Source organism: Oncorhynchus nerka, linkage group LG7 (assembly GCF_034236695.1).
Source record: "Oncorhynchus nerka isolate Pitt River linkage group LG7, Oner_Uvic_2.0, whole genome shotgun sequence".
Lineage (NCBI taxonomy): Eukaryota > Metazoa > Chordata > Actinopteri > Salmoniformes > Salmonidae > Oncorhynchus > Oncorhynchus nerka.
This window is the reverse complement of record NC_088402.1, coordinates 69,417,601-69,476,810: the sequence shown is the minus strand read 5'-3', so window position 1 is coordinate 69,476,810 and position 59,210 is coordinate 69,417,601. Positions and strand designations below refer to the sequence as shown.

At 42.8% G+C, this 59,210-nt stretch overlaps 3 protein-coding genes and 1 long non-coding RNA gene across 12 annotated transcripts; 1 reads left to right on the top strand and 3 right to left on the bottom strand.

Annotated features, from left to right (window-relative positions):
• Positions 1-273: 273 nt before the first annotated feature.
• Positions 274-7,230, bottom strand: LOC115132825 (uncharacterized). The gene is made up of 3 exons (XR_003864128.2): positions 3,563-7,230; positions 2,975-3,114; positions 274-2,463 (listed from the first exon to the last, which is right to left on the bottom strand). It is a non-coding gene; the product is annotated as an uncharacterized LOC115132825 (long non-coding RNA).
• An 11,739-nt stretch (positions 7,231-18,969) lies between these two features.
• LOC115132275 (transcription factor E2F1-like) lies at positions 18,970-25,830 on the bottom strand. 3 transcript variants are annotated; one of them, XM_029664740.2, is made up of 8 exons: positions 25,590-25,830; positions 24,382-24,733; positions 24,113-24,215; positions 23,774-23,993; positions 23,419-23,571; positions 23,190-23,304; positions 22,803-23,034; positions 18,970-20,568 (listed from the first exon to the last, which is right to left on the bottom strand). In XM_029664740.2, exons 2-8 carry the CDS (start codon positions 24,625-24,627, stop codon positions 20,303-20,305), a joined length of 1,335 nt encoding a protein of 444 aa, XP_029520600.1. In that variant the 5' UTR covers positions 24,628-24,733; positions 25,590-25,830; the 3' UTR covers positions 18,970-20,302. The 3 variants fall into 3 exon arrangements, with proteins under 3 accessions (XP_029520600.1, XP_029520601.1, XP_064876845.1); XM_029664741.2 differs by having other exon boundaries at positions 25,735-25,830; XM_065020773.1 differs by having other exon boundaries at positions 24,382-25,830.
• A 412-nt stretch (positions 25,831-26,242) lies between these two features.
• Positions 26,243-33,170, top strand: LOC115132273 (zinc finger protein 341-like). Of its 6 annotated transcripts, none has more exons than XM_065020771.1 (16): positions 26,243-26,326; positions 26,788-26,898; positions 28,638-28,691; positions 28,796-28,909; positions 29,150-29,299; positions 29,546-29,761; positions 29,899-30,082; positions 30,217-30,310; positions 30,404-30,624; positions 30,781-30,989; positions 31,207-31,415; positions 31,581-31,677; positions 31,758-31,890; positions 31,983-32,094; positions 32,250-32,320; positions 32,467-33,170. In XM_065020771.1, the coding sequence occupies exons 2-16, from the start codon at positions 26,830-26,832 to the stop codon at positions 32,814-32,816; spliced, it is 2,283 nt and encodes a 760-aa protein (XP_064876843.1). In that variant the 5' UTR covers positions 26,243-26,326; positions 26,788-26,829; the 3' UTR covers positions 32,817-33,170. The 6 variants fall into 6 exon arrangements, with proteins under 6 accessions (XP_064876843.1, XP_029520598.1, XP_029520596.1 ...); XM_065020772.1 differs by having other exon boundaries at positions 26,326-26,406; XM_029664738.1 differs by lacking the exon at positions 28,638-28,691.
• A 1,776-nt stretch (positions 33,171-34,946) lies between these two features.
• LOC115132272 (E3 ubiquitin-protein ligase Itchy-like) lies at positions 34,947-49,686 on the bottom strand. 2 transcript variants are annotated; one of them, XM_029664734.2, is made up of 25 exons: positions 49,547-49,569; positions 48,485-48,560; positions 44,148-44,224; positions 43,704-43,845; positions 43,061-43,185; positions 41,923-42,060; positions 41,730-41,775; positions 41,462-41,652; positions 41,062-41,275; positions 40,651-40,746; positions 40,271-40,454; positions 39,704-39,773; positions 39,540-39,624; positions 39,199-39,327; positions 38,474-38,546; positions 38,214-38,285; positions 38,049-38,137; positions 37,668-37,827; positions 37,418-37,551; positions 37,122-37,262; positions 36,897-37,017; positions 36,685-36,789; positions 36,466-36,562; positions 36,255-36,327; positions 34,947-36,166 (listed from the first exon to the last, which is right to left on the bottom strand). In XM_029664734.2, exons 3-25 carry the CDS (start codon positions 44,215-44,217, stop codon positions 36,067-36,069), a joined length of 2,655 nt encoding a protein of 884 aa, XP_029520594.1. In that variant the 5' UTR covers positions 44,218-44,224; positions 48,485-48,560; positions 49,547-49,569; the 3' UTR covers positions 34,947-36,066. The 2 variants fall into 2 exon arrangements, with proteins under 2 accessions (XP_029520594.1, XP_029520593.1); XM_029664733.2 differs by lacking the exon at positions 48,485-48,560 and having other exon boundaries at positions 49,547-49,686.
• Between the last annotated feature and the right edge of the window lie 9,524 nt (positions 49,687-59,210).

The following is a 59,210-nucleotide window of genomic DNA, read 5'->3' as shown; positions in this document are numbered from 1 at the left end:
GCGGGAACTGTACTTCCTCAGTGGTAGGGAGGCGAGCAGGCCAGAGGTGGATGAACGCAGTGCCCTTGTTTGGGTGTAGGGCCTGATCAGAGCCTGGAGGTACTGAGGTGCCGTTCCCCTCACAGCTCCGTAGGCAAGCACCATGGTCTTGTAGCGGATGCGAGCTTCAACTGGAAGCCAGTGGAGAGCGGAGGAGCGGGGTGACGTGAGAGAACTTGGGAAGGTTGAACACCAGACGGGCTGCGGCGTTCTGGATGAGTTGTAGGGGTTTAATGGCACAGGCAGGGAGCCCAGCCAACAGCGAGTTGCAGTAATCCAGACGGGAGATGACAAGTGCCTGGATTAGGACCTGCGCTGCTTCCTGTGTGAGGCAGGGTCGTACTCTGCGGATGTTGTAGAGCATGAACCTACAAGAACGGGCCACCGCCTTGATGTTAGTTGAGAACGACAGGGTGTTGTCCAGGATCACGCCAAGGTTCTTAGCGCTCTGGGAGGAGGACACAATGGAGTTGTCAACCGTGATGGCGAGATCATGGAACGGGCAGTCCTTCCCCGGGAGGAAGAGCAGCTCCGTCTTGCCGAGGTTCAGCTTGAGGTGGTGATCCATGATACATGATCTCAGTATATATACATCTGTATATAAAAGGCCACAGAGTCTGCAACACCATGAAGACCAAGGCGCTTCCAAACAGGTCAGGGACAAAGTTATGGAGAAGTACAGATCAGGGTTGGGTTATAAAAAAAAATATCAGAGACTTTGAACATCCCACGGATCACCATTAAATGCGTTATTAAAGAAATGGAAAGAATATGGCACCACAACAGTGGTGCCACAGTGGGAAGGTGAACGGAAAGGCTCTGGAGCAACGAACCGCCCTTGCTGTCTCTGCCTGGCCGGTTCCCCTCTTTCCACTGGCATTCTCTGCCTCTAACCCCATTACAGGGGCTGAGTCACTGGCTTACTGGGGCTCTCTCATACCGTCCCTGGGAGGCGTGCGTCACCTGAGTGGGTTGAGTCACTGGGTTGTGCCGTGGCGGAGATCTTTGTGGGCTATACTCAGCCTTGTCTCAGGATGGTAAGTTGGTGGTTGAAGATATCCCAAATCAAATCAAATTTTTATTTGTCACATACACATGGTTAGCAGATGTTAGTGCGAGTGTAGCGAAATGCTTGTGCTTCTAGTTCCGACAATGCAGTAATAACCAACGAGTAATCTAACCTAACAATTCCAAAACTACTACCTTATACACACAAGTGTAGGGGGATAAAAAATATGTACATAAAGATATATGAATGAGTGATGGTACAGAGCGGCATAGGCAAGATACAGTAGATGGTATCGAGTACAGTATATACATATGAGATGAGTATGTAAACAAAGTGGCATAGTTAATGTGGCTAGTGATACATGTATTACATAAAGATGCAGTAGATGATATAGAGTACAGTATATACGTATACATATGAGATGAATAATGTAGGGTATGTAAACATTATATTAGGTAGCATTGTTTAAAGTGGCTAGTGATATATTTTACATCATTTCCCATCATTAAAGTGGCTGGAGTTGAGTCAGTGTGTTGGCAGCAATGGTGCCTTCCTGTTTTATATACTGATGCTAAAATGTCTATATTCTACTAAGCCATTTAATGTTTGTTTTCTTAACTTTTATTTCCAATTGTTGCATTGTCGAGAAGGAACCTGTAAGCATTTAGTTGGACAGTACAAACCATGTGTATCCTATACATATATCTAATAAAACGTCAATGTTGTCATTTAACAATTGGGACAGCACTATATCTGAGAGCTAAGCTTCACTGTAAATGTTGTTCATTCTATCATGTTCCATGTTTATTCATGTGCCTCTTATCTCTGTAAAACGTTTCCCTCACACTGTCTGTCGAGGAAACACTCCCTACCAGTGAGTGGTATGATAGCCCCTTATCATCCAATAGGAGTTCATCTTAGTAGTCACTGGACAACACAATGTCTGTTAGAGGGACTCATGTTCTAACGGGGGACATACACTCCCATTAACATACAAAAACCAGTCAAGAGGTACATAACAATAATGCCATGCTCGCTCCACATTGCATTGATTGATTATTTCACAATGCATTCAGGGAAGAAGGCGGGACTTGCTTGATTTTTATGAAATGTAGAGAAAACATTTTCAATATGTTGACAAATCTTTCTTGAAACAAATCAAAAATAGGAATAACACATTTGAACATTAACTTAGCAAAAGCAAAGTGAAGATATTACAAACACTCACATCCTTCAGTGTGCTCAGTAGAAAGCAATCATGCCTTATGCAGAAACAGAGACTTTGTGGAAGGCTTGGATGGCTGTGGGACTGTTGTTGTAAACCAGGCTTGCCTGCAACAGTTTTGTGCCAGTTGTTGTGGGGGGTGAAATAAACATTTTTTCTCCATGGTCTGTCCTGATGGCACTAGGTACACCTTAAGAGGAGAAAAATATTTGTAGAGAATGGCTGGAGTAAATAATGTCAGGGAATGCCTATATTAAGTTAATCTAGGATGTCACTATAAGATCCATGAATGCCCCTATTCCTTCTACTGTTGCTAAACCCATATACATTATATAAAACACAGGAATATACTGTATATGTATATATATATATAGGGTTTGTATGTTGTTGTTTCATCTTATTGTCTGAGACAGGCATTATACAACCTGTGTGACCTTTTTAGTTTGAGGTCAAAGTCTTATGATGCAACCACATGCATTAGTTCCATGAAACTGCCAACCAAAAGCATACCTGGTGACATACCAATACCACGTTTCTACAATACTTCCTCAAGAACAGGCGTTTTCCTTGTCATTAAAACAGAGAACGTGTTCAACTTAGAATGTGTTCCATAGAGACAGAGAGCTCAATGTCTTATTTGGTTTTTCAGAATAGTTTAGAATATAATCAGTTTCTTGGTCTTCCGGTGCACGATCACTTACTTTGTCTGGTCTTTGCCCTTGATCAATCCTGAGCCTTCCACTGTCAGCACAGCACCGCTCAAAGGATTAGCCAAAGCATCAGTGGAAGAAACCAGGCTCCTGTGCTCCTTCTCCAGCTGAATGTTATCTCCACCAATGACCTGTGGAATAAAAGCACTTCAGAAACTCTGCCTCTACCTTGGAGGTACATCAGTTAAAGACTAGATAAGTTGTTAGAGAGCATACTATAGAGATATGTGTTGGGATGATGTTTAACTCTTCTAACACTGGGACTCGCTCATCCTTTATGACCACCGCCAAGTTAAGCAAACCCTCACCCACAAGCATGTTCTTATACTCAGGGTGTGGGATCTGGTGATGAACTGTCAGACGTAAACAGAGTAGTAATGAAAAGAACAACAAACTATTTTATTATGGGGGACTACTAGATTTGGTGTCGAGCATAGAGGGTGTCAAAATTAAAACAGATGAAACATTTTTCTTAAATCAGGATTGTAATGATTTTAGTAGGCTTTTTAAAATGGTTGGTGTTGAGCTAAGGTATGGCGACTGCCATCCCAATTGAAACCCCTGGTTGTGACTTGTTACCTGCACATGTGCCATATGAAAGTGCTTGTGTGCCTCCCAGAACAGTTCCGTGGGCTGCCATTGTATTCCTTTGTTTGAACATTGAGATTTTCCTTCGGAACCTTGGGGTCTTTCACCCTGTTGGTGACAGTGACGAACAAGCAGTGGTGGCAAAAGTACCCAATTGTCATACTTGAGTAAAAGTAAAGATACCGTAATAGAAAGTTACTCAAGTAAAAGTGAAAGTCACCCAGTAAAATACTACTTGAGTAAAAGTCTAAAAGTATTTGTTTCTAAATATACTTAAGTATCAAAAGTAAATGTAATTGCTAAAATATACTTAAGCATCAAATGGTAAAAGTATAAATAATTTCAAGCAACATTTTCTTGTTTTGTAAATGTATGGATAGTCAGGGGCACACTCCAACACTCAGACATCATTTACAAACGATGCATGTGTTTAGTGAGTCCGCCAGATCAGAGGCAGTAGGGATGACCACGTGTTCTCTTCATAAGTGCCTGAATTGGACCATTTCACTTTTGGGTGTCAAGGTACTTTTTGGAGTCAAGGAAAATGTATGGAGGAAAAAGTACATCATTTTCTTTAGGAATGGAGTGAAGTAAAAGTAAAAATTGTCAAAAATATACATAGTATAGTAACGTACAGATACCCCAAAAAAACTACTTAAGTAGTACTTAAAGTATTTTACACCACTGTGCACAAGTAAATGTTCTCCCCCAACCTTGCCACTGTCTCAATCTTCAAGGAAACCTACAAACTCTGAACTGTTGCTACGGAGAGAAATGGACAGAGGATGAGGTGTGACAAACAACAAAATACATAATGGAAAAACTAAAACCAAAATGATTCACTTTTACATTTTTACAAGTACGTTGCATGGGTACCTGAAACAAGTATACTGTAAGTATGTCAGACCTCTGTATCTTGACAGCAGAATCATTTTTGTATAGTTGTGATTTAGTTGGGTGGTATTTCCTGATGTTAGCACTGTCTTACTTTCAGTACACTTGTAAGCACAGGTGAGGCTCTGAGGTCTCTCCGAGTCCACGTTCTTAGTGAGAACAGACCCTCTGTGTGTACACACTCGTCCCCAACACCATTCCTCGCTATCACCATGACAACCTCCACATTGACCGACGCATAGATGAATGGAGTATCGTACAAAGAGTCATAACATCGCTTTCTGGGGCCTTTCACTGGACACGGACTACAGCTGAATATTCCTGTAGATGTTGCAGATGTTATCATTCTATTCACTTAAAGACATGTCAGAATGATCATAGGCTATCTATTGAAAGGGCAAACATTTGACGATCGAGATATTGAGATATTTCAGAGAATCAAAGGTCAAAATGAGATTAAAACAGCATAGTCTTAGCTTTCAATCTGTCATCTTAATGATTTAATGAACAGAAAGTGATTATTGAATAGAATAAGGTATTTGACCTGGATCCAAATACCTGCCAACCGCCAAAACCTTGACACAGGTCAGTTCCTGGAAATATTTGTATACATTTAGGACATACATGTACGTACATGACTGCACACCCAAAAATAATAAAAAGCTAAATACTATAAGAGGTGATGCAACCATCTCAGATGACAGAGAAAACAGTGTTATTTTTTGCAGACCAAAACATATTACATTTTGAACACCAACTCATATGCTGTCCTTAGAGATATAATTTGTTTACATTTTCTTTTTTCCCCCCAGTGTTGGTGTAATATTCCTCGATGACCATATTTCCATTGGTGTCATGGGCGGAGTTAAAAACTTCTTATGGCTTGAATCCCGCTAACGGGATCGATATGACAACAGCCAGTGAAAGTGCAGGGCGCCAAATTCAAAAGCACAGAAATCTCATAATTAAAATTCCTCAAAGACAGAAGTATTTCACACCATTTTTTGATTTGGGAGTGCATTTTGATGAAGATCATCAAAGGTAAGTGAATATTTATAATGTTATTTCTTGACTTCTGTTGACTCCACAACATGGCGGATATCTGTATGGCTTGATTTGTTGTCTGAGCGCTGTACTCAGGTTATTGCATGGTGTGCTTTTTCGGTAAAGCTTTTTTGAAATCTGACATAGCGGTTGCATTAAGGAGAAGTGTATCTATAATTCCATGCATAATAGTAATATCTTTTATCAATGTTTATTATGAGTATTTCTGTAAATTGATGCGGCTCTGCAAAATCACCGGATGTTTTAGAACTACTAAACATAACGCGCCAATGTAAACTCAGATTTTTGTATATAAATATGAACTTTATCGAACAAAACATACATGTATTGTGTAACATGAAGTCCTATGAGTGTCATCTGATGAAGATCATCAAAGGTTAATGATAGATTTGTTTGATAAAGTCCATCATTTATGTCCAAATACATCCTTTTTGTTCATGCGTTTAGCCCAGTAATCCAAATTCATGACACGCAGGCCAGACAAAAAGTCAAAAAGTTCTGTTACAGTCCGTAGAAACATGTCAAACGAAGTATAGAATCAATCTTTAGGATGTTTTTAACATAAATCTTCAATAATGTTCCAACCGGAGAATTCCTTTGTCTGTAGAATTGCAATGGAACGCAGCTAACTCTCACGTGAACGCGCGTGACCAGCTCGTGGCACTCTGCCAGACCACTGACTCATTCAGCTCCCATTCCCCCCTCCTTCACAGTAGAAGCATCAAACAAGGTTCTACAGACTGTTGACATCTAGTGGAAGCCTTAGGAAGTGCAATATAACCCCATAGACACTGTATATTCAATAGGTAAAGAGTTGAAAAACTACAAACCTCAGATGTCCCACTTCCTGGTTGGATTTTTTTCTCAGGTTTTTGCCTGCCATATGAGTTCTGTTATACTCACAGACATCATTCAAACAGTTTTAGAAACTCCAGAGTGTTTAATATGCACATATTAGCAACTGGACCTGAGTAGCAGACAGTTTACTCTGGGCACTTTATTTATCCAATCTACTCAATACTGCCCCCAGCCATTTATTTCTTATTTTACCTTTATTTAACCAGGCAAGTCAGTTAAGAACAAATTCTTATTTTAAATGACAGCCTAGGAACAGTGGGTTAACTGCTTGTTCAGGGGCAGAACGACAGATTTGTACCTTGTCAGCTCGGGGGTTTGAACTTGCAACCTTCCGGTTACTAGTCCAACGCTCTAACCACTAGGCTACCCTACCGCCCCATAACAAGTTAAAGATTGTGACAACTCTTGATGGGACCCCCAAAACTGTCATAACTGAAAAAAGAACGAAACACACAAAGACAACTCAAGACAATGATATGTATATTGCCACTGGAAAGACCTCTAATGGTGAATGATATTCAAGTGGATAGTCAAATTTCAATTAACCGTACACATGACAGAGGCAAAGACCCAGCATTGGCCATAATGCACAGCGCTGAAATTGGATCAGCTCCAGTTGGAACTGCAAGTCCATTCCATCTGGGTAACTCCATCTTTAAAGTTCCCGGACCAGTTCCCTTCAAAACACCTGACCATCTTCACAGACACTAAACAAAGAAAAGTGGGAGGGCATCACTCACAGTCATAGACTGGGTGTTTGTGGTGAGAATAGACCTAGGTATTTCAAACATAACTGAACAGTATCTGAGGATACTTTAGGTCTTCTATCAAAGTACATAATAGCCAGCCTGGCCTCAGAGCCATACGAAATATGATTTACATATTTCTGAGCACCTCCAAGACGTATAGACGGGTTGACTGACGTCCCAAAAATGATGTGCACGCGCAACAATGACAAGAAGCTGCCATGTGAGGAATCGTAGGTGGCTTGTTTCAGCTAGTTTTATCTTGTTGTTGATACCATGTCTTGTTTTGAGGTGTTTTGACTGAGCTCTTTGCTGGCCATGGCAGAACACTGACATTCCTGTCTTGCAGGAAATCACGCAAAGAACGAGCAGTATGGCTGGTGGCATTGTCATGCTGGAGGGTCATGTCAGGATGAGCCTGCAGGGGGGGTACCACATGAGGGAGGAGGATGTCTTCCCTGTAATGCACAGCGTTGAGATTGCCTGCAATGACAACAAGCTCAGTCCGATGATGCTGTGACACACTGCCCCAGACCATGACGGACCCTCCACCTCCAAATCGATCCTGCTCCAGAGTATAGGCCTCGGTGTAACTCTCATTCCTTCGACGATAAATGCGAATCCGACCATCACCCCTGGTGAGACAAAACCGTGACTCGTCAGGGAAGAGCACCCTTTTCTAGTCCTGTCTGGTCCAGCGACAGTGCGTTTGTGCCTATAGGCGACATTGTTGCCGGTGATGGCTGGTGAGGACCGTAATAGCTATTTTATCGAGTTTCTGCCTTACAACAGGCCTACAAGCCTCTCTCAGCCTATTGCGGAGAGTCTGAGCACTGATGGAGGGATTGTGTGTTCCTGGTGTAACTTGGGCAGTTGTTGTTGCAATCCTGTACCTGTCCCGCAGGTGTGATGTTCGGATGTACCAATCCTGTGCAGATGTTGTTACACGTGGTCTGCCACTGCGAGGACGATCAGCTGTCCGTCCTGTCTCCCTGTAGCGCTGTCTTAGGCGTCTCATAGTACGGACTTTACAATTTATTGCCCTGGCCACATCTGCAGTCCTCATGCCTCCTTGCAGCATGCCTAAGGCACATTCACGCAGATGAGCGGAGACCCTGGGTATCTTTCTTTTGGTGTTTTTCAGTCAGTAGAAAGGCCTCTTTAGTGTCCTAGTTTTCATAACTGTGACCTTAATTGCCTACAGTCTGTAAGCTGTTAGTGTCTTAACGACCGTTCCACAGGTGCATGTTCATTAATTGTTTATGGTTCATTGAACAAGCATGGGAAACCGTGTTTAAACCCTTTACAATGAAGGTTTGTGAAGTTATTTGGATTTTTTACAAATTATCTTTGAAAGACAGGGCCCTGAAAAAGGGACAATCCTTTTTATGTTGCGTTTATAAATGGTGGTGCGCAAACAAACGTTAAAGGTGCATGCCGCCATCTACTGTGCTGGAGTGTGTTGTTAATCACGGTTTACAACATTTCTAAATCCTATCTAACTCAGTACTTCCGAGAAAATAAAAAGAGCCCTACTAACTTCAAATATACCCTCCCCACACCCAAATCCCTTAAAAAATATTTGAACCCCGTCCAACCTCAATGAACCTACACTTCAATCTTTCCCTCTCTTCAACATACGTACAACAATATAACATTCTCCAACGTTTCATCGACCAGACACAAACCATTCACATGCTTGCCAACCAGATGTAATAACGAGTTCAATGTACAATGTCCTAAGCACAATCGAGCAAACACCACCTCTTCTTAGGCTATTCTCTTCTGCCACACATCTATCAAAATGTCTCTGATCTTACATTTGGCCTCACTTCTACCCAGAGGAACATTAATAGCTATTTTATCGAGTTTCAAAGCTCTTTTGGCTAACTGGTCTTAAATGTCATTCCCTTCCACACCCGAATGTGCTGGGACCCAGCAGGATCTTACTACTACACCCAGTCTCTCAATTCTCCATAATAACATTAATATCTCCAATAGTAGGTCACTCCTATTTTTATTTCACCTTTATTTAACCAGGTAGGCTAGTTGCAACTGCATTTGCGACCTTGCCAAGATAAAGCATAGCAATTCGACACATACAACAACACAGAGTTACACATGGAATAAACAAAACATACAGTCAATAATACAGTAGAAAAAAATAAAACAAAAAGTCTATATACAGTGAGTGCAAATGAGGTAAGTTAAGGGAGTTAAGGCAATAAATAGGCCATGGTGGCGAAGTAATTACAATATAGAAATTAAACACTGGAATGGTAGATGTGCAGAAGATGAATGTGCAAATAGAGATACTGGGGTGCAAAGGAGCAAGATAAGTAAATAAATACAGTATGAGGTAGATAGATGGGCTGTTTACAGATGGGCTATGTACAGGTGCAGTGATCTGTGAGCTGCTCTGACAGCTAGTGCTTAAAGCTAGTGAGGGAGATATGGGTCTCCAGCTTCAGTGATTTTTGCAGTTTGTTCCAGTCATTGGCAGCAGAGAACTGGAAGGAAAGACGACCAAAGGAGGAATTGGCTTTGGGGGTGACCAGTGAGATAAACCTGCTGGAGCACGTGCTACAAGTGGGTGCTGCTATGGTGACCAGTGAGCTGAGATAAGGCGGGGCTTTACCTAGCAGAGACTTGTAGATAACCTGTAGCCAGTGGGTTTGGCGACGAGTATGAAGCGAGGGCCAACCAATGAGAGCGTACAGGTCGCAGTGGTGGGTAGTGTATGAGGCTTTGGTGACAAAACGGATGGCACTGTGATAGACTGCATCCAATTTGTTAATTAGAGTGTTGGAGGCTATTTTATAGATGACATCGCCGAAGTCGAGGATCGGTAGGACGGTCAGTTTTACGAGGGTATGTTTGGCAGCATGAGTGAAGGATGCTTTGTTGCGATATAGGAAGCCGATTCTAGATTTAATTTTAGATTTATAATTAGATTTACCAGATGATAAACTATTCAATACAGACACAGAATCTGAGCATACTATAATTCTAACAGGTTGTACGTCCTCGACTCACTGGAGGGCAACTAATATCGCCAACAGTCCCACTGAGTATACTGACAGTTCATCTGTTAGTCTTCTACATATCTGCACATCAAATTCAGGAACATAAATGCTTGCTCCTGTGGGCCATCTGTGAAAAGTAGTAAAAAAGCATCAAAACTTCAACCAATGTAATTTTCAACCAGTTTCCCTATATCACTGACTTCTGACACCCCTTTCCTTATCTCTACCAAGGTAATATCAACAACAGGATCTGGGAGTAACCATGGAAGAAAACCCTCTATCACCACAGAAGGGCCAACTGTCCAACCAAAACCACTGCCTTGTCTACTAGTATATTCCCAACAGGCTAGAACAGTAGCAGTGTGATGCTCAACCTCACAGTCTTTCAACCCAATAAGCTAATGACCATTTTGTATGCCGTATAGCTAAAGGCATCTCACCTGTCTCCACTAGTAAAGCACATACAGATGTTGATTTAAATGCACCATTTAGTTTTCAAGCCCTCTAATCTCCCACCAATACCAAGTATTTCTGTCTTAAATCAGTAGGCCTTCTTTCCACATACTGTTATCAGCCTTTTCAATGTCAAAAAAAGACATTAGCCATTACTTCTTCATGACCAGAGTTTTTTTTTGAACTTCACTGCTTACTAACGCATCCAAAGTAGATCTACCTTTACGGAATCAATCCACTTTGACATTGACTGAATAAACCTCTATGTTCCAGGAAATATGACAATCTGTTGGCTATCATCTTTTCCACCAGTTTACACAAGTGTCGCGTCGGCCCTGTACTGCAGACGGGTGTCACCACTGTGAGCGGAGAGAGGGCTGTGAGAGAGAGCTGTGTGCAGAAGAGGGGGTCTGTGCCACAGTGTGTCGGGTGAGCGGGCCTGTCTGTTGTGAGCTGTAGACTGTCGACGTGGGGCAGCAGCAGGGACGGGACACAGACCTCCAGCCAGTGCTACAGTGGGTAGAGGCGCAGCTGAGGCCACCGTGGGAAGAGGTGGCAGCACTTTCACTTGCGACCAAAGGGTTGTGGTCAAAGTTTGAGAGACTGCGGCTAGCTGATGGCGTGCTACAGCGGGCACAGAAGGAGTCAGCTACGGGAGAGGAGAGGTGGCAGGTGGTGGTCCCAAAAGCACTGCGGGAGGCTGTGCTCCAGAGTACTCATGGGGGGATGGGGACTGGTTTACAGGGCCTCCAACCAACGTGCCACCTGCCCCTCTGGCTCTCTGAAAGACATGAGCCACTGGAGAGCAGAGTGGTCAGTCCTTACAGTAAAGGGCAGGCCACCCTTGAAGTGTTTGATGGAAGCAACAACAGCCAAGAGCTCCCGCCGGGTGACACAGTAGCGGTGCTCATGTTTGTTGAATGTTTTGCTGAAGTACGCCCCCACTCTCTCCCCCTCTGGCCCCACCTGGGCCAGCACCCCACCCATGCCCACATTGCTCGCGTTTGTGTCCAGGATAAAGGGCAAGGTGAGGTCAGGGGGGGCAAGCACAGAGGCCTCGATCAATGCACGTTTGAGGGTGTTGAAGGCCCCCCACTGTCCAAGTGAAGACCTTGTCCTTCGGCAGCAGGCGGTTCAGGGGAGCAGGGACGCTTGAGAAGCCCCGTACAAACCTCCTGTAGTACGAGGCCAGGCCCAGGAAGCACTTCAGCTGACGCTGGTTGGTGGGGGTGGGCCAGTCTCGAACAGCCCCCACCTTGTCCTCCATAGTGCTGATACCCTCCTTCCCCACTCGGTGGCCCAAGGACACCTCTCTCCTCATGAAGTGGCACGTCTCGGGGTGGAGCTTCAGGCCTGCTGCAGCCACCCTCTCCAGCACACGCCGTAGCACCCCCAGGGCTGACTGGAAGGAGCTGCCATGGGCCAGGATGTCGTCGATGTATACTAGACACTCCTGTCGGCGGATGCCATCCAGCACCCTGTCCATCAAATGCTCAAAAGTAGCTGGAGCGTTTCACAGGCCGAAGCACAGGAACTTGAACTCTGTTAGTGAAGAATGCAGTTTTGGCTCTGGCCTCTGGGGAGAGGGGCACCTGCCAGTAGCCACTGCGGAGGTCTAGTGAGGAGAACCAGGCGGACCCCCTAACCAGGTCCAGCGACTCATCGATACGTGGTATGGGGTATGAGTCTTTCCTGGTTACCTCATTCAGCTGCCTGTAGTCCACACAGAACCTCAGCTTGCCCCCCTTCTTGGGAACCATGACGACTGGCACCACCCAGGGGCTGTCTGAGGGATCGATGAAGTCTGTCCGCTGCATCTTCCACACAGCCCTGTCTGCCGCCGCCTGGCGTGCCAGCGGGATACGGCGGGGACGCATCTTGATGGGCCGAGCATCCCTTTGTCGATCTCATGCTGCACCAGATGAGTCTGACCCACCTCTTCCTCACTCAGTGCAAAGCTGTCTCTGAATTGAAACAGCAACTGCCACAACTGTTCTTGCTGCTCGGGGTCAAGACCAACACAGTTCCTCTCCCATATCTCCCGGGGTAGCTGGGCTGGGGGGGCGCGGCCTGGGCTCACATCCCTATGTGTCGTGGAGGGAGCTGGGGGACTGTAACATACAGCCGTAGGTGACAGAGGGACTGGGGAAAGGTCACACACAGATGGGGGGGGGGGGTCTGCACTGCCCCGTCAATGCGGACCCTGAGGTGTTTCCCTGAGCCCTGGGGGACATGGGGCAATCCCGGCGCAGATGGCCTGGCTGGCCACACCCCCAGCAGACCATGGGACCAGGGCGTGTGTTTTGTGCCACCTGTAGCGACACAGCGCGAATAAGTTCAGTCATTTCAGCCAACCATGCAGGCTTTTCCGGCTCAGGGCCGCTCTGCCCCCCAGCCCGCACAGTGGGTCTGTCTCCCTGCACCCCCACCGAATCCTCAGCTGAAGCGCCAGCCCACACAAGCTCCCTTTCCAAAGCCATCTCCAAGGCTGTCTGCAATGACTCAGGATGAGCCAGCTGGGTCTGTATGCGCAGCTCCGTTGGAGAGAGCACATGTGTGAACTGCTCCCGTGCTAGCTCGCTCTTCATGGAGTGGGGCATGTGAGCATATGCCCACTGAGAGAGGCTCTCAATGTCATAGGCTAGCACCCGTAGTGGCTCTCCAGGCTGCCTGTGTTTATTAGCAAATTTGGGCAGCCCAGGCTGTACTGTCCAAAGTGCCTCCTCAAGCCCCATAATCACATCTGTCCTCGGGGCTAATCAATATCAAACAGGACAGAGTGTCATCCGTGAGACACAAAGCCAACTGCAGGGCCCTATCTTCATTCGACCACCCCCTAAAATGAGCTAACAGTTCAAACTGAGCATGAAAAGCTTCCCAGTCCGCCTTACCGGAGTACTTCAGGGTCTTAACAGATACAGAAGCAATCTGGAACTGGGCGCCGCAATGCTTGTTTACATCCTGACAGGCTGACTACACCGTGAGCGTTGTGTGCGCGAGCGTTGCAAAATACATTTTGAAATCTATGTTATTCAATTACTGTACCCACACTGCTCGCGTGCGCCAACGAGCGTCTGCGATGCCAAGGGCTAAAATAGAACTAATCAGTTCTATTTCTGACGCAGATTGAGCTGCAAGTCCTGCCTCTCCCATCTCCTCATTGGTTCATAGAAGCAGGTACCCACGTGCCATCTCCTCATTGGTTATACCCACGTGGGTGACTGAAAGACGAACGAGGTCAGTGACGGTAATGCACCTAATTTATGAAAGTTGCCAATCGCAATATAAAGTCAAGAGAAGAAAAAGCCTGGAAGGAAGAGATGACTATAAACGATTTGATTGACCATTTTATGTGTGGATTAATTGGCGGAGTAGAGGACCTTGTGCATTTCAGGTAAAATAACAACTCAATGTTTATATCCCAGGACAAATTAGCTAGCAAGTGCAAGCTAGCTAGCTAAATTGCCATAAATGTTTAATGCTTTTCGACCTGCCCCCAAATTAATATAATTGGTTCAGAGTTTGTTTTGATATTTTAACCTGCGTGTCGTGATCGCGTTTGGTGTAGGGGGACAAAATAAATGTATGCACGATGGCGCACGCGTGCAGCCGGTTTGGGTTCCGTGTCACAGATTCTTTGTCCCGCAGCGTCGACATCATCCCTTCGGTCCACCCACCAGAATCCGCGTGAAGCACAGTCAACGAAGCACTCATGCCCGCTTCAGCCGCCATCATTCTAGAGGTCTCCCTCAAGCGGCCTCCTCCGATGCCCTGGCAATCTCCTCAGCCAGATGCTCCGACGTCCATGCAGACGCACCTCCTTGGCCATAATTGTACCCTAACTCCACCTTCACTTTCAGATTTTCTCAAAGCATTTTCAACCCTCGTTCTCATTTACGTCAGCTAGCCATGGTAGTCAGTTAGCTAGCTGGCTAACTTTTATCTACATTTTTAATTCTGACACCAATGTAATGACCTGGCTAGATCATAAAGGAACAATTGTCCAGAGATATATTTTTCAACTGTGCTGTGAAGTTTCACAAAAGTCCTGAACCTTTCTATTCTCATAGTTTCAAAAGATTGTAAATGAAAGATAACATGTTTCATGTTCATCATATAAATAGGCCTGTTTAATTTGGCTTGCCATTACAAATAAAATGTCATCTTTTTAGCTCATATAATTAAAAAAACAAGTATTTAGGTGTAGACAGGGCCATAAGCAAATAGGTAAACTGAAAGACAGACAGGTATTTTAATTTCCATGGTAGCAAGATTGTATCTATTTGTGATAACTTTCTATTAAAATGTATTGTAGAGAGATTATTTATTTATTTTGGGATATGATTACCTAGAGATTAAGATTGCGCTGAAGAGGATGGCTGACGTTTTACATGCCTGTAACCAATTGTGCTATTTTGTTCGTGTTTTTTGCGTTGTTTGTAACTTCTTTTAACTTACTACTTATTTTGAACATAATGTTGCTGCTACCATCTCTTATGACCGAAAATAACTTCTGAACTGGGATTACTCACAACGAACTGGAAGAAGCTTTTTCCTTTAACGAGTCCGACGAGAAAGATATACTGCTCTCCCGGGAACAGGCCCAGATACCCGTCATTTGCGTGAAGAAAAGACAGAGGAAAAGAGCACGCAGATCAGGATGCCTTTTGAGAATCCGTAGGCGAGCGATTAAACTTCCACTGCCATTAATTCTACTTGCTAACATGCAATCATTGGAAAATAGAATTGATGACCTACGATTACGGTTATCCTAACAACGGGACATTAAGAACTGTAATATCTTATGTTTCACGGAGTCGTGGCTGAACGACGACATGGATAATATAGAGCTGGAGGGATTTCCAATGCACCGGCAGAACAGAGAAGCTACGTCTGGTTAGACAAGGGGTGGGATGTGTGTCTTTTTGTCAATAACAGCTGGTGCGTAATGTCAAATATTAAAGAAGTTTCGGGGCATTGCTCGCTTGATGTAGAGTAAATTATGATAAGCTGTAGACCACACTATCTACCAAGAGAGTTCTTATCTATATTATTCGTAGCAATCTATTTACCACCCCAGACCGATGCTGGCACTAAGACCGCACTCAACCAACTCTATAAGGGCATAAGCAAACAAGAAAATGCTCACTCAGAAGCGGCCGGGGACGTTAATGCAGGCAAACTTAAATCAGTTTACCAAATTTTTACCAACATGTCACATGTGCAACCAGAGAGGAAAAAAACTCTAGACCACCTTTACTCCAAACACAGAGATGCATACAAAGCTCTCTCCCACCCTCCATTTGGCAAATCTGATCATAATTATATCCTCCTGCTTACAAGCAGGAAGTACCAGTGACTCGTTCAATAGGGAAGTGGTCAGATGATGCGGATGCTACAGGACTGTTTTACTAGAACAGGAATATGTTCGGGGATTCATCCAATGGCATTGAGGAGTATACCACCTCAGTCATCGGCTTCATCAATCAGTCCATCAACAACGTCATCCCCACAGTGACGGTACGTTCAAATCCCAACCAGAAGTCATGGATTACAGGCAACATCCGCATCGAGCTAAAGGCTAGAGCTGCTGCTTTCATGGAGCAGGACACTAATCCGGATGCCTATAAAAAAAATCCCACTATGCCCTCAGACGAACCATCAAACAAGCAAAGCATCAATACAGGATTAAGATTGAATCCAACTACACCAGCTCTGCCTCTCGTCAGATGTGGCAGGGCTTGAAAACTATTACGGACTACAAGTCTAGGACGAAAAGGCTCCTTAACAGGTTCTACCCCCAAAACATAAGACGGCTGAACAATTAATCAAATGGCCACCAGAATATTACACTGCCCCCCCCCCCCCTTACCTCAACTAACCTGTATCCCTGCACACTGACTCGGAACCAGTACCCCCTGTGTATAGCCTCGTTATTGTTATGTTATTGTGTTACTCTTTATTCTTTTTTACTTTAGTTTATTTGGTAAATATTTTCTTAACACTTCTTGAACTGCACTGTTGGTTAAAGGCTTCTAAGTAAGCATTTCACGGTAAGGGCTACACTTGTTGTATTCGGCGCATGTGACAAAGTTTGATTTGATTTTATTATTTCCACTTCACCGTCAGACCATTTTATTGGAAAACTACACAGTAATGTAAAAGTTGTATTTTTTTGTGATTGAATACGCAATATAGTACACAGATCATAATTTGATTGTAATCCAGAGGTTAGAAAAATGATCATTATTGAGGCAGTGGAGGGATTCTAATTGTGGATTTGAAAGAGAACATGAACCATCAGCATACAATGACACCTTTGTTTTTAAGCCCTGGATTTCTAATCCCTTAATATTATTGATAGATCTGATTTTAATAGCTAATATTTCAAATAGATATGCCGATAGTATACAATATGCCGATAGTATACAACCTTGTTTAACTCCTCTTAATACTTTCTTTCATTATTTACTCTTTTTCACCAATTGTACAAATTGTTATATTCCAGGCATTTATATATACGTACATTCCAGTCATACTTTATCAAACGCCTTTTCAAAGCTAACTATAATATTAACAAAAGATAGGCTACATAAGTTCTCATAACAAAATAACCTTGCTTTAAAGAGAATAGTGAGACAGACAATGGTGAGGTAGCCTGCAATGCAGTAGGGAAAGGAGACACAGAGAGCGAGGCTAGTAGTACAGTGCTTCCCAAACTTGGGGTAGGGGACCAGGAACAGGAATGGTGCTGCATTTTCCACACTCAACAATTTCCCGTGTGTGTCAAGAATGGTCCACCACCCAAAGGACATCCAGGTAATTTGACACAACTGTGGGAAGCATTGGACTCAACATTGGAGTCAACATGGGCCAGCATCCCTTTGGAACACTTTTGACACCTTGTAGAGCCCATGCCCGACAAATTTAGGCTGTTCTGAGGGCAAAAGGGAGTGCAACTCAAATTAGGAAGCTGTTCCTAATGTTTTGTATACTCAGTGAAGTAAAAGAACACATTAAAACTCAGTGACATTTCAATTATATCTTGAACCAAGGATTGAGATTAAATTCTGAAAGGCACTTGCCGATCAAGCAAATCAGGATTATTTTTTTGCTTGCTTGATTTTAATGATAATTTAGTAATTAGTTATGTACACGCAGAAGTGCCATATATTGCCGTATACAATGAGGTCCAGAATTATTGGCAACCTTGATAAAGATGAGCAGAAAAGACTGTATAAAATAATACAAATACTGAGCTACAAAGCATTTTGTTTAACAAGTAATATTTTTCTCTCTCAGAGGGGTAAAAAATGATTGCCACCTATTTTCAATACCTTTCAATAACTTACCTTGAGAAAATAACTGCACTGAGCCTTTTTCTAAAAATGTATACATTTAGAGAACACATTTGGAAGGATCTTACACCATTCCTCAATACAGAATCTTTCCAGATCCTTGATATCCTTTGTCTGCGCTTATGGACTGCCCTCTTCAATTCAAACCACAGGTCTTCAATGGGGTTCAAGTCCAGAGACTAAGATGACCATGGCAAAACGTTGACTTTGGGTCAAAAAACAACATGTTTTGGTGGATTTTGATGTGTGCTTGGGGTTATCGTATTGTTGGAAAATCCACTTGCGGCCAAGTTTCAGACTCCTGGCAGTGGCTACCAGAATTTTGGATAAAATGTCCTGGTACAGGGTAAAGTTCATGATGTTTGTTGACCTTAAGGGCCCCATGAACAGTGGAAGCAAATTAAGCTTCCACTGGTCCTGGATCTTCCACCAAAACAATAACCAAAGCCGAAAAGTATCCGCCGCAATTGTTGCAACTCCTATTACTAGCCTGTTTAACCTCTCTTTCATATCATCTGAGATCCCTAAAGATTGGAAAGCTGCCGCGGTCATCCCCCTCTTCAAAGGGGGAGACACTCTAGACCCAAACTGTTACAGACCTATATCTATCCTACCCTGTCTTTCTAAAGTCTTCAAATGCCAAGTTAACAAACCGTTTTGAATCCCACCGTACCTTCTCCGCTACGCAATCTGGTTTCCGAGCTGCTCATGGGTGCACCTCAGCAACGCTCAAGGCCCGAAACGATACCATAACCGCCATCGATAAAAGACAGTATTGTGCAGCTGTCTTCATCAACCTGGCCAATCAGAAAGATCAGTATTGGAATTCTTTGTATTTTGTTTGTAAAAATATACGCAGGTTCAACTTGCCCGACAGTCATAAATTGTCTGTCTTTCACTTATTAAACAAGGGGATGGAACTAGAAATATCGGTTTTACGCTAATGGAACTCTTTGCAGTTTGTTTTCACCTTATTTTTATCATCATCAACTACCCCATATAGCAATGTTTTTATTCTTTAAAAAAAAAAATTTGATACAAAAGACATGCTTGATAAACCAATCGGATTGGTACAAGTAATTATTTTCACCACTGAATTTGTGGAAAAAAAGCTCATTTTGTAATGTTGTTACAAAACAAAGTGCTGAACAATGTGAAATTGACTGCAGAGTTAAATTCCCTTAAGCACTTTTAACACAGTGGCTGAATTCTCAAGTAAAGTAAGTAGCCCGACAGCCCCAAATAGTAGTAATCCACAATTTACTGTTAGGAAATTCAAATCTAACACTTTCATTCAAAAACCTCAATTATAGACACAGAATAACACCTGAATTGCATCCATCCAACACTTTTATGTTGTTGTTGTAAGGCACTGCATAAGACCTGCAGAATAGGAGCTGTGATAAGGTTCATGATAATGACAAACTGTGATATAATGTATGGCTGACAATCAACCAAATGTAAAGCCTGGTAAAACAATATATTCAAACTGTAGACCAATATGGACAGGTTTTAAAAGAGATATTTTCTTATTGGTAATTATATTACCAAACAGATCTAATCAATGTTAAAGGAAATGTTTGCCCATTTTGAATGTAAGTGTTTTTGTGCATCTCAAGATTGAAAAGACAATAGCTTAGATAGACATGAAAACATGTAAGGACCCCAGGAATCGATAGATCATCGCTCAGAGATGCACAAAAACGATATAACATTCAAAACGGGTGAATCTTTCCTTTAAGGTACTGGTTCTCAATCCTGGTCCTGGGGACCAGGATTTGATGATTTGAATCAGGTGTGTAGTGCTAGGGCAAAAACAAAAATGTGCACCCCTTTGGGTTCCCAGGACCAGGAATGAGAACCACTGCTTTAAGGCATGACATCCCAACCCCCATCCCAAACTTCATCTATAAAAGGTCTCTTAACCTACATAGGCTATATCCTGCCATTACCATTGGCCAACATACTGTAAGACTTCTTAAAATGCATCCGAAACCCAACTCTTAGCGGAAAAGTCTGACTCTTCCTTACACCTGAGACTATGGCAAAAATGCCTACCTAACAAATTCAGTATTAGCTTCCAAGCTGATAAGTCCATATCCCATAAGTACACCTTCACAAGCCACTTAGGGGAAGAAGAAAAAAAACATTCTTGGTACAAAAACATTATCTGTATAGAAATAAATTAAATAGCCATCTAAAGCTAAACTCTTGCTAGACGACTTAAGTGCCATTACTGTCTGTGCTGTACAATTCTGTATTTTAGCCACGTGGGAATACTTTTCTGAGGGGAAAAGGGTGTGTATTGGGTGTTTCCATAGAGATACAACCTCATTCTTGTTCTGTGGGTGTTTCTCTCCACCCCAACTCTAGTGGGGTGAAGTCTCCAAAGTCAGAGTCAAACAGTTCAGTGATGCCCTCATGCTCCTCTAGGCCAAAGTGGTAGCTGTGGGTTTGTGGAGGGGACAGGTTGATGAACCCATCCAGTGGGTTACCAAGGCCCTCCCCACTGAGGAAGTCAGAGGATGACAAGGGTGAAAGGTCAAATTCTGGCAGCACTCCCAAGTTAGTGAACGGGTAACATTCCAGGACTGCTCCTGTAAAAAAAAAAAAAAAAAAAAAAAAAAAAGGAAATGCAGTTTTAGTGACCACGGCCAATAGCCATTGAGGAATGTTAAAGAGCAACTGAATGCACCGATTCTGTATGGGTTTCTCTGTTGCTCATTAAGAAAAACAAGATTTCAGTCTTTGGGGGTGTGGTTCGATGTGGCAGTTACTGATTTTTGTCCCCCATGAGACACAATAGGAACAAAGCCAGTATCACTTCCTCAAAATAGTCCGAATGAATCAACAGTAAATTTGGAAAGTATTCAGACGCCTTGACTTTTTCCACATTTTGTTACAGCCCTATTCTAAAGTTGATTCAATAGTCGTCGTCGTCATCATCGTCGTCCCCTCAAATCTACAGAAAATACCCCATAATGACAAAACAAAATGTATTCTAAATAAAACTGAAAAAAATCACATTTACATAAGTATTCAGACACTTTACTCAGTTCTTTGTTGAAGTACCTTTGGCAGCGATTACAGCCTCGAGTCTTCTTGGGTAGGACGCTACACGCTTGGCCCACCTGTATTTGGGGAGTTTCTCCCATTCTTCTCTGCAGATCCTCTCAAGCTCTGTCAGGTTGGATGGGGAGCGTCGCTGCACACTTATTTTCAGGTCTCTCCAAAGATGTTAGATCGGGTTCAAGTACAGGCTCTGGCTAGACCATTCAAGGACATTCAGAGACTTGCCCCGAAGCCACTCCTGCGTCATCTTGGCTGTGTGCTTAGGGTCGTGGTCCTGTTGGAAGGTGAACCTTTGCCCCAGTCTAAGGTCCTGAGCACTCTGGAATAGGTTGTCATCAAGGATCTCTCTGTACTTTGCTCCGTTCATCTTTCCCTCGGTCCCAACTAGTCTCCCAGCACCTGCCGCTGAAAACCATCACCACAGCATGATGCTGCCACCATCATGCTTCACTGTAGGGATCGTGCCAGGTTTCCTCCAGACGTGACGCTTGGCATTCAGGCCAAATAGTTTAATCTTGGTTTCATCAGACCAGAGAGTCTTGTTTCTCCTTTAGGTGCCTTTTGGCAAACTCCAAGCGGGCCGTCATGTGCCTTTTACTGAGGAGTGGCTTCCGTCTGGCCACTCTACCAGAAAGGCCTGATTGGTGGAGTGCTACAGAGATGGTTGTGCTACACAAAGGTTGTCCCATCTCCACAGAGGAATTCTGGAGCTCAGAGTGACCATTGGGTTCTTGGTCACATCCCTGATCAAGGCCCTTTTCCCCCGATTGCTCAGTTTGGCTGGGCGGACAGCTCTAGGAAGAGTCATTTAATAATGATGGAGGCCACTGTTCTTGGAAAACTTCAATGCTGCAGACGTTTTTTTTGGTACCCTTCCCCAGAATTGTGAGTCGACACAATCCTGTCTCTGAGCTCTACGAACAATTACTTTGACCTCATGGCTTGGTTTTTGCTCTGACATGCACTGTTAACTGTGGGATCATAGACCGGTGTGTGCCTTTCCAAGTCATGTCCAATCAATTGAATTTACCACAGGTGAACTCCAATCAAGTTATAGAAACATCTCATGGACGATCAAAAAAACAGGATGCAACTGAGCTCAATTTCAAGTCTCATAGCAAAGGGTCTGAATGCTTATGTAAATAAGGTATTTCAGTTTTGCATTTTTTATAAAAATGTCTAAAAACCTGTTTTTGCTTTGTCATTTTGGGGCATTGATGAGGGAAAAAATTATAATATTCAATTTTAGGAATGGTAACGGGAAATAGGCTGTAAGGTCCTGGTAACGGGAATAAGGCTGTAAGGTCCTGGTAACAGGAATAAGGCTGTAAGGTCCTGGTAACAGGAATAAGGCTGTAAGGTCCTGGTAACAGGAATAAGGCTGTAAGGTCCTGGTAACAGGAATAAGGCTGTAACGTAACAAAATGCACTGTAAGACAACTCAAGAAATCTGTAATTAACTGACATTATTGCATAGGTTTTGGTCGGGCAATTTAAATCTACCTAAGGTGTTTGGTGCAGTATTTCTCAAGTAAAAAAATGCGACGTGTTGTCTTATGTAAACAAAGTACAATACGCTACGCTGCTGGGTAGTCTGTCTCACCTTGTGTTTCTGACCAATATTGTTTCCCATAAGCTGTTTTCTATCAGATAAGTTGTTTATTGCCTTGAGTTGTGCTTGAATGGATTTCTTGAAAGAAATCCCTGGCATTCTCGATCCTATCAGGGTGACAGTGTGACACTAGTGAGAGCAGCTTACCCGCTTCACGAAACAATGGCAGTGGAGAGGAGTTCTGTTGGGACGCAGCTGTTGACGATGTCATTTCCTGTGTGGAACTGCACTGTGGTTGTTCTGCAGGCTGGGGCATTATCTGGTATGTGGCTTTAGAAGGGCTGATGCCTGTCACTGGGCTGCAGACACCAGAAATGTCCTCTGGACACAGGAAGACATCAATGGGACCCTGGGTGCTCTTCAAGGAGACCTGATAGCCCTGCCAGAAGACAACAAAGGAATCATTTATTGAAACAGAGAGGATACAATTCAATAGTTGTGGTTGGTATGTAAACCACATTAGCTGGAATACAGTATTTGGTCCAGAAGAGAGTCTTGAGCAAGAGTCCATTGGTCTATTATCCTCCCACATACCTCACTGGGCTCTGACACTTGCATCTGGGTCTCTGGAGGGGCTCTGATGACCATCACCAGCTGGTCAGGAGAGTCAAAAGACTTCCGTAGATCCTGGCACATCAAATAACCCAGCGTGCAATTATGTTAAAGAAAAAACACTGACCTATAATGCATATTCAAATACATACAGTAGATAGAAAAAGCACAGAAACACAAACAGAAAGACAGACAAGACACAAAAGGATATTTCTTGTTCTGGGTATCCTCAGTGAGGAGTCTGAGCTGGAGGTTACACTTGGTAATAAGCTCATCCAGTTTCTCCTCAGCCTGTGTCAAATCAGAGACCTCTTTCTGTAGGTCCTGGTAACGGGAAACAGACGCTCCATCAATGCGGTTCCCCCTGTGACAAACAGAATGTTAGGATAATGTTTTTTTGTGTTTTTTTTTAGCTAATACACATATCCTGTGGAATCACTGATGATGGTGTATTGTATGTATTGAATAATATCTGTAGAGGCACGCACAATAAGGATTATAAGCCAGAAAGGCCAGAACACACTTTTGATATTGTCATACTGTACAGTACGAGAATCCAGACTTACAGCCATTGTATGTTGTTCTTTGATTTCTTGGAGATGAGCTGGATACCCTCCAAGACATTGGTGATGTCATAGATGCGTCTCTTCTGCACTTCCAGGACCTGTGAGGCCCAGTTGAGGTCCACCACCCCGTCAGGAGACTGGGCTAGCAGGTCTAAGAAGCGCTTGGTGGTCAGGTTCAAAGATGTGTCATAGCGAGACTTCTCTGTCGAAGGCTTTGGAACTGAGAGCGGGACACAATAATGAAAATACTTTTATTTATTGTCTTTGGCCAAAATTATAATAGTTTCAACTGAATTCAAATGAATAGTTATATTTGAATTATGAACCAGGGGTCTGTACCTCTGGGTGGTGCTGGTGTGGACGTTGGGGCCCTCCCAAGAGAAGGTGGGCGAGAGGTGCTGACATACTGGTGATCACTGTCCAAGTCCAGCTTCCTCTTCACCTGAAACAAGTTATGGGGAGGCACAAAGGTAAACAGTTAGTGTGGATGCTACAAATCATTCTTTCTCACACAGGCACACTTTCTGTAGTCATTGTACAGGGATAACTTTACATCATATTCCCACCCCAGCCAACACCCATATGAAAATGGTCAACTAGCTACCTACCGGAGGTCGTCCCAGAGTTGGCCGTCGCTGGTCCTGGACCACATCCGCAGGGCCTTGGGGGGTAGCGAACAAGAGGATCTCTCCAGTGTTGCTGGGTACAGCTGAGTTTAAGCCCACATTGCTGGGGGTAGAAATTATGACTATCTGGTGGTTCTCTGATAGGTCAATACTCCCAGCATTCAAAAGAGACTCAAAGTCTGCCAAAAGATCCTCCGACGTCTGACCTGATACGAGTGCCTCTGACATGGCACACACAGCCGGGGTGCTCTAGTGCCTAAATTGTCTTTTGTGGCAGAATTCAAGTCCAAAGGCTTGATATGCTACTTTCAGCACCTTCTGACACAAGTCATCTCTAATTTGGGAGAATAATAGTGCAAACGTATTAGAAGAGTTGGTTTACAAATACTGAGGTTAAGCATGTCTAATATTAACATTAGCTTACTGACAGTCAAGCTTCAACAACTAAAACTCACAAAATAAAAAATGCATGGTAATGCTTCCTCACAATTAGCCAGCTATAAAATAACCTTAGAGACAGTTGTTGCGCTTTCTGACAGCTGCAGACTGTAGTTACAGTCCGTAGCTATACAGGATAAATCGTTATATTGAATAACTTATCTATAGTTTACAAAAGTGAAATAAACATGCATCAATGTTAGCTAGCGTGCTAACTCGCTGCTAGCTTTTCTATGCAATCTATTGTTTTCATCTTTACAATGAGAGTGCGGTGAGGCCTGGCCACATCTATCAACTACTTTCCCTTTGTTAATTGCTAATTCGCTACCTGACGTTGGTTGACATCAAAATAACGTTCGTTTGGTACAGTTTGTAAACACAACTCATCATTTGCTTACTGTGTTGCTAGCAAGCAGAGTTCCTTGAATACTGCAACGACCTAGAAAAACTTAGCTACTCTAGTTAGCTACCTAGCTGGTATTGTTAGCCAAGAAAAGTGGTTGTGTTCGCTTCAGGGTTAGGATGGGACAGAAGACACAAGCCAATTCAGTTTCAGACTAAATGTACCAGCAACATATTAGCTACAAACAAATCAGGAACCTAAATAGTTTGTATTCTTCCTAACGCAATATTGCACTAACCTGAACTTTTAGTTCAGCTACCTTGGACGAATAACTGGATTTATTACGCATCCTTTCAAATGACAATTAGGGCACCTTAGAATGCTAGCTAGCTTGCTGCAGTAACGTTACCAGCCAACTCAGTTCTTCACCATCTCGTTTGGTCAGCATACCGAGGAACCAATCCGACAAAAACCGAAATAATGGCAAATTAATTCCCCCACAAAAAAATCTACATATCCTATAAACAAATTATATGGATCATCTTGTTGATCACCTTGACTGAAGTCCTTCCATAAAAGTTATAATCTGAGCGCCAAACCGATTGTGTTATTGTTGTTATTGTTCCAGCTGATCAGAACAAGTGTTGAGGTTTACGCGCCAAATATTTTTGCCGCGAAACATGCACGTGCATGAAAATCACGATTTCAATTGGTTGGGCGAATGCGTCCCTCTAACGTCAGAATTTCCGAGACTTGTCATTGGCTCCCATGAAATGCCACTCTCTGTGATGCCACACTTTTCATTGTTATGAATGGGAAAACATGTTTTTGGCTAATAGATAAACTGTGAGAAAGCGTACCTTTGAATATGTCATAAGTGATTTGATTAGCTTATTCTTTGGTAACTATTTTGTGAAGCAAATCGAGAGGGGTGATGAATGAGTTAACGTCTGACTTGGGATCAGCCTTTCCTACCCGAATCCAAAACCAAAAATATGACAAAAACTGTTGAAACTGGCCCTGGACCAGCTGTTGGGCAGAGAGAATCCGCCTACATAACGTTATCGGCTACGCAGTCATATTCATCGAAAGCCTACACACAGAAGAACTACAAGATGGCGCAGGCTATATTTGAAGTCCTGGAAGGTATCGACACGTTGATCATATATCACGCTTTTAATTTAACAACATATGAATGTGTTGTAAGACAACTTTTTCTTGAAAAAGTGAGGTTACTTTGGGTTATCTGGGAGGTGTAATTATGGTAATGTCATATGGTAAAGCACAATTTGTATTATAATAATCGATGCCAGAGAGCTAGCTAGTTATCATTTGGTTGAGTAAATTTGGATACTTTTGCATTTGTTCTTGAAATTTGCTTCTGGTAATGTATAGCTATTTCTTTTGTTTGGGGATTTTTTGAGAAGAGGGAGTATGTCGCATTGAAACAACAGCCACTTGCGCTAGCTTCAACCCAATGAGAGGCTGCTTGTTGTCAAAATAGCAGTAGCGCACCAATCCTATTTTATTTTGTTCCTGTCGTACTATGGTATATCATCACCATGATCTGCACCGTTCTGACTTCCAGATCTATTATTCTCTTCTAGGGATGGACAACCAGACAGTCCTGGCTGTCCAGTCTCTGTTGGATGGCCAGGGAGGTGTCCCTGACCCAAACAACCAGAACATCTCAGGCTCATCTACCATTCAGGCAATGGGTGTGTACTTCCCTTTTATCCACTTAATTGTTGTCTCACTGCAATTTCTATTGTGTTGATCGGAGAACTAGGTACTACAGTAACTCAAAACAAGGATCCATTCTGTATCTCCACTGATTGCAGTTTAAATATGGAAGGGTGGATACAGTGCCTTCAGAAAGTATTCATACTCTTGATTCCACATTTTGTTGTGTTAAAGCTTGAATTCAAAGTATATGTTTTGTCTCACTCATCTACACACAATACCCCATAATGACAAAGTGAAAATGAAATACAGAAATCTAATTTGACATAAGTATTCAGAGTCAATACATGTTAGAATCACATTTGCCAGTGTTTACAGCTGAGTCTTTCTGGGTAAGCCTTTAAGAGCTTTGCACACCTGGATTGTACAACATTTGCACATTATTCTTTAAAAAATTCTTCAAGCTCTACCAAGTTGGTTGCTAGACATCCATTTTCAATTCTTGCCATATATTTTCAAGACGATTTTTAAGTCAAAACTGTAACTAGGCTCCTCTGGAACATTTAGTGTCATCTCCAGTTTATAATTAGCCTTGTATTTTAGGTTATTGTCTACCAATGTCTGTTGGAAAGTAAATTGAACCAGCTATTCCTCTAGGATTTTGCCTGTGCTTAGCTCTTCTGTTTCTTTTTAGCATAAAAAAACGCCCTAGTTCTTGCCGATAACAAGCATACCTATTACATGATGCTGCCACCACCATGAAAATATGGAGATTGGTACTTGTGTTGGATTTGCCCCAAACATAATGCTTTGTATTCAGGACAAAGTTAATTTCTTGGCCAAGTTTTTTACAGTTTTACTTTAGTGCCCTATTGCAAACAGGATGTATGTTTTGGAATATTTTTTTATTCTGTATGTAACAGTATAGCTTCCGTCCCTCTCCTCACCCCTATCTGGGCTCAAACCAGGGACCCTCTGCACACATCAACAACAGCCACCCTCGAAGCATTGTTACCCATCGCTCCACAAAAGCCACGGCCCTTGCAGAGCAAGGGGAACAACTACTTCAAGGTCTCAGAGCGAGTGACGTCACCGATTGAAACGCTATTAGCGCGCACCACCGCTAACTAGCTAGCCATTTCGCATCGGTTACTTGTACACACTTCCATATTTTCACTCTGTCATTTAGGTTAGTATTGTGGAGTAACTACAATGTTGTTGATCCATCCTCAATTTTCTTCTATCACAGCCATTAAACTCTAACTGTTTTATAGTCACCATTGGCCTCTTGGTGAAATCCCTGAGCGGGTTCCTTTCTCTCCAGCAACTGAGTTAGGAAGGATGCCTGTATCTTTGTAGTGACTGGATGTATTGATACACCATCCAAAATGTAATTAATAACTTTACCATGCTCAAAGAGATATTAAATGTCGGGTTTAAATTTAAAAAAAAATATATATATATATATGATTTTTTTTTACACATCTACCAATAGGTGTGTTTCTTTGTGAGGCTTTGGCAAACCACCCTTGTCTTTGTCTTTGTGTTTGAAATTCACTGATTGACTGGGGGACCTTACAGATAGTTATATGTGTGGGGTACAGAGATGAGGTACTCATTCAAAAATCATGTTAAACAATATTATTGTACACAGTGAGTCCGTGCAACTTGTTAATCATATTTTTACTCCGGGACATAATTCCACTTTGACATTATGGGGTATAGTGTGTAGGCTAGTGTCTTAACATCTACATTTAATCCATTTTAAATTCAGGCTGTAATGCATCAAAATATGGAGAAAGTCAAGGGGTGTGGATACTTTCTGAAGGTACTGTATATTCCCAATTGTCCTCTACAGATGATGAAGATGTCTTTCTTTGTGGGAAGTGCAAGAAACAGTTCAACTCATTGCCTGCCTTTATGACCCACAAGCGAGAGCAGTGCCAGTCCAATGCCCCTTCCCTGTCTACAGTATCACTGGCATCTAGTAACGCCTACACCCCTGTGCCCTCCATTATCTCTGTGCCACAGACCCCCAACAGACAGGTGGGTACAGCACTACTGGCTTATGACGTATGGTTTTGATTGATAACTAAGATGTTTTTTGTTGTTGATCACTTAGTCTTTTCCCACACCATGAGTCTGGCAAGATAAACTAGTTACCTATCTCCTGTACTTACTCCCAGCCCATACAGTATCATAGCATGCACCAGAACAATCATTCACTTGCAATGTAAATGCAATAATGCAGCCTTCCTTTTTTCTTTGTTTTGCTATCCACATCAGGTATCCACATACATCACAGTGCCTCCATCTCCTCTTACTCACACACTGGTCCAAGGCAATGTTTTAGTGAGCGATGATGTTCTGATGTCTGCCATCTCCGCCTTCACATCCATTGACCAACCCATGGCAGCAATGCAGCCACCTATTCAGGTAAGTTGTTTTTATTCAATTAAGTATAGGGTTGCACAATTCCAGTAACTTTCCCAAGATTCCCTGGTTTTCTAGAAATCCTGTTTTGGAGGATTCTGGATTTCCTTGCTTATTGCCTAACTTGGATGGGAAGCTTTCCGGAATTGTTAATGGAACTTTTTGCATCCCGAATTAAGCTATTCGTCTCAATAAGTATATTCCTTTATCCTTTATTCACTGCATATCGTGTTTACCTTTCCTTCTCAGAGTAACCTGAGTATGCACACAGGTGCATCCTACCTTCAGCACCATCAGCAGTCCTCCCACTCTCTCCCACCTGGACAGTCTCAGCCTCTGTCCTCCCAGGTGCCACCCAGTATCAGCAACTCAGTGGTCCAGGTCTACAGCACAATGCCTCAAATGTCTGGGAGTGGTAGTGCAGAGATTCACACCTTGGGCTTGCAGCTGTTCCAATCTGTACAGGTGAGCTTTAACTAATGCAATCTGTGATTTGCAGAGAATGAGGAGGATGACAGACTTGTACTCTGCAGTCTTTGGGCAACTTCCTAAAGAGTTTGGCTCAGTAGTTCACTAACACTATACATTTTTTCTGCCCACAGGTCCCGAGTCAGTGTGTGGAGAGCCAGTCATTCAACACTCCTCCAATATACAGCCCTGGGAAGCAAGGCACCAAGACCAAAACCTGCAGCATCACTGCAAACCTAACTGGGCTTGAGGAGTTTGACAAAGTGATCATTCCTAAACGACCCAAAAATGGAAAGAAAGGCCAGGATGGAGCAGTGGGTATGATTTTGAAAACAAATGTTAATATACAGTACATATTGGTCTGACCCTAACAAATATATGTTTACATTGTTTTCTCATCATTGGCTAAATAAAATAATGTTGTCCATTGTTAATATCCATTGGCTCTTCAGCAGAACAAATTAAAGGAAAGTCGCAGAAGCTGAAGTGCAATTTCTGTGACAAAGTCTTCTCCAAAAACTTTGATCTCCAGCAACATATCAGAAGGTGAGCTTAACAAACCAAATGTACCATTCAGCCCAGACAGAAAAACAATATCCATATGCATTGAATGCGTTGACATCTTTGATGTCTCTACAGTCATACAGGGGAGAAGCCTTTCCAGTGCATCGTATGCGGCCGGGCCTTTGCCCAGAAGTCTAATGTGAAGAAGCACATGCAGACACACAAAGTGTGGCCCTCGGGCGTGGCCAGTACAGTGTCCAGACTGCCCATCACAGTTAAGGTGGTCCCACTGTGTGCAGAGGAGGTCATGGAGCAACAGGAGGAACAGCAGCATGAGGAGGAGGAGGAGCAGCCAGGTAATCATCTCACTGTGGAATCTTTTTCTCTATAGGCCATTCAGACCTTTTGTGGATGACATGGTGGTAATAATATCCTAAATCAATTAAGTATGTCATAATGAATGTATTATTAAGGGCCCAAGTATGTATTATAAATGTAGATTGTGTGTTCAGAAGCCCCAGGTAAGCCTGAGGAGAGAGACTGTGACTCCCAGACTGATGTAGACAGCCTGGGTGATGGTGACGGCAAGCACAATGGCCAGCAGGCTCAGACCAAGCAGATAATCCTGATCGACAGCTCTTACCAGTGCCAGTTCTGTGCTGGCAAGTTCAGCACCTACTTCCAGCTCAAATCTCACATGACCCAGCACAAAGGAGAGCAGGTGAGTCCACATGGCCAGAGGGAAGGATCTACCCAGAACAATAATGAAGCACAAGCATTATTAAGCACAGGGGGCAATCGGTGTTCATATTATTTGGAAAACGTTTTTGTTCTCCTTTGAACAGGTATTCAAATAGAAATGTTATTCTGTCAGATGTCTTCCTTGAGCTCTGTCCTCACCACTCATCCTTCGAATGTTCCTTCTTGCTATGTTTCAGGTATATAAGTGTGTGGTGAAGACCTGTTCCCAGACGTTCCAGAAGCTGGATCTGTTCCTGGAGCACACCCGGATGCACCAGGAGCAGCTCACCTACCGCTGCCACCTGTGTAGCAAGGTGTTCCCCTCGCTGTTTGAGCTGGGGGTGCACCAGTACTCCCACTGCTTCTGTCCCCAGCAGAACCCACGCAAGGAGACCACTTTCTATAGGTTAGCGTCACGAACTCCAGTCTCCTAATTAGGTCATACTAATGCTTACAAAGTTCAGTCAGTTGCTTTCTTTTCAGTGTGATCACAGCTTCTCTCTGTGTTTTTATATGGCCTTTAGTTTGACCCCATGGTTACGGGTTTCACCAGTGTTTCTGTCACATTCAGGTGCATGAAATGCCAAAGCCGGTACTCCACGCAAGAGGCCTTGGAGCAGCATTTGTTAACCGCCTCACATAACTTCCCCTGCCCACATTGCCAAAAGGTATGCTCTAGAAAAAGTGGATGTCGCTCGCTGCTATGTTCGAATTAAGTCGCTCTAAATAATGCATTTATTTTTAACAGGTTTTTCCTTGTGAGAGGTATTTCCGGCGGCACCTGCCCACACATGGTATCGGAGGAAGGTTCAAATGTCAGATATGTACAAAGTTCTTCAAAACAGAGCACTACCTCAAACTGCACACTCGTATCCACTCAGGTGAGGCATGCAGACACATTACCCTATGGTGCAAATAACTTTCACTCGATTCTCTCTGCTGTGCTTATGGCAACACTGTCATTTCATTGCAGGAGAAAAGCCATACCAATGTTCTGTTTGTGAGGCCATGTTCAACAGGAAGGACAAGGTGAAGAGGCACATGCTCATTCATGAGCCCTTTAAGAAATACAAATGTCCATTTAGGTAAGTGAGGTGTATATTTTTCTAACAGAACATATGTGAGCCTATTTGGAAACCTGAGCCACAAAAGATTCCAATAAAAACCTGGGGATATGTCAATGTAACAGAAAGTTGTGTTTTTTTATTGGTGTATTCAAAGCATTGTTTTGTGCTTTCAGGACACATGTTGGCTGCATTAAAGAGTTTAACAGACCAGACAAGCTGAAGGCACACATACTGTCTCATTCTGGTGAGTATTTCCTGTCTATTGTAGTAAATGATTAATATACCAGTCACAACTGTAAACATAATTTACCTTATTGCAGCTCTTGACGGCCATTTAAAGTGATGATTCAAAACCATTTAGAGCCATACTTTTGTTTCTGTTGTCTCAAGGTATCAAGCCCTATAAATGTGGGTACTGCCAGAAAGCTTTCAGCAGAAGAGCCCACATGCTTGAGCACCAACGCTCCCACACAAACAACTATCGTTTCCGATGTGCCACCTGCAAAAAGGGCTTCACCCGACAGAAGTATTACAGAGACCACAAGTGCCCCATGGCAGAGGCTGCGGTGGAGAAGGACAGGGCGGAGAAAAGAGTGACAAGGCAGGGACACGGAACAGAGGGGTCAAAGGGGAACGAGGAGTCAGATATGGAACAGAGCAGGGGAGAGGTGGATGAAAAGGAGGGTGACGATGAAGAGGAGAGGATCGAGGACCCTCAGGCAGTCAGTTGTCCCAGTTGAGGATCTGTCGGCGGGAGGAGAGGAACACTTTGGAGACTGCTGAGTGAGACTGGCTGGTTACAGCAGAGCACCCATGTTCATAGAGACAGTGGATTGAGGCCTGAGTTAGCTAAACAGACTGGTACCTAGGCTAACATTCCACACCTTGTCTCCTTGTCAAATGCCAAAGTTTTGCATGACAGGAGTAGAATGATAGCTAAACAGACTGGTGCCAAGACTAGGCCTGAGTTATTCAAGCAGAATCTTGATTGTCCTGAGACTACCTTTGTATATGGAAGGGATTTGAATCTCACTATATCCCTCCAATTAAATGAAAGGGGGTTTATTTGTTTTATATTAAAACATTGAAGCTTGGCACTTTGTCTTTCATTGATGATTGTTATTCAGAACAGTGAGTTAGTGTCTTCAGAAAGTATACAAACCCCTTGACCTTTTTCCATATTGTGTTACAGCTCGAGTTTAAAATGGTCAAAACAAAAACACAAAAAAGACTGGCCTACAAACAATACCCCATGTTGTCAAAGTTGAATTTTTTAAATTAAAACAGTTCAATGAAAAGCTAAATTGTCTTTAGCCAATAAGTATTCAACCCCTTCGTATGGCAAGCCTAAATAAGTTCAGGAGTAAAAATGTGCTTAAGTTAAGTTCCATGGACTCACTCTGTGCAATAAGTGTTTAACATGAGGTTGTCATACAAAAAAAATCTCTACCCCCACAGATAATTGTAAGGTCGAGCAGTGAATTTCAAACACAGATTGAACCACAAAGACCAGGGAGGTTTGCCAATGCTTAGCAAAGAATGGCACCTATTGGTAGATGGGTCAAAAAAATGACATTCAATATCCCTTTGAGCACAGAGAACTTATTAATTACACTTTGGATGGAGTATCAATCCACCCAGTCGCTACAGTGATACAGGCGTCCTTCCTAACTCTGCCGGAGAAGATAAACTGCTCAGGGATTTCACCAAGAGGCCAATGGTGACTTAATTTTTTTTTAGTTTAATGGCTGTGATAAAACTGGGAATGGATCAATGTTGTTACTCCACAATACTAACCTAATTGACAGTGAAAAGGAAGCCTGTACAGAATACAAATATTACAAAACATGAATGCTTCCTGCAACAAGGCACTAAAGTAATACTGCATAAAATTTGTCTGAATAATTCATTGAATATAAAGTGGTATGTTTGGGGTAAATCAAATAACACAGAGTATCACTCAGCTGCATGTTATGTGTTTGCTTGTAATAGTTAAGGACTGGTGAGTTTCAGGATTAAAAAGACAGAATGGAGCTTAGCACTGGCAACATCCTAGAGGAAAACCGGGTTCAGTCTGCTCAGGAAGATGAATTCACCTTTCAGCAGGATAACCTAACACACAAGGCCAAATCTACACTTGAGTTTCTTACCAAGAAGACCGTGAATGTTGAGTGGCTAAGTTACAATTGACTTAAATCTACTTGAAAATATATGGCAAGACCTGGAAATGTTCGTATAGCAATGATCAATAACCTATTTGACAGAGCTTGAAGTATGTTGAAAATAATGGGCAAACGCTGCACAATCATGTGTGAAAAGCTCTTAATGACTTACCCAGAAAGACTCCACTGTAATCACTGCTAAAGGTGCTTCTATAAAGTAATGACTCAGTGGTCTGAATACTTAGGTTATTTTGATTTCTGTATTTCATTTTTAATAAAAAAATCTATAAAAACATGTTTTTACTTTGTCATGGGGTATTGTATGTAGATGCGTAAGAAAAACATTTGACCCATTTTGAATTCAGGCTGTAAAACATGTAAAGTCTAGGGGTATAAATATTTTCTGAAGGCACTGCATCTCATCCATGGGCAGATGTCTTTTTTCACCTGCCGCATGTACAGTAAATCTATCGTGCAGATTCCCGACTTCCTTTGGAGGTACCAATTCTATTTTTGTATGTAACATTCCATGAATGAATCTTGAGGCATGCACTCTATAATACACTGCATTTAGCTCAAATGAAACTATTCAAAATGGATAGCCATGATTTGAAGCCTTTCACTCGTTTAACTAGATTGTTTAGATTTCTTCACTGACGTCACTACCACAGTAACACCACAAAAGGAAAAACACTAAACCCATAGAAGTAATTTGATATTTTTTTATATTTTTTTAACACAAATTCATAATGTACATAAATCAAAACAGGGGAAAGAAATCTTTCAAATGGCGTTTCACAACACACCCCTTATTACTAAACACTATTTTTATTTTACAAAATGAAATTAATTTATTAACACAATTTACAACATGGTTTCATATACAGGGAGAGCAGTTTAAGTTGCATTAAGGATACATCTGGAGACAAAAATAGGAGCCAACTTTTTATTTGCAATTCACCATAAATCATTATTTACACATTAACTACCCTAGGATTTCCATTCAAAATCAACCCAGAAAAACAAACTAAATGTATTCTCACCGACGTTCCCATGCCTTTGCCACGGCCAGAAAAACATCTCCCATTAATATAAAATGGATAAATCAGTTTGTTAAAAATCTCTTTTAAAAGCTACCTGTTTAGTCTTCACAGGCACAACCTCAGCACACAACTTGGTTAAATCGCAAATCAGCCAAGACATCAAGGCAATATTCTGGACACAAACTTTTCACACTTCCTATTCCCCAGAATACTTAAAGAGATTACATTTTATCATGTCACAATGCCCTATAAAACTAGGGTCATAGTAGAGCCACATCCATGTACCTTTATAAATATAGGGGCCAATATTGTCCTGTGCAATATTTGATTGATTCACAGATAAATGCTAAGGAACATTGAACGGAATAACTGTTCTATTTTAAAAGCATGTGCAGTGCACCTTCTGGATCTGGCCATTGTCTTATCAGACTTAACAATTTTATTTAAACATTTTCCTCAAAGTCAGTGTTGGGATAGTCAGAAATAGTGTTGGGACCGATGCTGCTGATAACCCTGTCCCATATATGATATGATGTTATTGAGGGTGAGTTTCCAGCGTTAATACATGATGGGGGGGGGCACACATTCTATGAGACAGGAGCAGTTTACTCTTGTGGATCAATAACCACCTCTAATATGCTTCCAATATTTTAGAGCAAGGTCTCTCCCTTCAACAGCACGCACGCACAAACACGCTTACACAGATGCCAGTCTTCGAGAGGCTCCCTGGCTTAAACACTGACAAACGAAGACCACACTCCTGTGTCTATCGATCAGTTGCTAGATCACTCCTGCCCAAAGCCCTCAGTCTCTTCAATCGCAAACATCAATTTCTCCTTCAGCTGCTCATAGCTTTTGTAAGGAGGCAGATCCAATCGATTGAAGCTAGAAAAGGGGGAAAGAGGCAGGTTCGTTATCTGTCAAATGAAGCCTTTACTCTGTTTTCACCTAGACTCTTCCATACAGTACTCACCAGGTGTGACTTCTGGGCAGCCAGTTCTCCTTTCCCACCTTCTCAATGCAGAACTTCTGCGGGCCATTGCTCCCTACAAAACCAAATATGTAAGTCCCTAACCCATCTACTTACAGGTAAAAAGGGCATATTGTTATGTTTCATTATCTTTTACCTCTGCAGATTGTATTTGTCATGCACCCATGAGGGGAAGAAACAGCCTCAAACTTACCCAATAGGTCCGAAAAGCCTCCAACAGGAAGGCGACAGGTGCCTGTGACGAACTGGAGGAGTCTCATCCGCTTCTCATTGTCCATCTCTTTGATGAGCTGGAAGGAAAGTACAGGAGGGTACAGTATGTCCAGGCATGTTCTTTAGTGCGTGATCTGAATGGAATGATACTGAGGAGATGTGGCATCTGACTGTAGCACAGGTGAGGAGTAACACTGACCTGCCAGAACCAGAGGACCTGCTTGCTGCTGCGTGCATAGTGTCTGTAGATGGTGTTCCTCTGCCAGTCTGTCAGGTCGATCTCCTGCATCCCACACAGCATCACCTGCAGGAAGTGGACACGTCACAATTGGTTCAATGGAACAACTGATCAATACTAGAGTGAATATTGGGAAGCTGGTGTAAATAAGTATGCCAAACTAAGACTCATACCTCCAGTTCTTTGGCATCAAAGTACTGCAGGTACTGCTGTGGGAGGACCTCGTTGAAACCCTCAAAGAAGGCCTGGGTCTGCTCCTCCACACCTCTGGACAACCTCCACTCTGCTACAAGCCTGGGGGAGAAACACAGACCATCAAGGCACCACACACCAGGACAGTAGTGAAAAGGGGTCAGAGGTACCAAGACGGGAGAAGGCGGCCATACGCTGAAACAGACCTAATATACTCCCCCTTGTTCTCCTCAGTGACCAGGACCTCGCCACCGTCCGGCTTGAGCTCATGAGTGGTGATTTCACCCAGAATCTCTTTGTCCACAGAGAAGTACATCTCCAGGCCACACTCCTCAATGTCATTCTCCCTAAAGTATACAAAAAGATGACAAAGACATGTGTCAGCGACTTAACACAGAAAACAACAACTTTCATTAAGAAAAATGGGACCAAAATATTGAACAAACATTAACATCCGTTACAACAAAAGTTAATATCAGTACAGCTTCCGCAGAAGACTCACTTAATCCAGATAAGAGAATTGTAGAATTCTGTGTCAATGGACTCAAGATCTTTCAGTGCCCATGGCTTGTTCAGCATGCGCTTGTAGAACGGCAGCGAGAAGCCTGTGTCAATGAACTTCCCATGGAAAAGAGCCTGGGAAAAGAGATCAGGAGGTTAACATCTAAAAATATAGAACTGCATCAGATCTTTGCACTTGCAAACATATCACATTGCAGTAGAAGTTGAACTTAATGACTCAAAATAGTTACCATAGCGATGAAGCGTCCAATGAATTTAAAGTATTTAAGGTGGTCAGGGTTGATGTATGAGGCAGGGTTGATCTGCAGGCAGTAGTTGTCCTTCCCAGCATATTCAAATAGGCAGTACATGGGGTTCAGCACCTCGTGAGACAGCAGGAAAAACCACTCCCTACAGAGGAAGAAATTGATAACTCATCACAATACCTCTCTGCAAGCATCCAACTAACACCATACTTTATAACGTGGTCAAATAACTGGTAGACAACCACTTATCTAGGATATTTTACAAGGCAATTCAAAAAAGCTGAAACCTTGACCAAAGGCAACTTCATCACTACGACAACATTATTTATTGGAGTGCAATGACTGTACAAGAGCACAGAGCTTTACCTTGCCACCCCACCATAATCGAGGCCTTCTTCCCCAGGGAATATGATCCATAGTCTCCTGCGGAGGTCCTGTGCATTGAAGCTCATTATCTACAACGGAAAGAGTCAAATTAATATGGACAACATGTCAGTGTCAGCATGATCATTTGGGAGGATGTTTACTCACTTGTTGGAACGAGTCCTCAAACAGGGTTTTGCGGGTGACAGTGATCTTGATGTGCTGAGGCATTGACAATTGCTGGACAAGAAGAAGAGGAAATCATAAGTGATTTTGAAGCATGTGACTTTTTTCAGAATGGGCCAACAGAAATAACAGGTCATCATTTTCATTTAATCGGGTCACTGTATTGGAATTCATGTGGTTCTGTTGATCATAAAAACAATGACAATGTTTAACCACTCAAACTCAGAAGGCATGACACCTACCTGGCACCAGAATCTGAAGTACTGGACTTTGGCTTTAAAGTCTCGAACGTAAGTAATCTGGGGCCCATTTTCACTGTTTTATAGTAAGCGGGAAGGAACAAGGCACACATTGTCACACATCATGGCCAAAACACAAATCAGACTTGTCAGATTACCTGGCTTTTACTATAGTTTATGAGAACTATACAATACTGTCAAATCATAGACCCCAGACAGACAATCGTATATGTTCACTACTCTCTTCAGAAATAACAAATGGCTAGATAATGACAATTGTTTCAGCCAAAACATGCTACATGTGAGCAGACAAACAGCTAGAGGGGAAATATCAATAACCTCAGTCCTGTGAAAAGGCACCAAACAGGTCATTCCTGTTAGTTGGGGAATAGAGCTAAGCAAAGTCACTGCTGCACAGAGAACAGTCATGTTGACAGTACACCATCATCCTTCAGGTGTGGCTCATTACAATACTAAAAGATATACAGTACAGTATCGGTTCAGCCCATTTTAGTCATCGTTATTTGACATTTTTAGAACATAAAGGCCTGTTATTAGTAGCAACACTTCCATCACCAGTCTGTTTTAGGTCAAAACTAGTCTCAAACAGAACCGTGTTTGCTACATACAGCCTAGTTTTATTCTAAAATATGGCCTCAAGAAAAATGATTTAGTCAGAGTGTGAGCCCAATGCTTTTATATCAAGTGAATGGAATCTTGTGACGTACAGTGAGGATGTTCCAGTGCGAGGGTCGATGTATGTAGTGGCTCTCCTGTTGTGGTCCACAAAGTATGGGATGCCGTCGACAGTGAACCTCATCTCCCAGCCCTCTGGAAGAGGCTTTTCATTCAGCAGCCTGAGAGAGAGTGTGTCTGTCATCACTTGGACCAAGAGTCAAACACAGATCTGCACAATGTCTGAATTAACACTTCAATTCCAGCACATGGGCATGTGGAGAGTACTAGAACCAGGGGCTGAGCTAATCTTGCCAGGATAGCCCCCACAGAGGTTAAAAGTAGCTGTTAGAATACATATCTGCACTAAGAGTAGCACAGATGAACTTCTCACCCCTGAGTGCGAGGGTCCTCCCACTGTGTAGTCCGTGTGGTGTGTTGGACAAAGTACACTCTCTCGTTGCTGTCAGTTCTTTTCTCTGAGGACGTAAAGCAATTCATGAAAAATTCTAGAAAACATTGAATGAATCTGTGCAATGTGAGGTAGTGAGATCTTACCCCATCCATGTGGCAGCGGGCCCAGGGGATCAAACTGCTTATTCTCAGTGGCTGGAACCTGGTCCTGGAGCTTCAGTGTACCAGAGAAAATAAGGAATAATATTTGAACAAAGTTTTTAAAAATTCAACTGATCAAGATTGGTTAAATATCACCAACTGAAAGAGGGGAAACTGTTTACAGCACAATATGTAAAGGATTAAGAGAAGCAGACAATCTGATAAGGCTGACAAACACTAATACACTGTCTAGACACAACAGCAAGGCCCAATTAATTACATTTCATAGTTCGAGCAGTTATAGGAAGATAATATCATGTCTGGCATGCCAGCTAGCTCATTTGGCTAAATAAAGCCAGGGGTGGGGTAGCATCCCCTTTAGTTCTTTAGTTCCTAATAAACTTCCTGTAAATTACCCAATCCATTTGATGGCATTATCATTTCACACAGTGCAAATAGCAGCTTTCCCCATTTATTTAAAATCTTCATCTCTTGAGTGTTTCACAACTGTTCAGTACTGTTATTGAAGGAACTGAGCACTTGATTTGACCAGTCAGAGTTCCCACTTACCCCATTCACCCCAAATATGAAGCGCTGGTTGAACTGCTGCATGGCACCCTGTAGCTGGTTGCGTTGGTGCTGCCACTGTTCATAGTTCCGTACCGTCTCCATGGTGGGCCGTTGCCAGGTGGTAGTTCTGGTGATGTGGTCTACAAAGTAGACCCTGCCCATGGGGTCCACTCGCCGCTCCCACCTACACACAGGGCAAAGAGGAACAGGGGAGACAGTATAAGAGCTTTGGCATTTAGTATCTTCTAGTAACAAAGACACCATTCTCTGTGTTAGTATGGAGGTAGGAAAAATGCATTTGAATACTGTATGTAGAATGTATATTGTAGTTGGAGTATCAGTTGAGTATGAAGATACAGGATATGTAAGGGGGGAGTTACCCAGAAGGTAGAGGCTCAGGCCGCTCCCACGTCGTCCTCTTTTCCACATGATCTACAAAATACAGCCTTCCGTTCTGATCCACCCTCTGCTCCCATCTTCACAGCAACACAAAGAAAATGTTTACACTTTTTTTTTTAAAACAGTCCACCAGCTAAAAAAGCTAGAATCCAAATCACATCAGGTAGTGTAGAGTTACAGTATAAAAATGATGAGACTAAGTAACCCTGGAGCAATAATAACAGGTAATTGCAGTTGGTAAGCAGTCGCAGCAGACATATTTCAAACAGCTCTCTTGCTCACATCTTCAGTTTAACAGAACATGTCAGATGAACTCCTGAGTTGTATTGACACCACTAACTGACTAACAGTGTTACTGCCAGACCGATCAACATGGATGGCTTGACCCTTACCCAGGAAGCAGTGGGCCTGCAGCGACAGTGGGGACTCTGGGGGGGCCTGGAGCAACACTGGCTGCTTGTCTGGCTGCTATTGCTTGGCTCTGGTCGTGTGTAGGGGGTGGGGCATTGGGGTCTGCGGCTGGTACTGCAGGTGCAGGCATACGGACTGGGGTTTCTGAGCTGGGGCAATCGCTTCCTTCAGTTGGTATGGAACTATTAGAGGATGCTGCCGAAAACCAGTGAATGAGAAAAAAGATTGGGAGAGTTTGAGAAAACGACACTAAATGATTGTTTTCTGCCACATTATCTGACAAATGCATACAAAACTAAGCATAAAGCAAAACACCATGCCATAAAATCCCCAGGAGCATTAGTGTTGGTTTAAGATGGGCTAAGAGGTTGACCCACTCACCTGGAGAGGAGGTTGGTCTGCGCGGGGTGGGTGGTGGGGGTCGGGAGGGCCTGGGGGGCCGTAGAGGATTCCCCTTGGAGCCCCCTGCTGACAGAGCGGGAGACCCTGTGCCGTTCACTGCGACCACACGCCCAGTTGGGGAAGCTCTGTGCTCCAAACCATCCACAGAAGGAGAGCAGTCTCTACTCCTCCTGCCACAAGGTCAACTATTAACTCTGTTCATAAGCAAGACCATCATTACCACAGTAACCAGGAATAATAGGCTTACCTCACATCATGATCCCCGTTGTGTTGCGATTCCCCATTTGACATACCTGAGATCAGAAACACAAACAGAGTTGTGAACTGAACATACTGACGGGAAGCTGGAGCTTATTTTCTGGGCAGGTTGGGAAAAGCAGAACTCTCCCATAAATCAATACAGATAACAGTGCGGATAACATTGCACAGAGCAGACGCACTTCGGCTGTTGGCCTCGACAGCAGAGGCAAACATCTCTGGGTCCACTTGCATGCCGTCCAGACAGACAGACAGGTCCCCCACCACATCGGTCTGGTCTTTGTCTGCACTCAGCTGCAGGGTCTGCACCACCTCAGAGACTGAAGGGAAAAACACCATGGAACAAAATCATTGGTTATCAGAGATGGGGGAAAGAACCTAGTTACAAATCGGGATATTATTTTTCACAAAATATCGTATTGTCAATAAGCTGAATATTATGTTTGCGCTAGTTGGCTGTATCGGCACCAAAACTATAGTATTTTTCCTTCATAGCTTGTTCTCAATCTTCTTTTTAAATAGGGAGCCAATTTGTTTTCAGCACTTTAATTTCCATGACTGATCAAAACTTATTTTCTCATGTCTCTCTCTTGTCCCTCTGCAGCAGACATATGGTGAGCAATATGTTTGGAATATCAAGTTGCAATAAAATCACATTATCCAATCGCAATACATATCATATCAGCACCTAAGTATCATGATAATGTCGTATCGTGAGGTCCCTGGCAATTCCCAGCACTATTGGTTATGTAATAAAAAGCCTCCTTTCAGTTCCTTGTCTGTCAAAAGCCTTTATCAGCACTTTGAGTCATCCTGCCACTTTGCACCAGGATGATAACCTTGAGTTTGAGACACAAGAGGGACATTAACGAACTGCTTGGATAGTATACCGCATAGGATATGACCAATGATTATCTCGGTTGTCACCTTATGAAATATATCTTCAACAAACTAGTGGAAACAAAGTCATGGAGAGATCATTCCCGTAAAAGGAATACAAGGAGAGGCAAACAAATATACAGCCATAAGAAACAGAGTAATTACCCTACTCTAAAACTAAGCTGTCATTGTTTACTGCTTTGTCAAAATAGGAGACTGGTGTGACATGTTCAATCTGGTTTGTCTTAAACTGTATTTAGAAAATTGGCAGGGGACTGAATGAACTCTTTATGAAGGGGAAGTAATCTCATCTGTGACATCACACCGTCAAAGCAGAGGGAGGTGGCTGTGTTATGTAAGAGAGAGAGCACAGACACAGTACAGGCCCTTATCATACAGCCAAGCAAGGTATGCATAACACGATACAAGGAAGGCACTCACTATTCATGTCGTTGGATTTGAGTGTGTCGCTGACCTCCAGAGTTGCTATGCCTAACAATATGTCCGACTTCAAGGTCTGGTGACTCCATACCCGGAAGATGAGCTTGCTGAAAGGAGTGACAATTCTATTGCCGAGATAAAAGAAAAACATACAACGAAGATCACATTGGTTAATTCACTGGGAATTTAGCATACATTTTAGGTGAGAGTTGATCAGACACGAAATAGTCAAAGATAATAATTATCAAATATCTGAAGACAAAACAAACAGCGTTAGCATGGAGACAAATATAAGCAAGTGTCCATGCCCACTATTAGAGCTGCCTATTTAAACCCGGAATATTTGCATGAAAAGACAGTTATGGAAGCGCATCAGCTTACTCAACCATAGTATAACTGCTCTGAATTCTCCACACCAAGACATACTGAAATTGGAGAGGGACTTTAAATTAAGAAGGGACTGCAGAGTAAGACTCCAGAGCTATATAAAGAAGGGATTGATTGTGCGGATGTGTTGGCACTTGGCACTACTAAATCATGAGTGGATCCTCAGTCAACCCTATACACTTGCGAGAGAATTTGTACTCGTTAAATTAATAGGCGGCTGTTCCTTGTTCTCAACAATAACACGATGACAACTTACACAGTGAGCAGCTGCTTCCATTTGGGACTGTGGGTGTTGTTGCATTTTTCTGTCTTTTTGGACTGGCCGTCAACTGCAACTTCAACATATGGACTGGGGCCAAACCAGTTCTTCTTGTTCTCTTTCAGTTTTGCTGATAGCACTGAGGAGATGAAGAATTAGGGCAGAGCTAGAAGGAAAACTGTCTGTTGGAAGTTTGACAGCAGCTCAGTTAGTAGTCACGGTGCTTGCAATGCCTGGGTAGTGGGTTCGATTTCGCCACCCATACATAAAAATGTATGCACACATGACTAAATGACATATTTTACTATATTATAGGGCACTTCAGGTCAATTCTGTTTTATGAACATCGCCCACACCCTGAGAGAGCGTTTCCTATGTTTGGTATAGACTAAGCCCTTCAACACCCAAAATAAATGACAAGGATCAGGATTAAGAACCTACCCATAATTTGCAGTTGTGCCTTCATGGGGTAGCCATTCCCAGGGCCTGGTTTAGCAATGCTGGAGGCCATGACATACCTGCAACAAAACACCACACTCAGTCAACCATTCAATGGACCAACGTACATTCCATGCAATGCAAGTTACAGCCTTTCTATCCTCTGTCTCACTGCATTGTGAGAGACGCTTTATGATTACAGTGAGCTTATCTAAATGTGATGTTATCTGATTGTAAGGAAACAAAATATCATGGTCAGCATTCTGTTAGTTACACTATTACCACCCAGCAACTAACACAGACCTCTTTTGAATGGTAATGAACTCATATTGCTATTAGTTAAAAGGTGTAATACGGTTATGCTTGTACCTACCATTCTCTGACGAGGCTAGACTTCTCTATAAGTACATGGAAGTCGGTGTCAAACTTACCGAGCTCAGATGTATATTTATAAGATTCCTAAGAGTCATTTAGGTAATTCCACAGTAACAGAGTGACAGATTCAGATGTGTCACTTTAAAATGCATGTCAAACAAAAACAATTGCAAAGTTAAAGAAACCATACAAATCCATACACAAGGACTACTTTGAAGAACAGTGCAGATCCAACTGTTCTTAACAGAATGAAGGTTTGTGCTGTTTGTGTCCTCATTCTATTACCCAAATTTGCATCTGCACTGTTCTTGAAGTGAATGTGTTTTTGTAAAAATCTCAGTGGAAATTGTTGAAGCTAGTCCTTATGCATAGTATGGTTTGTTTAACTTGGCAATCATTGGTTTGTTTGAAATGTATTTTAAAGTGAAAAGGTCCCAGTGTCAGTCTGTTACTGTGGAATTGCCCATTTACAAATAACTGTTCTCTGGAAAATGCTTCACATATGATACCATCCCACAAGTAACTTTCTAGGGAAAATCAAACTGGTGAAAGTAGCACCAGGAATCATAGCCTAGTCCTCATTCCTGGTTTGTGGTTACCTCATTGTGCATAATGTACACTAAAGTGCATTCAGACCCCTTGGCTTTTTTCATATTGCTACGTTACGGCCTTATTCTTAAAGTGAAAAAAATATTTTATTTCCTCTTCAATCTACACACAATACCCCATAATGACAAAGCAAAAACAGTTTTTTTTTTTTTTTAATTGTTGAAGATGAACTAAAAAACAGTAATACCTTATTTACATTTGCTATGAGACTCGAAATTGAGCTCAGGCGCATCATGTTTCCATTAAACATCCTTGATTGGAGTCCACCTGTGGTAAATTCAATTGATTGGACATGATTTGGAAAGGCACACCTGTCTATATAAAAAGGTCCCACAGTTGACAGGATTGTGTTGAGGCACAGATTTGGGGAAGGGTACCAAAACATTTCTGCAGCATTGATGGTGACCAAGAACACAGTGGCCTCCATCATTCTGAAATGGAAGAGATTTGGAACCACCAAGACTCGTCCTAGACCTGGCTGCCAAACTGGCCAAACTGAGCAATCGGGGGAGAAGGGCCTTGGTCAGGGTGGTGACCAAGAACTGTCCCTCTGACAGAGCACTAGAGTTCCTCTGTGGAGATGGGAGAACCTTCCATCTCTGCAGCATTCCACCAATCAGACCTTTAGGGTAGAGTGGCCGGACGGAAGCCACTCCACAGTAAAAGGCACATGACAGCCATCTTGAAGTTTTCAAAACAAACCAGGAGAAAACAAGTTTCTCTGGTCTGATGAAACCAAGATTGAACTATTTGGCCTGAATGCCAAGCGTCTGGAGGAAACCTGGCTCCATCCCTACGATGAAACATGGAGGCAGCATCATGCTGTGGGGATGTTTTCAGTGGCAAGGATTGGGAAACTAGTCACGATTGAGGAAAAGATTAACACTCCAGAGCACTCAGGACAGTAGACCGGGGCAAAGGTTCCCCTTCCAACAGGACATAGACCCTAAGCACACAGCCAAGACAAGGCAGGAGTGGCTCTGGGACAAGTCTCAATGTCCTTGAGTGCCTGAGCCAGAGCCGAGACTTGAACACGATCCAACATCTTTGGAGAGACCTGAAAATAGCTGTGCGGTGACGCTTCTCATCCAACCTGACGGAGCTTGAGAGGATCTGCAGAGAAGCATTGGAGAAACTCCCCAAATACAGGTGTGCTTAATCTTGTAGCGTTATATCCAAAAAGACTCTGGGTGTAATTGCTGCCAAAGGAGCTTTAACAAAGTACTGAGTAAAGGGTCTGAATACTTATGTAAATGTTTTATTTCAAAATTTTGAAAAAGTCGAGGAGTCTGAATACTTTCCAAATACACAGTACATGACCAAAAGTATGTGGACACCTGCTCGAACATATCATTCCAAAATTATGGGCGATTAGACCTGGCTCACATTCGGCGTACAAATTCATCCCAACGGTGTTTGATGGGGTTGAGGTCAAAGCTCTGTGCAGGCCATTCCAAGTTCTTCCACACCGATCTCAACAAACCGTTTCTGTATGGAACTTGTGTTGTGTACAGGGGCATTGTCATGCTGAAACAGGAAAAGGACTTCCCCAAACTGTTGCCACCAAGTTGGAAGCACAGAATCGTCTAGAATGTCATTGTATGCTTTAGCGTTAAGATTTCCCTTAATTGGAACTAAGGGGCCTAGGCCGAACCATGAAAAACAGCCCCAGACCATTATTCCTCCTTCCAAACTTTACAGTTGCCACTATGCATTTGGGCAGGTAGCGTTCTCCTGACATCCGCCAAACCCAGATTTGTCCTTCGGACTGCCAGATGGTGAAGCGTGATTCATCACTCCAGAGAACGCATTTCCACTGCTCCAGAGTCCAATGGCGGCAAGCTTTACACCACTCCAGCCGACACTTGGCATTGCGCATGGTGATCTTAGGCTTGTGTGCGGCTGCTCGGCCATGGAAGCCCAATTCATAAAGCTCCTGACAAAACAGTTATTATGCTAATGTAGCTTCCAGGGGCAGTTTGGAACTTGGTAGTGAGTGTTGTAAACGAGGACAGACTTTTTTTATAATTTTATACACCTGTCAGCAACAGGTGCAGCTGAAATAGCAGAATCCACTCATTTGAAGCAGTGTCTACATACACTATATTACACAAAAGTATGTTCCTTGCCTTTCTCCCCTATGCAAATGAGAGGAAAAAGCTCTTGACCAACTAACTTTGGTTGTACCCGGAGTCAATAATTTATTACTGCTGATCCTGGGCATACAGTGAGCGACTGCTTTGTGTGCCAGGTAACTCACTAGTCAGAAACTCATCAGCTACGACCAGGATCAGACTCACCTTAAGGCAATGATTACATCCCTCAGCTAAATATCAGATAATGCACAAATGAATAAAAAAAAGTGTAAACACAGCCTAGGCTATTAGAGTTGATTACAGGTGGTTGTGAATTTTGGAATGCCTACACCACAGGATTGGCCTATTTGTAATGTTTCAATCTAGTCCTGCTTCAGGGCTAGAAGTAGGCTAGCGGATGGCAGTAGTCAAGTCAATAAACCATGAATCCTAATCAAGTATCAAGTCCCTAGGTTTCAAGTACGAGTCAGTCCTTTATACTCGAGTCACAAGGCCCTTGTCAGTGTTAAAAGCTGCAGTTCAACCATTTTTTTTATCTACATTATGTTACATTGTTACACAATGCAAGGCTAACTAGATAATACAGCTATGTAACATTTGCTGTTGTAGCTGGTATGTTGAATTATTCAAGAGAGATTTTCTAACAACAAAAGTCTTCTAAACTCCCATGGCTAGTTGCAGGGGGAAAGTTGGAAATGAGAAAATGCTCCTTAATTAAATTAAAATCCTTTTCTCCATGAAATAATCCAACAAGGTATACACCGCCATCTAGTCTTGTTGGATTACTTCATGCAGCAAAAACATATTTAATTTAATAACGGAGCATAAATCAATTCCAACTTTCCCCCTAAAGCTAGCCTTGGAAGTTTAGATACCGGTGATGTCCAAATCGAGAACGAATTAAGTATTGCCAAGGTTAGACGAAAAGATCCTGATTAAAGGCTAAATAGCAGCTTAAGCAACTGTACACGACCTCAGGAAAGCTCTGCCGCTGAGGTTCTTGTTGACAAGGCTAGTAGGCTACTATCTTTCCACATAAACTACTGTTTGGGTTAGGTTATGTCTTTGGGTTTAGCTAACGACTACCAAGTTAATAGTTAACATAAGAACTGACAAAATCAACTATACTGTACACAAATATAATTGTTGGTCCCATGTTTCATGGGCTGAAATAAAATATATGCTTTGGAGAATTTGGCAGTACGTCCAACTAGACTCACAACCGCAGACCACTTGTAACCACGCCAGCCCAGGACCTACCGATATGGCTTCTTCACTTGCGGGATCGACTGAGACCTGCCACACGCCAGCTGATGAAACTGAGAAATATTTCTGTCTGTAATAAAAAAAAACTCATTCTGATTGGCTGGGCTTAGATCCCCAGTGGGTGAGCCTATGCCCACCCAGGCCTCACCCCTGCCCAGTCATGTGAAATCCATAGATGAGGTCCTAATGGATGTATTTCATTGAATGACTTCCTTATATGAACTGTAACTCAGTAAAATCTTTTAAATTGTTGAATTTATATTGTTGTTCAGTATAATATACACACAGGCATGTTTAACTTGTTTTTAAAGTATTGGTTAGAGTGCAACATTCCAGGAAGAGCTTTGTTTCTTGAAGAATACAACTTATAAAATGCCAAACAACTTCCTTACCAATCATTACCCACAATGCATTGAGAAAAGTTAGCTACATTTACCCAGCCCCACCCCTCAGTTCAAACTAATTGGAAGGGTGGGGTTGTTGAAATGACAGTATGCTTTATGAACACATGTGACTGGATGACAGCAAGAGAACCCCAACGTCATTTTACGCAATAACAATGTCTGGGGAACATAAACCTAGCTAACTTTGATAGCATTTTGTTTGCCATCGCTAGGATTAGATGTTAACCATCAGTCGCATGACATTAGCAAAAGGCAAAGTGTAGGTATCTCCGGCATGTTTGACAATGAAGAAGGCTAACGCGTTTAGCCTAGTTAGCTGAGTGGCTAAATTAGATGTAGTCTAACTCAAAACGAGTGAAATTACAACCTTGAAACTCCGCTCTGCTAGCTAGCGAAATGTTATTTACGTTCTGCTCCGGGATACAGAGCGTGGATGCAATATTTGTGTTGTTTACGTGTTACATATCAGCTGGCAACTTATGAATAGTTATACCATCTATGAATGGGTTACTCACAACTGCTCGTGACAACACAAGAGCACGAAATAAATAAAATAAAAAGCTGGCAGGTTAGCCTGTGTCGTGGCTGGCTGACCCAGTGTTTAGGCTAAATATTGTGGTTGAGGACTTTCCAACTCGGATGTTATGCTTACCCGAATCCAAGGGCAGAAGAAGTTCAAGACGTGACAGGCAACTTTCCTTAATATCCCGGTCTGTTTTGGTTCTTTTGCGGCTTCACTTCAAGAAATACACTTCCACCATATTCGTAATCGTCTCACGTGACCGAAACAAGGTGGTGCGCACGCATACTATTTCCGTGGTGTTTATCTGCGGTTGGCATCCAACTTTATGGTATATTACCGCCACCTACTGTACTGGAATGTGGGCCAGAGACAGGGAGGAAGTAAATCCGTAGTTCCGGTTCTCTTAAAAATGTTGAGACACTCTTAATATGTTTTACTCCACATCCTTTCTCCTAAAGGTCTGTTTAGCTAGCACATCTACTTCCTCATTTCCTTTCACCCCCACATGGGCTGGGACCCAAGCAAAAACTTATGGACACCCATCTGTCTCACCCGTGCATGAATTTGGAGTACAGCATATATGAGCTGTGTTTGCATACTCATCAGCACAGTACATGAATCAGAGCATATATCCATTATGTTTGTCTTGACTTCCACCACTCACTGCAAGGCCAACAGTACAGCCATCAGTTTTGCAATGCATACAGCCAGGTGGTCTGTAATACGTTTCCTTACTGCAAAACCACTTCCCTGTACAGCAAAGGCTGACCCAGTGTGACATGTCCATGGATCTTTTGATCCATCTGTATATATGAGCATAAAATCTTGAAATACAGTGTCTTCGGAAAGTATTCCGACCCCTTGACTTTTTCCACATTTATTCTAAAATGGATTCAAATCAATCTACACACAATACCCCATAATGATGAAGCAAAAAACAGGTTTTTAGACATTTTTACAAATGTATAAAAAAATTATAACAGAAATACCTTATTTACATGTATTCAGACACTTTGCTTTGAGTCTTGAAATTGAGCTACGGTGCATCCTGTTTCCATTGGTCATCCTTGAGATGTTTTCCAACTTGATTGGAGTCCACCTGTGGTAAATACAATTGATTGGACATGATTTGGAAAGGCAAACACCCGTCTATATAAGGTCCCACGGTTTATGTCAGAGCAAAAACCAAGCCATGAGATTGAAGGAATTGTCCGTAGAGCTCTGAGACAGGATTGTGTCGAGGCACAGATCTGGGGAAGGGTACCAAAAAATGTCTGCAGCATTGAAGGTCCCCAAGAACACAGTGGCCTCCATTATTCTTAAATGGAAGAAGTTTGGAACCCCCAAGACTTTTCCTAGAGCTGGCTGCCCCAGCCAAACTGAGCAATCAGGGAGAAGGGCCTTGGTCAAGGAGGTGACCAAGAACTTGATGGTCACTCTGACAGAGCTCTAGAGTTCCTCTGTGGAGATGGGAGAACCTTTCAGAAGGACAACCATCTATGCAGCACTCCAACAAATTAGGCCTTCATTGTAGAGTGGCCAGACGGAAGCCATTCCTCAGTAAAAGTCACATGACAGCCTGCAAGTGGATCCTGCAGTTTTCTATTGGCTTGACTGGAGTACTTGCCTGTCATGTTGATGACTTCATCTGGGGTGGCTCACAGACCTTCGCTACAACTGTGATTCCACACCTCAAAGCTGTTTTCCTGGTCGGCCGTGAGGAGCATGATAATGTTTATGTTGGCATAGAGTTTATTACAGTTGCTTGGTTTTTGCCAAAAAGGTAGCTAAAGACTATCAGACCATGAGAAACAAGATTCTCTGGTCTGATGAAACCAAGATAGAACTCTTTGGTCTGAATGCCTAGCATCACATCTGGAGGAAACCTGGCACCATCCCTATGGTGAATCATGGTGGTGGCAGCATCATGCGACTTGTCAGGATCGAGGCAAAGATGAACGGAGCAAAGTACAGAGAGATACTTGATGAAAATCTGCTCCAGGTGACTCAGGACCTCAGACTGGGGTGAAGTTTCACCTTACAACAGGACAACGACCCTAAACACACAGCCAAGACAACGCAGGAGTAGCTTCTCTGAATGTCCTTGATTGACACAGCCATAGAACGAACTTAAACCCGATCGAACATCTCTGGAGACCTGAGACCTAGATGTGCAGAGACGCTCCTCATCCAACCTGACAGAGATTGAGAGGATCTGCAGAGAAGAATAGGAGAAACTTCCCAAATCAAAATGTGCCGACTACAACATCACCTTACAGTGAAATGCTTACTTACAAGCCCTAACCAATAAAGCAATTTAAAAAATTAAAAATAGCTAAAAAAGAACAAGTAATAAAAAAATTACAAATAATTAAAGAGCAGCAGTAAAATAACAATAGAGACAGGGGGTACCGATACAAAGCCAATGTGCAGGGGCACTTGTTAGTTGAGGTAATTGAGATCATGTACATGTAAGTAGAGCTTTTAAAGTGACTATGAATAGATAAGAGTAGCAGTGGTGTAGGGGGGTAATGCAAATAGTCTGGGTATACATTTGATTAGATGTTCAGGAGTCTTATGGATTGGGTAGAAGCTGTTTAGGAGCCTCTTGGACCTAGACATGGCACTCCGGTACCTCTTGCCATGCGGTAGCAGAGAGAACAGTCTATGACTAGGGTGGCTGGAGTCTTTGACAATTTTTAGAGCCTTCCTCTGATAACGCCTGGTGTGGAGGTCCAGCATGGCAGGAAGCTTGGCCCCAGTGACGTACTGGGCCTTAAGCACTACCCTCTGTAGTGCCTTGCGGTCAGAGGCCGAGCAGTTGCCATACCAGGCATTGATGCAACCAGTCAGAATGCTCTTGATGGTGCAGCTGTAGAACCTTGTGAGGTTCTGAGGACCCAAATCTTTTCAGTCTCGTGAGGGGGAATATATTTTTCGTGCCCTCTTCACGACTTTCTTGGTGTGCTTGGACCATGTTAGTTTGTTGGTGATGTGGACACCAAGGAACTTGGAGCTCTCAACGTGCTCCACTACAGCCCCGTCGATGAGAATGAAGGCGTGCTCAGTCCTCTTTTTCCAATAGTCCAAGATCATCTCCTTTGTCTTGATCACATTGAGGGAGAGGTTGTTGTCCTGGCACCACACGGCCAGGACTCTGACCTCCTCCCTATAGGCTGTCTCCTCGTTGAAAGTCATCAGGCCTTACGTTGTGTCATCTGCGAACTTAATGGTGATGTTGGAGGATCCAGTTGCAGAGGGAGGTGTTTAGTCCCAGGGTCCTTAGCTTATTGATGACCTTTGAGGGCACTATGGTGCTGCATGCTGAGCTGTAGTCAATGAATAGCATTCTCACATACAGTTGAAGTTGGAAGTTTACACACACCTTATCCAAATACATTCAAACTCAGTTTTCACAATTCCTGACATTTAATCCTAGTAAAAATTCCCTGTTTTAGGTCAGTTAGGATCACCACTTTATTTTAAGAATGTGAAATGTCAGAATAACAGTAGAGTGAACGCTTGCCGTTAAATAGTTTAACTTGGGTCAAACCCTTTTCGGGTAGCCTTCCACAAGCTTCCCACAATAAGTTGGGTGAATTTTGGCCCATTCCTCCTGACAGAGCTGGTGTAACTGAGTCAGATTTGTAGGCCTCCTTGCTTGCACACGCTTTTTCAGTTCTGCCCACAAATCTTCTATGGGATTGAGGTCAGGGCTTTGTGATGGTCACTCCAATACCTTGACTTTGTTGTCCTTAATATATTTTTCCACAACTTTGGAAGTATGCTTGGGGTCATTGTCCATTTGGAAGACCCATATTCGACCAAGCTTTAACTTCCTGACTGATGTCTTGAGATGTTGCTTCAATATATCCACATAATTTCCCACCCTCATAAAGCCATCTATTTAGTGAAGTGCACCAGTCCCTCCTGCAGCAAAGCACCCCCACAACATGATGCTGCCACCCCAGTGTTTCACGGTTGGGATGGTGTTCTCCGGCTTGCAATCCTCCCCCCTTTTCCTCCTAACATAACGATGGTCATTATGGCCAAACAGTTCTGTTTTTGTTTCATCAGACCAGAGGACATTTCTCCAAAAAGTATGATCTTTGTCCCCATGTGCAGTTGCAAACTGTAGTCTGGCTTTTTCATGGCGGTTTTGGAGCAGTGGCTTCTTCCTTGCTGAGCGGCCTTTCAGCTTGTGTCGATATAGGACTCGTTTTATTGTGGACATAGATACTTTTGTACCTGTTTCCTCGAGCATCTTCAAAAGGTTCTTTGCTGTTGCTCTGGGATTGATTTGCACTTTTCGCACCAAAGTACATTCATCTCTAGGAGACAGAACGCGTCTCCTTCCTGAGCGGAATGACGTCTGCGTGGTCCCATGGTGTTTATACTTGTGTACTTTTGTTTGTATAGATGAACATGGTACCTTCAGGCATTTGGAAATTGCTCCTAAGGATGAACCAGACTTGTGAAGGTCTACAAATTTTTTTCTGAGGTCTCGGCTGATTTCTTTTGATTTACCCATGATGTCAAGCAAATATTTTGAAGGTAGGCCTTGAAATACATCCACAGGTACACCTCCAATTGACACAAATGATGTGGTGTTGTGAAGTGCAATAGAGATTGCATCGTCTGTGGATCTGTTAGGGCGGTATGCAAATTGGAGTAGGTCTAGGGTTTCTGGGATAATGGTGTTGATGTGTGCCATGACTAGCCTTTCAAAGCACTTCATGGCTACAGACGTTCTACGGGTCAGTAGTCATTTAGGCGGGTTACCTTAGTGTTCTTGGGCACAGGGACTATGGTCGTCTGCTTGAAACATGTTGATATTGCAGATTCAGACAGACAGAGGTTAAACATTTCAGTGAAGACACTTGCCAGTTGGTCAGCTCATGCTCGGAGTACACGTCATAGTAATCCGTCTGGCCCTGCGGCCTTGTGAATTTTGACCTGTTTAAAGGTCTTACTCACATTGGCTGTGGAGAGCGTGATCACACAGTCGTCCGGAACAGCTGATTCTCTCATGCATGTTCCAGTGTTACTTGCCTCGAAGCGAGCATAGAAGTATCTGGTAGGCTTAGAGGTTAGAGTTCTGCTCCTTGAAAGAGTTATCTCTACCCATTAGCTCAGTGCAGATGTTGCCTGTAATCCATGGCTTCTGGTTGGGGTATGTACGTACAGTCACTGTGGGGACGACGTCATCAATGTACTTATTGATGAAGCCAGTGACTGATGTGGTGTATTCCTAAATGCCATCGGAAGAATCCCGGAACATATTCCAGTCTGTGCTAGCAAAACAGTCCTGTAGCTTAGCATCTGCTTCATCTGATCACTTTTTTATTGACCGTGTCACTGGTGCTTCCCGCTTAAATGTTTGCTTGTAAGCAGGAATCAGGAGGATTACATTTTGTTCAGATTTGCCAAATGGAGGGCGAGGGAGAGCTTTGTACGTGTCTCTGTGTGGAGTAAAGGTGGTCTCAAGTTTTTTTTCCCTCTGGTTGCACATTCTACATTCTGGTAGAAATGAGGTAAAACGGATTTAAGTGTCCCTGCATTAAAGTCCCCTGCCACTAGGAGTGCCATCTATGGACGAGCGTTTTCCTGTTTGCTTATGGCGGTATACAGCTCATTGAGTGCGTTCTTTGTGCCAGGATTGGTCTGTGGTGGTATGTAGACAGCTACGAAAAATACAGATGAAAACTCTCTAGGTAGATAGTGTGGTCTACAGCTTATCATGAGATACTCTACCTCAGGTGAACAAAACCTTGAGACTTCCTTAGGTATCGTGCACCATCTGTTGTTTACAAATACACATAGACCTACACCCCTTGTCTTGCCAGAGGCTGCTGTTCTATCCTGCCGATACAGTGTAAAATCCGCCAGCTCATGATATTCATGTCGTCGTTCAGCCACGACTCGGGGAAACAAGATATTACCGTTTTTAATATTCCGTTGGAAGTTTAATCTTGCTAGTAGTTCATCGATTTTATTTTCCAATAATTGCATGTTTGCCAATAGAATTGGTATTCGAATTGGTACTCGCTCGCCTTTGAATTCTCAGAAAGTCTTCTCAGAAGTCTTCTTTTCACACAAATGACGGTGAATTGGGCCTGTTCCCGTGAAAGCAGTATATCCTTCACGTCGGACTCATCGGATTCGTTAAAGGAAAAAGCTTCTTCCAGTTCGTGGTGAATAATCGCTGTTCTGATGTCCAGAAGTTGTTTTCGGTCATAAGAGACGGTAGCAGCAACATTATGTACAAAATAAGTTACAAACAATGCAAAAAATGAACAAAATAAGTTGGTTAGGAGCCTGTAAAACATCAGCCATCCTCTCTGGCGCCATTTCAGGTGAGCCAAGCTTGTAGCGTCATACTCCAAAAGACTCAATGCTGTAATCACTACCAAAGGTGCTTCAGAAAAGTACCGGCTAAAGGGTCTGAATAATGATGTAAAATTTTCAGTTTTTTATATGTAATAAATGTGCAAAATTTCTAAACCTGTTTTTGCTTTGTTATTATGGGGTATTGTGTGTAGATTGAGGGGGGGGGAAACTATTTCATCAATTTTAGAGTAAGGCTGTAACTTAACATAATGTAGAAAAAGTCAAGGGGTCTGAATACTTTCCATATGTAATGTTCATAAACCATAAGTAATATTAATATATTGCCATATTACTTTTACTAAATGGGCACAGATGTTATCCACATGTTGATCTGATTCTGGAGTAGTAGATAAAGGGCCTTGTTGCCAAAATCCGAAAGTATCCCTTGAAGACATCGGTTCGAATCTAATTAGTTTGTGCCATTACATTTTGAGAAAATGACCAAATAAGTCTTTTTCACATCTCTCATTGACTTCTCAAACCCCAGCCTAGTCTGTTTGGTCTGTTTTGCAAGTCTTCCCTGAAGTTTCGTAATGTTGTTTCTTGGGGTTTAGAAACTGTGGTTTTAGCATGGGCAGTGCCATTGTGGGCTTTCAACATGCTTCTGCCATTATAAAGTTGTCAAAGTAGTCACCTGGTTTGGGATTCCTATGGGTTATAGCCTCAACAGTGCTGTGGATATTTTATGGCGGTTGTCAACCAACTTTAAGGTGCATTACTACCACTTACTGGACTGGAGTGTGGAACAGTGACAGGAAAGGTCTGAATCCTACCCAAAATTCAAATACATAATTAAATAGTACATTCACTGAAGATATCCCCAGCAGTTCACTTCATCTTGGCATTTCAACCCCATTTCTCCTTAAATCTATTAACAAATCGCTCCCTTTCCCTCCTATATTGCTGGCACTAAAGTAGAAATTGTTCCACTGTCTCCATCTCCTTCTGACAATGATCCCACCTCCCAGTCGAATGTTTTCCCACCAATTTCAATGTACTATTGAGCCTTGTGTGTCCCAGTCAGTCTCAGCCCTTCCTGCCCCCACCTTTTCCTGGATCGTATACAGATGTCTTTCCCTCCCTTTTCCACAACTCTTGCCATTTGGCTTCTGCTTTACTGATTGACAGTTCGATCTCAACATTAGAATGTTTAGGAGCCTGCTTCGCGAGAACATCCACCTCCTCATTCCCCTCTACTCCCATGTGAACTGGTACCCAGAGGAACATCACAAATACCCCCATCTGTCTCACCCTATACAAGCAATGCAAAACCTCATACAATACATCTTGTCTGCTCCGAAACACAAATTAATTGAAGTTCCTCAGTGCTGCACAGGTAACAGAGAAGAGGACTACCCTGTCTGGCCTCACCTCCTCCGCCCACTCTGCAGCCAAGAGTATGGCCAGCAACTTCATTGTGTAAACAGATAAATTATCTGTTGCTCTTTTTATCACTGTGACCTTAAACTCAGGAACACCAAAAGCTGCACCTGTCCTCCCTGTTTTATGGTCCTTAGATCCATTTGTGAATATATTCAACAAAGCATAGTACTGTGTTCTTAAATGGTCACTTACAACTGAATCTACTCCTTCCTCAGCATCTCTTACCCTCTCAAGCAACCCTACATCTATCACTGGCAGCGGGAGCAACCAAGGTGGGATAGCAGGAAGAACCACAGAGGAGCGAAACTTCTTCCTTAACCTCTCGCCATGCCATTGCCTATCCACCCAAAATTGGTATTCAGATTTCGTTCATGTTCCCAGCACTCCAAGAGTACCATTTTTGTAGGATGTGTAACCTTATGTCTTTGTAGATTTACCCAACGTGTCATGCTTAGTTGTTGTCTTCTTAACTTTAACAGCATCTCTCCCAACTCTACCTACATCGCTATGGCGCTACCGATGCTGTCACATATGCTATAATGGCACAGATATAAAGATGAGTTCTATATCTATTTATATGTGTGATGGAGCCTGCCCCCACCGCTGGAAAAGGATACAGATAAAACATTATAGCTAAAAATGTAACACACTAGCTAGGTTTCCATCCAATTGGTGACAGATTTTCATACGAATATCACTAAAGAAAATATATGCATTTTCCCACCAGTGTTTCCCTCAAACGGACTTGTTGCAGATAACAGTCAGTGCATGATGACATAGTGCACATAAAATGTATTTTTTTTCTGCTTACATTTTCATGTTTCCATCTTATTTTCAACTCTACCGTAGTTTGTCACAAAAACTGCTGCTTTAAATAGCAAATGTGCCTGCTCTGGTTTTTGCACATGCACTCTCGCCAACAGCTCGCAGATACAGTGCTGATAGGTTCTACATGATGAGATTATTATGGATAAAAGCTAGAATATTTTTATTTGTCAAAAGGCAGTCGAGATCATCATGTCACCAGAATAACACCCTCGATATTTATTGTAAGGAGCATCAACATGACCATGCATTTTCACAACTCTGTGAAGTTCATCATCATTTATTTAATCTGTAGACTAATTAACGGCATGGTTTCCCGAGTCATGTACATATAAAGGATGTGTAACCTTATGTCCTACATTTCTTATGTCCTACGTTTCTTAATGTAGGCTTAATGACATGATTACTTTTACTTGTTCATCATAATTTGTATAATTTTGTTGATCCGGTAACATTCATGCAAAAGACTGAACAAAATATATTCAGCAAAAAAATCAAATGAGAAAATAGGAGCCCTAAATAGACATCAGAGGGCAGCATTACTCAGTAGCTACTGAGTGTCTACGTGTAATGTCTTCTCTATGTCAGAGGGCAGCATTACTCAGTAGCTACTGAGTGTCTACGTGTAATGTCTTCTCTATGTCAGAGGGCAGCATTACTCAGTAGCTACTGAGTGTCTACGTGTAATGTCTTCTCTATGTCAGAGGGCAGCATTACTCAGTAGCTACTGAGTGTCTACGTGTAATGTCTTCTCTATGTCAGAGGGCAGCATTACTCAGTAGCTACTGAGTGTCTACGTGTAATGTCTTCTCTATGTCAGAGGGCAGCATTACTCAGTAGCTACTGAGTGTCTACGTGTAATGTCTTCTCTATGTCAGAGGGCAGCATTACTCAGTAGCTACTGAGTGTCTACGTGTAATGTCTTCTCTATGTCAGAGGGCAGCATTACTCAGTAGCTACTGAGTGTCTACGTGCTCTTCTCTATGTCAGAGGGCAGCATTACTCAGTAGCTACTGAGTGTCTACGTGTAATGTCTTCTCTATGTCAGAGGGCAGCATTACTCAGTAGCTACTGAGTGTCTACGTGTAATGTCTTCTCTATGTCAGAGGGCAGCATTACTCAGTAGCTACTGAGTGTCTACGTGTAATGTCTTCTCTATGTCAGAGGGCAGCATTACTCAGTAGCTACTGAGTGT

Coding starts and splice junctions, on each gene's coding strand:
- LOC115132275 (XM_065020773.1), bottom strand. CDS start 24,627: ATGTCAGAGGCACTCGTATCAGGTCAGACGTCGGAGGATCTTTTGGCA. Junction 23,305..23,418: donor GAGGATACCCAGAACAAGAA/ATATCCTTTTGT, acceptor ACATAATTGCAC/GCTGGGTTATTTGATGTGCC. Junction 20,569..22,802: donor GCCATTGTTTCGTGAAGCGG/GTAAGCTGCTCT, acceptor TTTTTTTTACAG/GAGCAGTCCTGGAATGTTAC.
- LOC115132273 (XM_029664735.1), top strand. CDS start 26,296: ATGGCGCAGGCTATATTTGAAGTCCTGGAAG. Junction 29,300..29,545: donor CAATGCAGCCACCTATTCAG/GTAAGTTGTTTT, acceptor TTTCCTTCTCAG/AGTAACCTGAGTATGCACAC. Junction 30,990..31,206: donor CCCAGCACAAAGGAGAGCAG/GTGAGTCCACAT, acceptor GCTATGTTTCAG/GTATATAAGTGTGTGGTGAA.
- LOC115132272 (XM_029664733.2), bottom strand. CDS start 44,217: ATGGCCTCCAGCATTGCTAAACCAGGCCCTGGGAATGGCTACCCCATG. Junction 43,186..43,703: donor TGGAAGCAGCTGCTCACTGT/GTAAGTTGTCAT, acceptor TCTCGGCAATAG/AATTGTCACTCCTTTCAGCA. Junction 37,552..37,667: donor TTGGACGCTTCATCGCTATG/GTAACTATTTTG, acceptor CTCTTTTCCCAG/GCTCTTTTCCATGGGAAGTT.